The 72,089-nt window shown below is 42.2% G+C and overlaps 1 protein-coding gene across 1 annotated transcript; it reads left to right on the forward strand.

The window, feature by feature from the left end:
• The first annotated feature begins 17,296 nt into the window (after positions 1-17,296).
• On the forward strand, positions 17,297-35,725 carry LOC142217281 (alcohol dehydrogenase 1-like). The gene is made up of 9 exons (XM_075285476.1): positions 17,297-17,387; positions 24,938-25,039; positions 26,219-26,360; positions 26,709-26,796; positions 28,446-28,665; positions 29,334-29,594; positions 32,156-32,291; positions 33,106-33,244; positions 35,424-35,725. The coding sequence occupies exons 1-9, from the start codon at positions 17,370-17,372 to the stop codon at positions 35,455-35,457; spliced, it is 1,140 nt and encodes a 379-aa protein (XP_075141577.1). The 5' UTR covers positions 17,297-17,369; the 3' UTR covers positions 35,458-35,725.
• The last annotated feature ends 36,364 nt before the right edge of the window (positions 35,726-72,089 follow it).

Here is a 72,089-nt window from a genome sequence, read left to right on the forward strand (position 1 = left end):
TATGCAATCTCATGCTGAAAATAGTATTTAATGTGCCAAACATCCCACGCTTACTGGAGGTAACCGCTAGGTATTTAACCAACTTCCTGCCATAGAATTCTTTGATGAATTATGTGCGGATTTTATATGGGAATATTCAACATTAACTTTATTGGCTTAGCACTACTGTAAATACTGGTAATGATGACAGGGCAATTATTACAGATTTATATGAAATATTTTAATCACGTTGATTTATGTCATTACGTGCAAATGGGATTTACACAGAGAGCTCAGCTCTTGAACATTCCTGGCCGCCTCAGGATCCTGTCCAAAAAATGTCTAGCCGCGACTGGATGCCAATGCAGTGCATACAGTGAAGTAGCATTCAGTCGTGGCATTCTGCTCCGGATTAGGCCCAAATAAATGGGCCTAGTCGGTAGGGAGTGTTGCGCCTCGGATGTCCACGGCTGAATCAGTCGCAGAATCCGCCTCAAGAAAGGGCATGTCACTTCTTTTTTTTTTTTTTGCTCGTGGAAAAAGGAACCCATTGAATTGAATGGGAGGTGGTTTTTGAACTGGATTTTGACATGGATTCCACGTCAAGATCTGAACCCAGCCTAATACAGCCAGGACCTGCAGCTAGCAGCTGCGATCAGTGCCAACATCGATCACAGCTTTTAACACTTTAGATACAGAACTCAAACACGACCACAGCATCTCAAGTGTGCAGCTGCCTTGAGCTCCGCCATCTTTGAACGATCATTATCATCAAAGGGCAACAATCGGTTGCCATGACAACTGGGAGCCTACTGAAGGTGTGTAATAGAAGGCAATGTATTGTACTATTCACTGCAATATATTAGTATTGCAGTGAATAGTATGAATGATCAGACCCCTGCAAGGGTTCAAGGTCTCTAGTAAGTCTGAAAATAGAAATAAAAGAAAAATAAACTAAAAGTTTTTAAAAGTATAAAAAATAAAAAATTAGTTCAAATCACTCTCCTTTCCCTAGATCATATATAAAACTAAATAAACAATAATAAACATAAACATTTTAGGTGTCCCCATGCTCTAAAATGTCTAGATTATTAAAATATAAAAATATTTATACGGTGGAGCAGGAAAAAAATCTAAATGAAGCATCTAATTCCCTTTTCATAACACCACAGGAGAGATTAAGTATTACATGGTACCCACTGATCAAAAAGTCTATCCATGTAATGTATATGTTTAGCACTTCAAAGAAAGACATGATTTATGGCTGCTTTACTTAGGTTAATTAATGTAAATCCTTAGTTATTCTAAGCATAACAAATAGAGAATGCAAAGAAGAATACTGAAATTATTATTATTTAAGCATACCTCCAATTTTAATTTGAGGCCTGGTTCACATCTACGCCCAGTAATCCGTTCGGGGAATCCGCATGAGGACCCCCCGAATGGAATACCGAACGCATTGGCAAGTGGTGAGCTTATGAAAGCACACAGACCCCATAGACTATAATGGGGTCCGTGTCCTTTCAATGCAGTGTCCGCATGGAACATGCAAAGAGAAAAGTACTTCATGATCTACTTTCCTGACTGCATGACTCATGCGGAGACTGCACAGAAAGCACACAGACCCCATTATAGTCTATGGGGTCCGTGTGCTTTCACTGCTCACCGCTCGTCAATGCGTTGGGTAGTCTGTTCGGGGCGCTCCCCGTGCGGACTCCCCAAACGGATTACCGAATGCAGATGTGAACCAGGCCTAAAATAAAATTGTAAATTAGCTTCATAGAGTGGTACTATGTAGAACAGAGGACTATCTAAATCAAAGACTAACTGTACAGGATAAATAGTAGACTTTTTCAGAAGTGTTCACGTACTTTAACAAGAAGTTCTTACACAAATATACTGTATGTGAAATGGTATTGTAATAAAGCATCTGAATTTCTTACTGACTTTAATTTTTCTATTTTTCTATTCATTCAGGGGCAAGGGAAGAAGCTACTTCAACATTATTATTCTGTATACTTTTAGGTTAGTGGGTTAAAAAAAAAAAAAGAGATCTGAATTCAATGTGTAATTATAGTAACTTTAAAAAAAAGTGATTTTCCAAAATACAAGTGGGCCTCTTGCACATGACACAGTGTCCGTGAAAAACGGTTATGTGTGTTCATGACTAATGGCCATGGGATGGCTGTTTGGTCATTATAGAACCAATGATTTTCAATGGGTCTATTCACATGCCACTGTTTTCATGGACAAAGATAATGCATGGAAGGTTTTTTTGATGGCCATGAAAAACAGACCGTCAATAAACTGGACATGTGAATATACACATTGAATTCAATATATTCTCAAAATTGATGTGTGATGGATGTTGCTAAGACAGCCCTTAAATTAAAAAAAACAAAAAACAAATAAAACCTACATAAGGCTAGGTTCATACCAGTGCTTGAAGTCTGTTCATTCCCCTTTCTGCTTAAAAAATGTGTAGAGAAATTTGTCGCCGTTTATGGGTGGAAACTGAGTGGAAACTAGGTGGACCCCATTATAATCTACAGCATAGATTCTAAAACCCATGCAAGAAGATGGTTATATTTGTTTTATTTTTGTCTTTTGGGCTAAGGCCCCATGGGACGTCCCACAGCAATAAAGCGCTGCGGGAAAAAGCACGGCGGCAACACATAGTGGTTCTTCCTGCACCGCTTTAAACAGAAAGTTTGCAGAGTTTTCCTCCACGACTTTCTGTTACAATTATACCTATGGGGAAACTGCCAGCATTTCTGTAGGTATAATTGACTGCGCTGGTTTTGGAAATCGCAGTGTGACGGCACAGCAGTTTTTACAACAAAGTGTGCATGGAATTTGCTAGAATCCCATCCACTTTGCCCATACTGTAAAACGCTGCAATTTTTCCTCTATTGGGAGGCTCTTTTTGGAGGCTGATTTTGAGGCGGATTCAGCATCGTAGATGTTGATCAGGGGTGAACCTTCCCCTTTCGCCGCCCGAGGCTAACTGCAGAAAGCCGCCCCCCCCCCCACTGCCGGAGGAGGGGGTGGATCGGGGGCGTGGCCAGGCAGATCAGGGGCGTGGTCGAGTGAAGGGGCGGGGCTTCGCCCCGTTCGCCGGCAGAGAGTAGGCCCGGAGACTGCCTGCTCTCTGCCTTAGCGTGAGGGGAGGCTGCTGGAGCAGCGCTGCTCCAGTAGCCTCCCCAAACCACCGCTCGGTGATAAGCCAGTCCTGGACTGACTTAGGTTAGCAAAAATGCCGCCCTCCCTGAGGCCCTGGCATAGTGCCACCTGAAGCGCTCGCTTCAGGTCGCCTCATGGGAGGTGCGGCACTGATGTTGATGCAGGTCTTGCAGTGACTTTGCCACAGATTTTATTGTTTGTGGTGCAAAGGATGAATTATGCTTATTATGCTTTATGCTTTATGAATTATGCTTCAAAATCTGCCATAAATAAGTCGCACATCAGTGGAAGAAAAAAAGAAGAGGGCCCCTGTGATCCCCTTATGTCTCAATAGGACAGTCAGGGATCATTTGTTTGGGGTTTTTTTGTCCCAAAATGACTATCATTGCAAAAAGTAAGATTCACAATGACTCTACTGAAATTACATACCCATGATGCATTATTTGTGTGCATATATGGGTGTAGTTCCCAAAGCGAACAATTAATCTTAATGCATATATTTGTTTTGTTCAGCAAGATTAAGTATCATACAAGCTGCCAATTGTTAGGCAGAAGCTGCCAACATTTATACTTGATAAACATAGTCAGAGTGGGAAAGTAGGATAGGTTTTCTTACATAAAATGCGCAGCCTCTTAATGAGTCTAATGTTCTTGTGAGTCCCTCTAATTGTATTTTACTATAATAAACTTTAATAAGCTTTTCTTCAATGCCACCATAATGTATGGCTACAAATACAACATCCTCTCATTAAATAAATTAGTTCATGTATTTATTTACATTCATCTTAAGGCTCTGTCTGCATTAGTGGCATGGATGTGTTCTTAAAAGGAATGTGTTGCCAGAAAATTACCTATTTAATCATATTTTTAGGCTGGGGCCCCACGGGACGAAAACACTGCCATTTGCCCATGGTGAATACGCTGCAAGACAAATCATGGAATTTTACAGTAGAGGCAAACTGGATGGGATTCTGGCAATTCCCATGCCCACTTTGCGGTAAAAACCACCAGGCGGACACACAGCAGTTTCCAAAACCGGTGAGGTTTTGGACATCACAGTATGTCAATTATACCTACGGAAATGCCGGCGTTTTCCCCATAGATATAATTGTAACAGAAAGTCCCTGGAGGAACACTCTGTGAACTTTCTGTTTAAAGTGCTGCGGGAAGAAGCGTGATGCCACCACGGTTTTTCCCGCAGCGTTTTTCTGCAGCGGGATGTCCCATGGGGCCTTAGTCTTAAAGAATTTTTGGTTAGGTTTTTAAAGTATCCCTCTTGGATTTGGATAGAAGAAAATGAAAATTAACATAGCAGATATTGGGTCTGATTTATCATGACTTTTATGTTTTCCAAGAAATGCTCAGTGAAAATTTCAATTTTTTTTATTTTTTTTGAAAATGCTATTTCAATGCCCATTTTGTCTTAAGCTGCATTCACACAGAGTAACGCCAGGCGTCATTTGTGTGTAATTTGTGTGTCTTTTACGGCCGTCATAAAACGTTTACATAGAGTTCTATAGGAAAAGACGCCCGTCATTTACGGCGTCATTTACGGCCGTCATTGTAATGACGGCCGTAAATGACGGCTGTAAATTACGGCCGTCTTTTCCTATAGAACTCTATGTAAACGTTTTATGACGGCCGTAAAAGACACACAAATTACACACAAATGACGCCTGGCGTTACTCTGTGTGAATGCAGCCTTACTTAGCTATGGCACTATGAAAATTCAGTTCCTGTCTTTTGTAAACATGTGTGGCTCTAAGCTTCTGCCTAGAAATATGACAGAGCTCAGGAGTGAAAGCACACCATGGGCATTGGAGGCCTAATTTGGTTATACTGCATTGCCGGGCAATTACAGACATAAAATGAAAATGACTCCCAAAATATGACCACCTTTTAATAAACTACGCTCCTAAAAGAATTTATCAACGAATATATGGAGTATTTTGAGCCTTCAGCCCAAAGTGATTCTCAGAAAATAATGTGTTCTCAGAAAATTTAAATGTTTAGAGAAATATGTAATTTCAATATGTTGTGCCCACTTTATTTCAACAGAGACACTCACTCCTAAAATTTTAAAGACCAAAAAGTTGTATATATTGGTGTAAACTTCTGTTTGGGAATACAGCAGGGCTCAGAAAGGAGGGAGCACACTTTTTTACTTTTGCAATGTGGGTTTAGGCTGAGGCCACATGTTGTGAAAGCTCAACATTTTGGCCTTGGCGAAAATGTCGCAGCAATAAAATGTTACATTTGACATTACCTGCAAAGTGGATGGGATTCTGGCTAATCCTATCCACATATTGCAGAAAAAAATCTGCAGCGGAAAAGCTGCAATTTAAAAAACATTTGCATTTTTGAAAATCACAGCACGTCAATTATATCTCCAGAAACGCTGGCGTTTTCGGTAGAGGTAAAAAAAAAATCAATATGTTTCCACCAATGTCTTTTCCACAGCTTTTTTTTGTTCCTCTTCTTTATGTGGGGCCCTAGTCTTAGGGTGAATTCACACTGAGTAAACGCTAGCTTATTCTGAACGTAAAACACGTTCAGAATAAGCGGCGTCTAAAGCAGCTCCATTCATTTCTATGGGAGCGGGGATACGAGCGCTCCCCATAGAAATGAATGGGCTGCTTCTTTCACTCCGTGCAGTCCCATTGAAGTGAATGGGGAGTGCCGGCGTATACGGCAAGCTCTGCTCATGCCGGAGCGTACACGCCGGCACTCCCCATTCACTTCAATGGGACTGCACGGAGTGAAAGAAGCAGCCCATTCATTTCTATGGGGAGCGCTCGTATCCCCGCTCCCATAGAAATGAATGGAGCTGCTTTAGACGCCGCTTATTCTGAACGTGTTTTACGTTCAGAATAAGCTAGCGTTTACTCAGTGTGAATGCACCCTTAGGCTGAGGCCCCACGTTGCAGCAATGCACTTTTTTTGTTGCAGATTTTGTTGCAGTTTTTTGAGTCAAAGCCAGGAGTGGATTAAACAGAAGGGAGAAGAATAAGAACTTCTTATATATTTCATATTCCTTTTGTAGCCATTCTTGGCTTTGGCTCTAAAAAACCACAACAAAATCTGCAGCAAAAAAGCTGCATTTCTGCAACATGGGGCCTTAGCCTTAGACTGGTTTTGGTCGCATGTTTCTTTTCCAGAGTCTCAGAAGTTAAAGTGATATTGAATTCCTCAAGAAGTGGCCCAATTTTGCAAACTACGACCCGAAAGGGGCACAGTGACTGATTTGTTTTTAATTTTGTGTTGTATTAATTTAGTGTAAAGAAATGAATGTGCAGGTGATAGTTAATATTGCAATGTTTCCAAAGATATAACACTTCAGTGCCCAATATGTTGTGCCCAGCTTGTGTCAGCATAGAAAAAACACTTCAAAAATATTGCACACTGAAATGACATATTTCAGGAAAAATTGCAGTCTTCATTTTTCACCATTAAGCTAGGTTCACACTTGCGTTCACGGTCTCTGTTCTATGGTTTCTGTCTCCTGCATGCCAGAAGACGGAAACCACAGACCGGGTCCGGCCGTGAGCGGCGGTGAGCGTTTTAGGCTCTCCACCGCGAAACCGGATTTTTTTATCCGGACACAGAGTACTGCATGTCCGACTCTGTGTCCGGATTATAAAACCCGGTTTTGCGGCGGAGAGCGCAAAACGCTCACTGCCGCTCACGGCCGGACATCTCTCTCACCCATTCAAATGAATGGCTGAGAGAGACTCCTGCAGGTTTCCGTCTCCTGCCTCTGTTTTAGGCAGGAAACGGAAACCTCAAGTACGGAACCTGGGCGCAGATGTGAACGAGCCCTTAGCTGTGCATTAATTTCTGAAAATAAATGAATCTAATACTTGGGGAGGGGGAGAATAAAATGCCTACTACACCCCTGATTAAATTCCTTAAGGGGTGCAGTTTCCAAAATGAAATAATCATGGTTTTCCACTTTACTGGCATTTTGGAGGCTCTGTAAAACTGGTATAGCATCTAAAAATCAAACTGCCCCTTCCCTTCTGTGCTCTGCTGTGTACTCAATCAGCAATTTATACCCATATATGACAATGTTAAGTGAGGTATCCTGGGTACTACATTGTCATATATGTGGGCATAAACACAGAACAAAACTGATCCAACACTCACAATCTACAGTAGTGGATACATGAGTATGCTTTTTTTATGGGCAACCCCTGTAGATGAGCCAGATTCATGGAGGTCCCATGTGGCAAAACTGAAATCTCCACCAGTCAGGTGCTGGGAAGCATTTTAATTATAATTCACTGGAGCTTTGAGGCTCAAGGTGAAGCAAACCTGTTGGCCAACGAGTCCCTGCCATGTGGGACATTAGTTGGAGGGGGACATTAAACAGGGGGCAACTAGGGGCAGATATATCCCCCTCCAGTTACCCCCCATGGTTTAATATCCTCTTCCAGTTGACCTCAGTTTAATGTCACCCTCCATCTGCCTTTAGTTTAATTGCCCCTTCATCTGCCTTCAGTTTAACTGCCCCCACATCTTCCCCCAGTTCCCCCTCTTGCTCACACATACTGTCTCTTCTCTCCTCCTTATCTTCCATTAGTCTCCATTCCTGGCAGCTTGCTCATTCTGTGTAACACCAATCACACTGTCCTGTACAATCCAGAATAGCTCCACCCACACAAGAGTCTGATCATATCCTAGTGGGCTAAAAGATTTTTGATGTCATCATGACATTATCAAAGGTCCTTTAGCCCACTAGAATTTAGCATCAACCTTTATCCTACCATTTAGCCTATACCCTATGCAGGCTGGTCAGAGATAGTTATAGAGGGCCAGACGTGGTCCGTGGACCATACCATGCCCAGGTCTGCCTTAAAGGAGCTCTATCAGCAAAATCATGCTGATCGAGCCCCACATATGCGTGAATAGCCTTTAAAAAGGCTATTCAGGCACCGTAAATGTTATATTAAACTACCTTCCCAGTTTTACAATAAAACCCTAAAAAAGAATGTTATCTACTTACAGATCGTGCACGGGGGGTGGGCATTCAGGGTGCGCCGTCTTCTTCCTCCACGCCTCTTCTTCCTCCGATGTCCTCCGGTCCCGTCCTCCTCCGGCGCTCGCGAGCGGACATTGATATAAAAAAATGGCCTGGGCGCTTGCGCAGTAGCATGCAGCTTCTACTACAGCTACTGCGCAGGCTCCCAGGCCATTTTTTTTATATCAGTGTCAGTTCGCGAGCGCCGGAGGAGGACGGGACCGGAGGACATCGGAGGAAGAAGAGGCGTGGAGGAAGAAGACGGCGCACCCTGAATGCTCGCCCCCCGTGCACGATCTGTAAGTAGATAACATTCTTTTTTAGGGTTTTATTGTAAAACTGGGGGGGTAGTTTAATATAACATTTACGGTGCCTGAATAGCCTTTTTAAAGGCTATGCACGCATCTGTGGGGCTCTATCAGCATGATTTTGCTGATAGAGCCCCTTTAAAGCAATGCCTATGATCAGAGTGAACTCTGAGTTCAAAGAATAAGAGCTGTGTCTTAATAATCTTCTCCATGTAATGTACAGTATGTTTATATGTTTATAATTTTAATTTCACATTCACGTTTGAGCCTTGACCTGTCCACCGTGATTCCACCTAAATTCCCACGAAAACAGCTTAGGGACAGTTTGCTGGTGGTCAGTTTAAAAACCCATTCATTTTAATGGGTTTTTGTTTGAAAACTGTTTTTATTCAGATGCACAATGTACATAATAACAAGTGCAGTCTGCTAACAAATATACATAGTACAATGCACAAATTTTGTTTTTTTATAATGCATGTATGAAGAACGGAGACATTTCAATGGGTTTTTAAAGCAAACCACCAGTGTCTGTATGCAGCCTCTTTGTGTCCATGCAAAAAAAAAAAAAAAAATGGTTTGATAGCAAAATCCTACATGTCTGACTTTGTGTCTGTGCAAAAAAATTGGTTTCACTGCGGAGAGGCTGCAAATAGACACCAGCTGTTTGCTTTAAAAACCCATTGAAATGAATGGATTTTTAAACTGACCTCCAGCAAGCTGTCCCTAAGCAGTTTTTACGGGGATTTAGACAAAATTACAAAGGGAGGACAGTGGCGCAATGTGAATGCCACATTAGAAAGGTGGTGCACTTGTCATAATTGAAGAGTTAATATATAGGAGCAGAAAAATTGTTTTGCACACACATGCTTTTTCAAGCCTCAGGATGCCACCTGAAGAAGAATAGATGGGCCTTCCCATCTGACACATTAGAGCACATGCATAGAATATGCCATGCGGTAAATGTGATATGTTCTAGTCCCACCAGACATTCTGGCTTTGTGTGGAATTTTATAAACCTGTGGCAATGGGACTGAGTGGAACATCTGAAACATCTGGTCTAAACTCAATGTTTAAGAGCTGCGTCCCAATACATTTCTCCATATAGTGTACAGTATGTTTATAGGTTGTGTATATAGAGAGAGAGACCTGTCAATCATACAGAGGTGGACAGAGGAAACCAGAGGCAACTGTAGAGTGCATGCTTGTCTGTGACCTCTGCACACAACACTGGCTGCCACCTAGAGATAAAGATTTGTTTTTCCTAAAATTTGGCAGTACTTTGAGGTTAAACATAACACATTTTGCTCATCAAAAATCGTCATGTTGCTTATAGTTCAAGCAGTGAGATCTTTAGAATTACAAACCTGAATGTTTCTGTTTTTCTTGACAATATATTATTTTTTTGTTTTATGATATTCTGTAAACTATCTACTTTGGTCAATAATATTTGATAGCCCTATTCATAAGTCAGACTAAAGACTACTTTGCTTACGCTGGGTTCCGTACTCAGGTTTCCGTCTTCTGCCGGCAGAAGACAGAAACCTATTAGACCAGGTCTGGCCGTGAGCGCCGGTGAGAGTTTTATGCTCTCGCGGCAAAAGTTTTTTTTTTTAAACCGGACACAAAGTCGGACATGCTGGACTTTGTATCCGGATTTTAAAAAAACTGTTTCGCCGCGAGAGCATAAAACTCTCACCGGCGCTCACGGCCGGACACTTTTCAAACCCATTGAAATTAATGGGTTTGAAAAATGCCTGCAGGTTTCCGTTTCCTGCCCAGTTTCGGGTGGGAAACGGAAACCTATATAAACGGAGACCGGGCGCAGTTGTGAACGTGCTCTTAGATGTTAAGCATGGCCCCTTGGACTGTACAGTATGGTAGATACACTCTACAATGTTTGTAATATAAATCCTAAAGGCTTAATATCTGGGCCTGTAAACATTACACACCTGAGCAATACATCTTACATGTCTTTTTCAGATTATAACACTGTGCTTTATGTGTTTGCATTCTTAATCCTCTCTGTGCAATTCACTTATAGTACTCAACACTAAAACTATGCAATCACAACGTCTTATGCAATTACAAGTGTAGTAAAACTTTAGAGAACAAGATTCACTATCTACAAAAGTAAAAAAAACTGTAATTGTAATTTCTTTACCGATTTCCATCCATAATTAGTTACAAAAAAAATTCTGCTGTTTATCAATCAAATCATGGACTCACTAGATTCTATGTGATATACCGTAACCAGGGCAGGTTTATATGGCGTTTGTTAATAAGCTTGTTCCTTTTTAAAGGGAATCCACCTCCCCAAGCATATTCAACTGCCACCACTATATTACAGAGTACATTACAGTGATATACATTATATCTTTGTTATGTAGGTCACTTTTATAGATTTAGAGAAAAACACCTTTGAAGCCTTATGTAAATGAGGCTGTTGGTGCACTTAGCTAGTGCCTTAAACTCCTCGGAGCACTGCTCTTGCCATTCAGACCCCTACCATGTTCTTCTTGTACCCACCACCCATTGCAGTGAGACTTGATCCTTATCACATAAATTCATCCTACTCAAGCAGCAAGATCAGTGCTTCCAGGACTGAAGGTCCGCCCCTATTGCACCAATTGCTGCATATACATAAAACTTCATAGTTAGTTTTTTCCAAACCTACAAAAAGTGAGATATATAACAGAGGTATGTTTCTTATCACTTCAATGTGCTTTGTACCAGGGTGGTGACATTTGAATATGCTTGGGGGGAGATAGAAGGCCTTTCAATCTTCAATTTTACTAGGAAGAAAATAAAAGTTTTAAACCAGAATGTGACACTCAGTAACAGTCACCCAGTCATGGTGTTCTCAGTTACAGCTTATTCATGCTTTCATTTTTTTATCAATATGTAGTGTTTCTATGGGCAGGAAAGGGTGCTATTAATTTTACATGAGAGTGTATGTGTGTCCATTTGTACCATGGGATCTGTGGAAAAGAAAATGGAGACTTGTTCTGTTTTGGTCTATTTTGTAGACCAATCACCGCCATTAAAATCTGTGGGTTCATGAACATTACAACACATAGATGTCATCCGTTATGCTTGGATACCCACAAATTTATTAAAAACTATGGCAGTGACACTTCTTACAAGACACTTCTTTATGTCCTTTATAGTAAGGCCTGGTTCACATCTGCGTTCAGTATTCTGTTTGGGGAATCCACTTGGGGAGGGGACCACTTGTAGTATATTACAGTCCTATGAAAAAGTTTGGGCACCCCTATTAATCTTAATCATTTTTTGTTCTAAATATTTTGGTGTTTGCAACAGCCATTTCAGTTTGATATATCTAATAACTGATGGACACAGTAATATTTCAGGATTGAAATGAGGTTTATTGTACTAACAGAAAATGTGCAATATGCATTAAACCAAAATTTGACCGGTGCAAAAGTATGGGCACCCTTATCATTTTATTGATTTGAATTCCCCTAACTACTTTTTACTGACTTACTGAAGCACAAAATTGGTTTTGTAACCTCAGTGAGCTTTGAACTTCATAGCCAGATGTATCCAATCATAAGAAAAGGTATTTAAGGTGGCCAATTGCAAGTTGATCTCCTATTTGAATCTCCTCTGAAGAGTGGCATCATGGGCTACTCAAAACAACTCTCAAATGATCTGAAAACAAAGATTGTTCAACATAGTTGTTCAGGGGAAGGATACAAAAAGTTTTCTCAGAGATTTAACCTGTCAGTTTCCACTGTGAGGAACATAGTAAGGAAATGGAAGAGCACAGGGACAGTTCTTGTTAAGCCCAGAAGTGGCAGGCCAAGAAAAATATCAGAAAGACAGAGAAGAAGAATGGTGAGAACAGTCAAGGACAATCCACAGACCACCTCCAAAGAGATGCAGCATCATCTTGTTGCAGATGGTGTCACTGTGCATCAGTCAACTATACAGCGCACTTTGCACAAATAGAAGCTGTATGGGAGAGTGATGAGAAAGAAGCCGTTTCTGCACGTACGCCACAAATAGAGTTGCCTGAGGTATGAAAAAGCACATTTGGACAAGGCAGCTTCATTTTGGAAACAAAAATTGAGTTGTTTGGTTATAAAAAAAAGGCGTTATGCATGGCGTCCAAAAAGAAACAGCATTCCAAGAAAAACACATGCTACCCACTGTAAAATTTGGTGGAGGTTCCATCATGCTTTGGGGCTGTGTGGCCAATGCCGGCATCGGGAATCTTGTTAAAGTTGAGAGTCGCATGGATTCCACTCAGTATCAGCAGATTCTTGAGAATAATGTTCAAGAATCAGTGACGAAGTTGAAGTTACGCCGGGGATGGATATTTCAGCAAGACAATGATCCAAAACACCGCTCCAAATCCTCAGGCATTCATGCAGAGGAACAATTACAATGTTCTGGAATGGCCATCCCAGTCCCCAGACCTGAATATCATTGAACATCTGTGGGATGATTTGAAGCATAAACTCGTTAAGGGGGAAACCCAAATTCGTGTCTGGAGGGTCACCAAGTCCACTATGACACCCCAGGAAATGATACCAGCACCCTGGAATGACTCTGGGACAGCAGGGGAAGCATGTCTGGGGGCATAAAAGTCACTTTATTTCATGGAAATCCCTGTCAGTTTGCGATTTTCGCAAGCTAACTTTTCCCCATAGAAATGCATTGGCCAGTGCTGATTGGCCAGAGTACGGAACTCGACCAATCAGCGCTGGCTCTGCTGGAGGAGGCGGAGTCTAAGATCGCTCCACACCAGTCTCCATTCAGGTCCGACCTTAGACTCCGCCTCCTCCGGCAGAGCCAGCGCTGATTGGCCGAAGGCTGGCCAATGCATTCCTATGCGAATGCAGAGACTTAGCAGTGCTGAGCCAGTTCTGCTCAACTACACATCTGATGCACACTCGGCACTGCTACATCAGAGCCAGCGCTGATTGGCCGAATTCCGTACTCTGGCCAATCAGCACTGGCTAATGCATTGTATTGGCGTGATGAAGCAGTGCTGAATGTGTGTGCTTAGCACACACATTCAGCTCTACTTCATCGGGCTAATAGAATGCATTGGCCAATCAGCGCTGGCCAATGCATTCTATTAGCTTGATGAAGCAGAGTGTGCACAAGGGTTCAAGCGCACCCTCGGCTCTGATGTAGCAGAGCCGAGGGTGCACAAGGGTTCAAGCGCACCCTCGGCTCTGATGTAGCAGAGCCGAGGCTGCACAAGGGTTCAAGCGCACCCTCGGCTCTGATGTAGCAGAGCCGAGGGTGCACAAGGGTTCAAGTGCACCCTCGGCTCTGATGTAGCAGAGCCGAGGCTGCACAAGGGTTCAAGCGCACCCTCGGCTCTGATGTAGCAGAGCCGAGGGTGCACAAGGGTTCAAGTGCACCCTCGGCTCTGCTACATCAGAGCCGAGGGTGCGCTTGAACCCTTGTGCAGCCTCGGCTCTGCTACATCAGAGCCGAGGGTGCGCTTGAACCCTTGTGCACACTCTGCTTCATCAAGCTAATAGAATGCATTGGCCAGCGCCGATTGAAGCAGAGCTGAATCTGTGTGCTTAGCTCAACTACTCCACCGGTGTAGTTGAGCTAAACACACACATTCACCACTGCTTCATCACGCCAACAGAATGCATTGGCCAGCACTGATTGGCCAGAGTACGGAATTCGGCCAATCAGCGCTGGCTCTGCTGGAGGAGGCGGAGTCTAAGGTCGGACCTGAATGGAGACTGGTGTGGAGCGATCTTAGACTCCGCCTCCTCCAGCAGAGCCAGCGCTGATTGGGCGAGTTCCGTACTCTGGCCAATCAGCGCTGGCCAATGCATTCTATTAGCCCGATGAAGTAGAGCTGAATGTGCGTGCTTAGCACACACATTCAGCTCTACTTCATCGGGCTAATAGAATGCATTGGCCAATCAGCGCTGGCCAATGCATTCTATTAGCGTGAACTGAGTTTGCACAGGGGTTCTAGTGCACCCTCGGCTCTGCTACATCAGATTGCTACATCTGATGTAGCAGTTCCGAGTGTGCATCAGATGTGTAGTTGAGCAGAACTGGCTCAGCACTGCTAAGTCTCTGCATTCGCATAGGAATGCATTGGCCAGCCTTCGGCCAATCAGCGCTGGCTCTGCCGGAGGAGGCGGAGTCTAAGGTCGGACCTGAATGGAGACTGGTGTGGAGCGATCTTAGACTCCGCCTCCTCCAGCAGAGCCAGCGCTGATTGGCCGAACTCCGTACTCTGGCCAATCAGCACTGGCTAATGCATTGTATTGGCGTGATGAAGCAGTGCTGAATGTGTGTGCTTAGCACACACATTCAGTCTACTTCATCGGGCTAATAGAATGCATTGGCCAATCAGCGCTGGCCAATGCATTCTATTAGCTTGATGAAGCAGAGTGTGCACAAGGGTTCAAGCGCACCCTCGGCTCTGATGTAGCAGAGCCGAGGGTGCACAAGGGTTCAATTGCACTCCACCGGTGTAGTTGAGCTAAACACACACATTCAGCACTGCTTCATCACGCCAATAGAATGCATTGGCCAGCACTGATTGGCCAGAGTACGGAATTCGGCCAATCAGCGCTGGCCAATGCATCCCTATGGGAAAAAGTTTATCTCACAAAAATCACAATTACACACCCGATAGAGCCCCAAAAAGTTATTTTTAATAACATTCCCCCCTAAATAAAGGTTATCCCTAGCTATCCCTGCCTGTACAGCTATCCCTGTCTCATAGTCACAAAGTTCACATTCTCATATGACCCGGATTTGAAATCCACTATTCGTCTAAAATGGAGGTCACCTGATTTCGGCAGCCAATGACTTTTTCCAATTTTTTTCAATGCCCCCGGTGTCGTAGTTCCTGTCCCACCTCCCCTGCGCTGTTATTGGTGCAAAAAAGGCGCCAGGGAAGGTGGGAGGGGAATCGAATTTTGGCGGACTTTACCACGCGGTGTTCCATTCAATTCGAACATGGCGAACACCCTGATATCCGATCGAACATGTGTTCGATAGAACACTGTTCGCTCATCTCTAGCTAGAATCCCATCCACTTTGTAGGGACTGCAAAACGTAGTGTGGGGCCCCAGCCTTAGGGCCATCAAAATCTGCAACAAAAAAAGCTGCATTTCTGCAACGTGGAGGCTTTTACCTTATACAGTTTTTGTTATGTTTTAACAGTTTTGCTGAATTTTGAAGGAAAAAAAGGGTTTTTGAGTCTATATTTTCACACAATTTTTTTTATTTCTTTGTATAGAGGATAAAGTTAAGACCCCATCACAACTAAAAACAGCTAAAATTTTTGCAGAAATGCACTGTTTTACTGCAGCATTTTTCATTGATTTTTGTTGTGTTTTTCTCTACATTTTTAATTCCCCTATGTAAATACAAGGACATTTTTTCCCTGCAATGTGTGAATGATAGTAAACAAAATTTTATTCACCTTGATGGTACAGAAAACTGCAAAGTTTTATTCTTCTGCTTTTTGCAACGTAAGGCACAAGGCACCTTTTTTGCAGGGCAAGTTGTATTTTTTATTGATACAATTTTGGAGATTAGCTAATGTTTTGTCTGATTTTTATAAATTTTTCAGTATCAAGCAAGGAGACATGCAAGACTTTAAAAAAACGGTTTCCTGCGGAAAGGCTGTATACGGACACCAGTCGTTTGCTTTTAAAACCCATTCAAATGAATGGATTGTAAAAATTGACTCACAGGAAGCCGTCCCCTATGCAGCTTCTTTGGAAAATAGGATAGAAACTCGGCGGACTGGCACAGGGCGCACAAGGGCGCAAGTGTGAACGCCACCTTAGGTAAAATTAGCTGTGATCATCAACAACTGTCTCACAATTAAAGAAATTTACAGTTACAATATATATATATATATATATATATATATATATATATATATATATATATATACTGTGTACACATGATCATCCTTATAACATACATATTACATGTTTCTTTATTTGTACACAAGTTGCAACAGCACTGTAGTAGCACCAAGAGCAGCCAATGCTGACCATTTTTTTGTTTGTTCTTTGCACTTATGTTTTTGTACTGTGTGGCTGACATCCATTTTGGTTCGTGCCCACCACTCAACTGTCCTGATTTTAATTAGAGCATTATATGGGTGAACTATGCTCCCATATTCATTCAGAGGCCACAGGTCCTGTTTGTGGTGTATGTTAGGCATAATATGGCTGAAATACACTTGCCCTTTACTGAAGACTATAAGGCCATAAGAGGTGAAGTTGACTTGTCGTTGACAGATGGACAAAATGATAGTTTCTCAAATTGTAAAAACCAAGAACCTCATTTATATTTTTACATATATATATATATATATATATATATATATATTATACAGTAGGTATTTTCAGAAATGCTCTTGGTGCTAGCAGAGCAAAGTTCAAAGCCACAACAACGTGCAACTGCACTTCTTGTTAATATTTTTTGGCATTGCAGACCATTTTTTGTTCCTTTTTTGCACTTATGTTTCTGTTGTGTATAATTCAGTTTTATCCATCACACAGACAAACCAAGCGATAAGCAAAGTCTGAAACAGAATAAATCTTCAAATGATAATTTAAGCAAAATGACTTTACAAAAATCTCCAAAAAGATGAACATAATAGGAATAAACAAATATTATGCGGGCTGGCACACCTGGTGAAAATTGTCTTCGGTAATCCTGAGGAGGGTTACGTGTTTGTGCCAAGAGAGGGCTCTTTAATGGGTGTATACAAATTTAGGAACGTACCTCTATATAAACTGTGCCTGCTTCAGTCTCAAAGCAGAAAACTTTTATCTGGCAGATAAAACTTGATAAACTGTTCATTCTCCATCTTAGGACCTTCTATCTGAGCAGAGATGTCAACTGCAGGAAAGGTAAGATCTCATATATGAAAATAGTATGATATGCAGGATATTTAGTTTGTGTACTGCCTAGCAATGACTGCGATAGCTGTAGCTGATGTATATCTAAATAATGTATGTCTATCTTGTCACTATATATATTACGTAATGGTATTTACATATACATTTACTAGATTTTTCCACAAACTAATATAAAAGAGAAACACCCATGTAATGCACAATGTGATGACAATAAAAGCTATCAGGAACACACAGCTTAGACATTCATGACCTCATCCTTTGTTCCACATGTTATTTAAAACTCACATTTCCTTTATACTCCAGTAAAAATTAAGGTGGAAAAGATCATGTTATGTATTGTAATATGCAGCTATAATAAGAATACATATCATGTTCACTATGTGTATTATAAATAATTATGTTTTATTAATACACACCATTTGTTTCAGATTACTTAAGCATTAATAAGTTTGCACTACTCATATAAACACTGCAAATACAATACTAATAGAGCCTATAAAGCAGCAAATGTTATTACAAAAATGAAATGTGTTGAACTGTTCATATTCATAAACCTGCTATTGTATTATATAGCATCTACAGTGAAACTTCCAATTCTTTGGCCACACCGGATTCTTCTGCAGAAGAACTTATGTTTTATCTATAATAGTCTTCTCCTTTGGAAGGACCACCTGTCTATTGAAATCAGAGTGCTCATCTTACAGAGGTTTTCCTTATATAGAAAGATAATTTATACCTAAAATTGTAATATAAAAGTAAATAGCTAAGCAAAATTGGAAACCTCTTTCCATTTCTACAGGGCTTAGAATTACTTACTAATGAAATTCAAGGGCACATAAATAACACAGAATAATAGTAACATATGTAATGATAGGTGTGGATTTCTAAATGCATAACCCAGTAATAACTAGAAGGCATTAAGATTGTATCTGATCACATACATAATGATTTATAGAATCCAGCCAGTTAACAACCCACTAATGGATACCTGCTTTTATTTATGGTCCTGCTTCATAGTTCAGACAGCACAGATACAGATTTATATGGATTTTATTGCTTATCAGCTGCCCAGCCTACATGATAAGAAAACTGTGGCTGCATTTAGTGTAATCTGATCATGAGGGTAAGGGAGCGTTCACACTACCGTCGGTGTCCAACATGTAGTGTCCGCTCCTAGTGTCCGTGACAGATTTTGAGTGGACACTAGGAGCGGACACTACATGTCGGAAACCGACGGTAGTGTGAACGCCCCCTTAGCCTACACTAATAAGACTGTTGTGCAAAAATATAGACACATTTCATGGCAATTTTGCACCCATAAAGGCGCCCTATTTTTATATTTCAGTGTATTGAGGCATCTGTAAAAATGGATAACAATATAGAACATGAAACAGACCATCAAATAATTGGTCATGTGTATAGCCCCCATTCACATACAGTGAATTTAATGCCGCCACGTGATGGCCATAAAAAAACTGTTGCTACGTGGTTAATTTTCCCTGTTGTGTAAATGTAGCTTTACCTACCACACCCTATTAAAAGCTTATAATAGACTTTGTACTATGAGGCGTCATTATAATTTTATTTAATTGTTATACACATAATACATGCTTTTTATATTTTCCACTAAAACCAGAATCACAACCTTTTTCAATACACTTATGTTGTCATCCATATGAGTTTGATTGATGGCTACAAGAAAATTACTTTTATTGTGAGCCTTTAGCTCTGAAAGGGAATATGTCATGAGAAAATGACACCTACTGTTAAAATACCATTTTTATGTTAAACATATCTTTGAAGAATTTTGGGTGATGTTCATTTTCCGTGTTATCTATATTAAAAAAAAAAAAAACCAAATCTTCCAACTCTTGCCACTAAGCCTAAAATAATCTGTGACTTCCTCTTTCCTGGATATGGACCATGGGCAATGGATGCAATGGTCTGGAGCAGACCCTACTGACTTCTATGGCATAGTTTTCTAGGCATGCTCTGTGATCTTTGCAGAAGTTATCACACAGAGGGTGAATAGATAAGCTGTGAAATCACTTATTGTGGATTCTACGTCTTATCGAAGTATAAATGACAGCTCTGATTATTAATACGGTGCTGATAAGTCAGGTGACTGCTGCAAAGAAATTTCCTACAAAAAAAAAAAAAAAAAAGAAGTGCCAGTACATTATTTTGCATATTGGCCAGAGTCAGAACTGCGGGGTTTTTAGGATTGTTTTTAAATATAAATAATAACAGGGAATTGTTTTTAAGAACAAATAGTCTTAAAAACATAACTCTTGATTTAAAAACAGGTCATTTTCTGGTGAAACATGACCAAATATTAGTATATACACTCACCGGCCACTTTATTAGGTACACCATGCTAGTAACGGGTTGGACCCCCTTTTGCCTTCAGAACTGCCTCAATTCTTCGTGGCATAGATTCAACAAGGTGCTGGAAGCATTCCTCAGAGATTTTGGTCCATATTGACATGATGGCATCACACAGTTGGCGCAGATTTGTCGGCTGCACATCCATGATGCGAATCTCCCGTTCCACCACATCCCAAAGATGCTCTATTGGATTGAGATCTGGTGACTGTGGAGGCCATTGGAGTACAGTGAACTCATTGTCATGTTCAAGAAACCAGTCTGAGATGATTCCAGCTTTATGACATGGCGCATTATCCTGCTGAAAGTAGCCATCAGATGTTGGGTACATTGTGGTCATAAAGGGATGGACATGGTCAGCAACAATACTCAGGTAGGCTTTGGCGTTGCAACGATGCTCAATTGGTACCAAGGGGCCCAAAGAGTGCCAAGAAAATATTCCCCACACCATGACACCACCACCACCAGCCTGAACCGTTGATACAAGGCAGGATGGATCCATGCTTTCATGTTGTTGACGCCAAATTCTGACCCTACCATCCGAATGTCGCAGCAGAAATCGAGACTCATCAGACCAGGCAACGTTTTTCCAATCTTCAATTGTCCAATTTCGATGAGCTTGTGCAAATTGTAGCCTCAGTTTCCTGTTCTTAGCTGAAAGGAGTGGCACCCGGTGTGGTCTTCTGCTGCTGTAGCCCATCTGCCTCAAAGTTCGATGTACTGTGCGTTCAGAGATGCTCTTCTGGCTACCTTGGTTGTAACGGGTGGCTATTTGAGTCACTGTTGCCTTTCTATCAGCTCGAACCAGTCTGGCCATTCTCCTCTGACCTCTGGCATCAACAACGCATTTCCGCCCACAGAACTGCCGCTCACTGGATGTTTTTTCTTTTTCGGACCATTCTCTGTAAACCCTATGTATATACATACATATATATATGTATGTATTTGAGTATAAGCCGAATTTTTCAGCCCAGTTTTTGTGCTGAATAAGCCTCCCTCGGCTTATACTCGAGTTAGCAAAAAAAAAATAAAAAATTTTTCTTTGTTTAGGAGTGTGGGGGGGGGGGGGGGGGTCTTTGACCAGCCACAATATCAATGTATAGAATCTCCCATAAAATAGTGCAAAAAAAATAAAATAAAAAATAAAAGTTCTTAATCCCTCATTTCCCTGGAATACATACAAAAGTTGAAAATGACTGTGAAACACATACACATTAGTGTGTTTCTGAAAGTGCCCGGTCTACTGAATATAGGGTACCTGCAGTGCTCCTGTTCCATCGGGAAGGGGTTAATAGGAGCACTGCAGATACCTTATATTCAGCCAGACTGAATTCCAAGTGGGGGAAGAAAAAGCAGTCCTCAAGCTCAGTGAAGGGGCAGACAGACAACCAAAACACCCCCTCCCCTTTCCCAGCACCCAGCAACCACTGCACCCAAAAACTTCAGCCATTTTAATTTTTGAAATTTTCCAGTAGCTGCTGCATTTCCCCCCTCGGCTTATACTCGAGTCAATAAGTTTTCCCAGTTTTTTGTGGTAAAATTAGGGGCCTCGGCTTATATTGGGGTCGGCTTATACTCGAGTATATACAGTATATAACTACTACAACATGGATATGCAGCACCTACTGTGTCTTCAAAAGTGTATAGGCCCCTTCATACGAAGTTTACGCTCCGCTCATTCAGACTCGTATACACGAGCGCTTCAAAACACATCCCATTCACTTCAATGTGAGTGCGCGTAAAGCCGGCTTTACACGCGCTCCCATTGAAGTGAATGGGATATGTTTTGAAGCGCTCGTCTATATGTGTCTGAATGAGCGGAGCGTAAATTCCGTGTGAAGGGGCCCTAATAGCCCTTTTTTCACTATTAAGGCTGAGATCCCACATTGCGAAAATGCAGCTTCTTTTGTTGCAGAATTTGCTGCAGTTTTTTGAGTCAAAGCCAAGAATGTTATAGAGGGAATGTGAAATATATGGGAAGTTCTTATACTTCTCCCTTCTGCTCAATCCACTCCTGGCTTTGGCTGCATCTCTGCAACATGGGGCCTCAGCCTAAGTCTGTGTTTACACATGGATTTTTTAGTTGCAGTAAGGTCTTCAGCTGGAAAGTCATTGCCATATTATTGAACAATTCTAGTATCATTGTGCTACCTCGCTGTAATGTATAGTAACATGTGCTGGACATTACTGCATATAAAAAACCATTCACTTTAATCAGACTGTAGTAGTAATAGTAGTAATACAACCTGAAGGTGAAGCAGCAGTTTATTAGGTTTTCTGGTAGTTGATGTGTATTAGCCTGTACTTGTTTTCAGAGACACAACGATCTGAAATATTTTGCGTGTCAAATGTAAGTATACAAATATACTCCACACATACAGTATAAGAAGCATTCCGTAGTGTGAATTGCAGCGTACTATTACACATTGGCATGGGCACAAGAGCTGGAGAACAGGGAGGGGCCGGAAAGCTTTTACTTTGTTATGAATATCCTTGGCATACGCAGTATTGCTGCTTGAGGTCATGCAAGGATAAGGCAGTATTACATAGCTACTAGTAATTGGGTTGACTTAAGAAAACTAGACGTGTACATAAAACAGCACATAGATTGTTTTTTTGGTATTTTATTTTGTTACTAGGCACCTGATCTTCTGATTAACCCTTATGTGACGCAGATTTTTTTTTTTCTGTTGTCATTTTTTACTCCCTTCTTAGACATTGCTTTGATATTATACTGCTTAGGAGCACTTTGGGGTATTATACTTTAGGGTATTTTACTGTGTGTGTGTGGGGGGACTTAGGAGCTTTACTGTATTGGGACACAAAGACACTGATTGTGATTGTGTGGGGTCAAGGGGGACAGGGTTTGAGACATAGCTTAGTATACTGGATGTAAATTTTGTGTAGAACACTGTGCACACCACATTTCTGGTTAATTGATTAGTATACGGTAGTCTAGAGCTGGATGTAAGCGATAAGCAGTAGTAGCTACACATCTGTACGAGTTTGTAACCACAAGGAACATTCAGATGTTTAATTACTAGATTACTGTGTTAATTAACAAAGATATAAAATATGGATATGGCATCTTCCCTTTGGCACAGAACCATCTACACATATATTTTACTAAGCATTAAAGGGGTATTCCCACGTCACATACGCATCAGTCTTTACTGCTGTAAAATCTTCTTTCTTCCTGGTTTCTTGCATCATTTGGTGGGCGGGGTTTCACATGCAACCTGTTGTTTAGCTCCGCCCCAAAATTTACATGTAGCCCCGCCCACCCATATTGGACTATGAAGTACAGGCAGCAGCAACTCCATTCTGTGTTACATACAGAGACTGCCTGTCTCTGTCATAATGAACACAATTGAATTAGCTAGCCTGATAACTGGGAGAACAGAAGAAATGAAAGCAGCTCCTCTCCCCTATCTGATAGCAGGAAGCTAGGTCACGTGGTGTAGACACAGGAATAGCTAGATACACAGGCTCGCTCCCTGCACTTAGCCCCTCCTCCCCCCCCTGAGAGCAGCAGATACATCACTTGACTCATGAGCAGCTAAGTCGGGGCTGTGGCCACAAAGAATTGAATAAAGTAAGATAGTGGACAAAGCAGTTTTTCTGAAGCAATGTATTTAGGAAAAGTCTTACATCCACATTAACAAGCAGTATAGATAGGATCCTTGTGATGGGACAATCCCTTTAATCCATACAAAGTGACACTGGTCACTGACAGTTCATAAGTGTTATTAGAGAATGAAATATATATATATATATATATATATATATATATATATATATATATATATTGACACTAAGGAACATTTGCTGGTTATTAGTCTTTCCCTCCAAGCTGTGCACTCTAGAAAGCAAAAACATTAAGGCTGGGGCTCCACGAGACGTAAACGCCGCAGTTTGGCAGTGGTGCACAGCACTTACCCATACCCTAGGCTAGCTGTGGTTTAGCAGTTTTGGAACCAGTTTTTAATTGAGTACAGTTTGCAAGTCTGTTTTTAATGTCAATAAAATATGACGATAGTGTCTACTTAGGGTGGGCACACCTTTTTCTTTGCATTAAGTAATATGAGTGAAAGAGTCAGGCCGAGGTAAATGCCACGATTTTTGCAGCAAACCCCATCCATACATTGCAGAAAAATATGCTCAATGGAAATGCTGCAATTTGGAAAACAATTGTTTTTTGGAAATTGCAGCATGGCATTATACCTACGTAAACATCAGCTGTTTCCCTATAGGTGTTGCAGAATTTGTTGCGGTTTTTTGAGCCAAACCAAGAATGACTACAAAAGGAATAGGAAATATATAAGAAGTTGTTATACTTTTCCCTTCTGCTTAATCCACTCCTGGCTTTGGCTCAAAAAACCGCAACAAAATCTGCAACAAAAAAGGCTGCGTTTCTGCAACGTGGAGCCTCAATCTAAAGCAGAAATTCTGCAGAGACTTTCTGCGAAAAGCTCTCCAGGAAAAAAACAATACATTTCCAATTTGTTTCCACTGTATTTTTTCCGGCATTGTTTTTTCGCTGCAGCCCGTTATGTGAGGTCTTAGTCTAAAACACCCTAAGGCTAAGGCCCCACTGGCTGGAACCGCTGGACAACCGCGGTGTGAACGCATTGCGGTTCTTCCCGCAGCACTTTGAACAGAAAGTTCACAGAATTTTCCTCCGCGGACTTTCTGTTACAATTATATCTATGGATATGCCACCGGTGTTTCTGTACATGTTGCGATTTTCAAAACCGCAACAGTTTTGGAAATCGTGGCGTGTCCGCGCTGTGATTTTTTCCGCAAAGTGGGCATGGGATTTGCATGAATCCCATCCACTTTGCAAGTACTGTAAAACGCCACGATTTTTCCCGCGGCATTTCTGGCCTGTGGGGCCTCGTCCTTAGTTTTCTAGTATTTTCATACTAGAAATGTTCATGTTATCGATGACAAGACAGAAAAAGGAGCCCTGTCATATAGGGTAATGCTCAACTGTGAATATGTAACAAAGTAAAAATTTGTATTGAAGAGTTCCATGGTTGGAGGTTGTTTTTTTTTTTTTTGTTGTTGTTTTAAAAAAAAATTTTAGAATGCTTTTACAGTCAATGCAAATCAATACATTTTATGTATCAGTGTGATTATGTGCTTTGTTCTAGGTGATAAAATGCAAGGCTGCAGTAGCTTATGACTTTAAGAAGCCACTGGTTATTGAACAAATTGAAGTTGCTGTACCCAAGGCCTTTGAAGTGCGAGTCAAGGTAACCTAATTTCCAATTTTTACAGTTTATGTTGGATATTTATTTTGTGACTGATAAAATACTATGAATGTTGACTTGTGTTCTTAAGGGTAAGGGTCCATTCACAGAGGAAAATGAGGAATTTGGTGTGGAATTTTCCACGCTAAAAAATAAAGCCTCCAATTGATTTTAATGGGTTCTACCAGCTTTTTTTCCACTAGAGGAACTATCCGCTAGTGGGAAAAAAAAAGCTAGCAGAACCCATTGAAATCAATGGAAGGCTTTTTTTCAGAGTGGAAAATTTCACACAAAATTTCACACCATTTTCTTCCGTGTGAATGGACCCTAAGGCTCCACATTATGGAAAAACAAAAAACAACACTTCATTTTACCATACCAGCACAGGGAATAAGATTAAATTTCATTTTTCATTCACATATTGCAGGGGGGGGAAAAAAGAGTTTTCAAGAACACATTTTTGAAAATGGCAGCATGTTAATATTGGCTTCAGAATTGGAAGCTTTTTCCCTATAAGAAAGAAGAAAGTATGCAAAGGGAAATGCATTAGAAAAGAAGTCAACACATTCTTTTTTGTTGTAGTTTTAAGACGCATTTCGCTACGTGGAACCTTAACCTAACAATTAAAAGGAAAATGTTACCTATAGCAAATATTTAGCCTCTATCCTGTAGCGGTTTTCTATACCTCTATAGGTATAATGGAAACAGAAAGTCTGCAGGGGAAACCTCTGTGGACATTCTGTGAAAAGGGCTCTTGTACTGCTGCCTGCTATTATACTTCGCTGGTTTACACTATAGACCTGTTCATTCACATTTCTGTTCTGCACAAGGAACTACATCCATAAAGAGGATATCCGATTATCACAACTTTTCAACCATCTGCAGGAGATAGTACAGTGCTACAATCAAGTACAGTGCTCGGTTACGTCAGTCAGTCCGATAGACTCTGTATATAGCAGCTGAGCACATGTGCAACTATTGCTCCATTTAAATGAGTGAAATAGAATCCCTCAGGATTGGAAGGGAGATTAATTATACATAAAATCAATGTCAGAAATACCAAGGGCAAATAATGACAATGTGATTATACCATTATATAATCCTGCTCCATGTGCAGTCTCAACTCGGTCTCATTTTTCAGGTCTCCATCAAAATGTTTTGTTTTGTTGTTTTTATTTACAGATTATTGCAAGTGGGATTTGCCACACTGATGACCATGCCCTCTCAGGTGGAATGGCCAAATTAAATTTCCCTGTTATTTTGGGACACGAAGGTTCTGGGATTGTTGAGAGTGTTGGGAAAGGTGTATTCAAAGTTCAGCCAGGTAATGTAAAGTAACTGAACTATAATCACATTACATCACATTACAAGAAACTTTTGTAATTCTGATTTCCGGAACATACAAGTTTCCATAAATGCAATTATAGCTCAATGATTCCGCTGTTGTGCTCTGAATATATATCCATAGATTCAGAAATATATACTGTGTTCTCCCTTGGTATATCCCTGCCATTGTTCTTAATCTATACACACACATGAGAAATTTCTCAGCAGATAAAGCTTATTTTATTAGTGTCTGCAGTTAATATTATGTGTATGACGCCATGGACATTGACTTAGAAATGCTGATACTATATTTCTAATTATTGTCATTGAATATTCCTTTATTTAGGAGATCATGTTATTTTGGTGTGCAGTCCAATGTGCTGGAAGTGTAAAGCCTGCCTGCATGAAGAAAGCAATTTCTGCGAAAAAAATGAGTATGCAATTTAATTTAGATTTCATATCACTAATACTTTATATCATGAGCTATGCAGTGGATAGAAACTCTTTAGCAAGAGCACTCACAAGAATGCATTTTTACCCCTTTGTGCTCTGCGTTGTACGATTACGTCGCACTCAGCACTGTAATTATACGGCAATGTAATGCTGTGGGCACAGAAGCTGTGCCTGCGGCATTACCTCTGCCACTCAGCTATGTGTGGGCAAGTTCAGACGGAGTATTTTGGTCAGGATTTTGAGGCTGTATCCGCCTCAAACTTGTGACCAAAAAGACAGTTCCCATTGAAATCAATGGGAGCCGCTCAGGTCTTTTTTCCGGGATCTGCTTCTTCCGGCTCTCAGAAAAAAAAGCGAGATGCTCATTCTTCGGTCGCGATTTGGCCTGAAGACACTCCCTCCTCCAGACTAGGCCCATTCATTGGGCCTAATCCGGAGCGGAGTGCTAGGTTGGATGCCGGTGCAGTGTACCAGCTTTCAGTCGCAGCTACCCGGCTTTTGGTCCAGAACAAAAAACTCTATCTCAACTTACCCTAACACAGCTGAGGGCCAGCAACCGGAGTCCCTAGGTACTCTGCCTTCAGTGGTTTAACCTCCTGGATGCTGTGATAAATATCAATCAAGGCATCCAGAGGATCTGCCCCTCAGATTCTCCACAATAAGATTGCTGGAGCCAAGGGGTTGCCATTAGAGATCAGCCGATCCGAACAGCACGCTCGCATAGAAATGAATGGACGTAGCCGGCACGTGGGGGGTTAAGCGGCCGGCCGCCGTCAAAGCGGAAGTACCAGGTGCATCCATTCATTTCTATGGAGCGTGCTGTTCAGATCGGCTGATCCGAACAGTACTCGCTCATCTCTAGTTGCCAGGTTAACAAGCAAGCAATGCAATGGCCTCCTGACTGCCTATGCACAATTCCCATAAAGAACCTATATGCAATGTTCTGCAATACTGTTTATTGCAGAACATTGCACTGGGGATCTGAGATCCTAGGTTGAAGTCCCCTTGTAGCATATGTAAAAAGTAAAATCAAAAAGTTTAAAGTAAAAATGAAACTAATAATAAAAAGTTCAAAAATCCCACTTTTATATTTAACCCTTAGGAGATGCAGACATTTTTCATTTTTGTGTTTTCGTTTTTTACTCCTTACATTCCAAAAGCCATAACTTTCTCATTATTCTGATGATGTAGTCATATGAGGGCTTGATTTTTGCGTGACAAGTGCGTAACAGGGGCTGTCCCATTATCGAGACACAAATAGAAAGTGAAAGTAACAACTCAGCTGCAGTGGTCGCATTTGACCATGGCATTTGAGTGGTTAAATGCCCATGATCAGAGTCATCATTGATTATGGGCAATGCTGCCGGGTCCCTCCTGTATGAAAAAGCACAGACTCAGCAGCTAGTGCATGTTTAGTCATGCGCACCAGGGTGTAACTGTACGTCCTGGTGCGCCTAAGGGTTAAATAACACATAATGTAAACAAAAAAATAAGCAAACATGTTGGGTATGTCTTGTGTCTATAAGCGGCCACATATATTATATACATTTGTATATATTTATAGATACACATACTGTATATACTTTATTATTATTTGCTAATTTCCTAATTTATTTTATTTATATTTTAGTGTTGGAAAGAATGTTGGATTCATGCTTGATGGAACCACCCGATTTTCTTGCAACGGAAAAATGATCCACAACTTCATGTCCACAAGTACATTTACTGAATATACAGTGGTAGATGAGTTTGCCGTTTGTAAGATTGATAAAGCTGCCCCTCTGGACCAAGTGTGTCTCATCGGCTGTGGGTTTTCTACTGGTTTTGGAACTGTTATTAATACTGCAAAAGTAAGTCATTTATAATACTTAAAGCGAACTTATCACATAGAAAATTCAGTGTAATCTGCAGGCAGTATGTTATAGAGCAGGGTATATTAGATTGATGTCAGTGCTGGACAGTTATCTCTATATACACACACGTGGAGTGCTGTCTACCATCTTAGAGAACCATCACCATGGCTAGATGACTGATTATAGGCATGGAAAAGAAAAAAGAAATTATTTATAATGGATCTTTTCTAGAGATAAGCGAACACTATTCGGATCAGCCGATCCGAACAGCACGCTCCCATAGAAATGAATGGAAGCACCTGTGACGTCAGGAAGTCAGCGTCACAGGTGCTTCCATTCATTTCTATGGGTGCGTGCTGTTCGGATCAGCTGATCTGAATAGTGTTCACTCATCTCTAATCTTTTCCCATCAAATATATAAAGTATATATATATATATATATATATATATATATATATATATATATATATATATACTCTGCTCTTCTATAACTGTTCCACCAGCAGATTGTATTACACTTTCTAGATAACAGGCAAGATTTGACAAAAATAATCTTTTCTTTAATAATCCCCACAATGCAGTTAAGCAGTACATGAGTACATGTATTTGAAGAAACATCACACGTCCTCTGCTATGTTGACTATCTGTGTCTTCTCTTATGTCAGGTGAAGCCTGGAAGCTCATGTGTGGTGTTTGGTCTGGGTGGAATAGGCATGTCAGCTGTCATGGCTTGCAAAATTTCTGGTGCCAAAAAGATCATTGGAGTTGATATCAATCCAGGCAAATTCAAGAAAGCTAAAGAGTTAGGATGTACTGACTGTGTGAACCCAAAAGACTGTTCCAAACCCATCCATGAAGTTATAACAGATATGACCGACGGAGGAGCTGATTATGCGTTTGAATGTATTGGCAAGGTTGATGTGATGGTAAGAATTAGCATAATACAATAAAGTATTGGTGACTGAATTGCATTATATAGCATGATACAACATGACACAAATGATGGTACCAAACAAATGGAAATTTTTCTCAGGCCAACTAATATGGTCATCGCATTATACTCCCAAAATGATGTAAAGGTAAAAAGAGTCATTACTGTACTCCGTCTCTTCAGACTACAGAATATAATAAGTGGAGGCCTATGGTAGGTGATAATAATAATAAAACAAACCTTTATACGCTCCTTACATTAGCTCTTTTAGGCCCCCTATCCTGGTGATGTCATACACTAGGGATAATGGCTGAGGCCTGTGATTCGGTCACCAGTGGTCACAGAGGCACTCAGAGTGCCCATTTCACCACTGAGGCTTAATTAAAGGCCTCAGCAGAAGCCCCTTGCACACAGTGTCATTGAAGAGATGGACAGGGAGCACAGGACGCCACGAGGAGGCCCAGAAGAGGTAATGGAAGGTGAGTATGAACATTTTTTTTTATTTTGGTTGCCTCCAATGGGCGTCCACTTATTATACTCTGGAGTCTGAAGAGAATCCAGAGTACAATAATGACGCCTTCACTTTTACATAACCTCAGCTTTGTTTGCCTTAGAGAGATAGAAATTGGATAGTTAGGTTCTATGCTGTGTTTTAAGCCATTTTAAGGTTTGGTTTGTACCAAACCTATTCGACCTGAAACAAAAGTTGAACTCTAGCCACCCATAACGAAACAAATCCTGAGAGCTTCACCCATTTATAGTGAAAATATTGGTATATGCTTTCCTTTGATTCATACAACAGAATATATAGATGTATCCCACAAGACAAAAAAAAGCAGTTTTGCTGTGGTTATCTAAAGCTCTAAAACAATTAATACACAATGGAGTGTATCAGACGGCTATGCAATGACTGGTTTGCGTATTTATCACCTATACCAGTGATGGTGAACTTTTTTGAGACCGAGTGCCTAAACTTCAACCCAAAACCCAATAAATTATCATGGAGTGCCAACACTGCAATTTAACCAATGTGGACAATTATGGACCCACAAATTACAGTGGTAAGAATGTGGTTTTACAGAGCTTGTACTGAAAGATAAAGGTCTCTGCATTTGAACAATTAATGTTCACTATTTACATTGCACAGGATCTGTTTTATAGTGACAGGGAAATGTTATTACAGCCTGTACTAATATCATGTCCGCTATAAAACAGATACTGTGTGATATAAATAGTGACCCCACACAGTACAATCTGTCCCACAGTGGCCCCAACTCACAATACAATCTGGCCCACAGTGGCCCCCACACACAGCACAATCTGCCCCACAGTGGCCCCCACACACAATACAATCTGGCCCACAGTGGCCCCCACACACAGTACAATCTGCCTCGCAGTGGCCCCAACACAGGATTATATCTGTATACTCCACAGTAGTCCCCCTCCCCACACAGCATGAAATGGTCCACTGTAGCCCCCTCCCCACACAGCATGAAATGGTCCACAGTAGCCCCCTCCCCAGACAGTACACACAAATGTACTTACCTGAAGGGCCGCCGGTCGTCCTCTCTTCTGTTCACTGCGCGCGCTGATGACTTACGTCATCACGCCTGTGCTGGTGCAGAGGTCATACTGTGTAGTACCATGTGGCCTATACTGACAGCTTTCAGCTGGATGTGTATTTGCACAACCAGCTGAAGGCAGTGATCGCTCACTAACAGGGAATCCTGTATCGGATTCCCCGTTAGTGAGCAATCTGGGCGACCGCACGAGTGCCGGCAGAGAGTGTTCTGCGTGCTCTCTCTGGCACACGTGCCATAGGTTCGACATCACTGACCTATACAGTAGGTCATGAAAACCAAAAACAAGAACCCAAAAATACAAAAACAACCTGGTCTCAAAACGGATATAAATATATTTCAAACAACTTGAGACACAAAATGTAAAAATTACATAACTTTATTAATAAATATCACATCAAACAATACATCAACAGACAAGGGAGACACACATAGGGAAAAAGATAAATTTCCCCATAGAGTAGCGGAGGAATACCAAAACCCTCCCACCAGTCAAAGACTGAGTCTAACCCCAAAAATAATATAGAAATACAAGAACAAAAGTCACAAGAAGAGGAATATAATCCCCAATTAAATACTTAGTATTACACACCAATCATAGGCCAGGGGACTAAAATACACATGTCCTCACAAGTAAAGAGGCATCCCAAATAGGGTCACCCTAATACATACCCGTAGGTGTCGACATATTCTCTGTGGATACCAATGTATTAATGAGCACAATGACGTCGTCACGCTACGTATTTTAGTCCCCTGGCCTATGATTGGTGTGTAATACTAAGTATTTAATTGGGGATTATATTCCTCTTCTTGTGACTTTTGTTCTTGTATTTCTATATTATTTTTGGGGCTATACAGTAGGTCCTCAGGCCAAATTTCACATAATTCTACGTTCAAACATAAGGTTAAATTGCACTCTGTTCCGATCAAAAGCAAAAAAAATTCTAATAATTTGATTTATATTTTTTACTCTTAGGCATCCATGATTCAGTCCACTCATTATTCCTATGGAATTGCCACTATTATTGGTGTTCCTTGCTCCACAGACAGACTCTGTCTTGATGTGATGTGGCTGCTAACTGGACGTACAGTGCATGGAGCCTTCTTAGGAGGTGAGATTTAGAAATTATAAACTTAAAGGGGTTGTCCAGGATAAACTAAGAATTAACCCCTAAACTAAACCCACTCCCCCACCTAACGTCTAATTTACTTCCATTAAAAAAAATATATAATATAAAATACCCATATTCCTGGAGTAGTCATATGATCGCTCCAGGAACAGTTTCTGATAATCTGGTGACGTTCCGTTTCACCTCTTCCCAAACTGAATGTCACCATTACTTCTCCCCCATCCCCATCAATACTTACCAGCCTTCCTGTGTCCAGGGAGGGGATAGTAGTGGGCATGATAGCTTAATTAGGTAGACAGGAGAAGGGGAGGGGCTAGTAGTGTATGGGATAGCTTAACTAGGGAGATGGGGAAGGGGACGGATTAGTAGTGGGCGGGATAGCCTAGTTGGTGAGACGGGGAGTGGTAGGAGTTAGAAGTGGGCAGGATAGCTTAGTTAGGGAGACAGCGACGGGGTGTAACAGAGTGAGAGAGAATTGGGCTGAGTGAGAGGGAACTAGTGTGGAAGGAACATAGCAAGCTGCATAGGTGGAAGTTACACCATGTAAGCAAAAGCAGTGAATGCCAGGAGCTTCCACAGACACCCAGAAATTACTCTAAACACTGCTAAAGGTATATGGGTGTACTTATTTATCCGTTACTAGCTCTAACAGACCTTTTATAAAAGAAAAAAAAAAGATTTTTTTGTCTGGACAACCCCTTTAAGTTACTCACAGTAATTATGAATGTTGTTTAAATGTAATCACTTGATGTTATTGATTTAGAGAAAAGCAACAACATTTTTTATTTTTTTGCAGATTACAAGGCAACTGAAGAGTTTCCTAAATTAGTAAGCCAAGTCATGTCTGGGAAAATTGACCTTGGCGCTATAGTGACTTGCAGGCTGCCGCTGGATCAAGTCAATAAAGGCCTGGACCTCATGAGACATGGAGAATCGTAAGTAGATCTCGAAGTTATATTTTCAATATTATCAAAAATGTGTTTTTAGAAAGGCTATATACAGGGCCGGCGTCAGTGCACGGCATAGTCGGGCAAGTGCCGGGGCCCACAGAGCCTCTGGGGGCCCCCCGGCACTTGCCTGTCACAATTTCAGCTCATCGCATCACGCCTACACACGCAAGCCGGTCCGGAGCTAAGCAGGAGCTGATCTCACAGCTCCTGCATCGCGTATGTGATTGGAGGGAGAGAGAGAGGAGCGTCGGGGGAACGAGGGAAGGTGAGTGATGTAAGTGTTTGTTTTGTATTACATATTAAGGTGAAACATAATGAAGGGGGCCCATGAAACTGGGGGGCAAATGAAGGGGAGGGGGGGAACGGCATGACACTGGAGAAGATGAAGGGGGTGGGGAGAGAACGGCATGAAACTGGGGACAGAGATGGAGGGGCCCAAAGAAACTGGGGGGCAAATGAAGGGGAGGGGGGAACAGCATGACACTGGGGCAGATGGAGGGGGGGAGAACAGCATGACACTGGGGCAGATGGAGGGGGGGAGAACAGCATGGAACTGGGGACAGAGATGGAGGGGGCCCAATGAAACTGAGGGGGCAAATGAAGGGGGGGGGAACGGCATGACACTGGGGAAGGGGGTGGGGAGAGAACGGCATGAAACTGGGAACAGAGATGGAGGGGGCCCAATGAAACTGAAGGGGCAAATGAAGGGGAGGGGGGGAACGGCATGACACTGGGGCAGAGATGGGGGACATGAAACTGTGGGCAGATGAAGGGGGAGAACGTGATGAAACTGGGGACAGAGATGGAGGGGGGACATGAAACTGGGGGCAGAGGAAGGGTGTATATGAAACTGGGGGAGAGATGGAGGGGGGCATATAATTTACGGGTGACTGTAGGAGGATTATACTGTGTGGGAGCACATAATAAATGAATGAGAATGGGTGGAATCAACATAAAAGTGGGTGGAGCTAAATTTGCCGCGGCGCGCAGAGCGTGCCGCACATTTTGCCCCTCTTTCTACTCTTTAAAAGATTGGGAGGTATGGCGTTGGTGACGCCACCCTCCTGCATGACGTCACTCGCTTCATCTGCGACGCACAGTGTCTCGACTCCCCCCACCTCCTTTACAAGAAGGCCCACTGAGGCTCTGTCGCCCAAGGGCCCATAAAAACCTGGAGCCGGCCCTGGCTATATATATATATATATATATATATATATATATATATATATATATACCGTGTTTCCCCAAAAATAAGACAGTGTCTTATATTAAATTCTCGTCCTAATTATAGGACATGTCTTATGTTCGGGGGGTGTCTTATGGAGCGGGGGACAACCCGCTCCATAAGACTTGCAGGAGGTTAGGCGAGGGGAAGGGGAGGTAGGCTACTTACCTTCCCCATCTTCATAGCAGCGCTGGTGCTGCTGTTGATCACGGCGGCGGAAGTGGTGGGTGGGGCTTAGCGAGGCTGCCGGCAGTTGCCAGGGAGCCTCACCTTGTGGGCATTGCAGGCAGCTGAATGCTGTGTACTGTGTTCCATGTGCACAGGAAAGCTGGCTGCTGCCTCTGCTGTGATACTGGCTGCTGTAGGATGAGCTGGGAGAGCCAACTCCCCGCAGCATATGCACAGCGGGCATCTCCCAGCTCATCCTATAGCAGGGACAGTGGATACAACCTACGGTATCACAGCAGAGGCAGCGGCCGGCTTTCCTGTGCACACAGAACATCGCGCACAGTGTTCAGCAGGCTGCAATGGTTTTTGGGAGATGCCTTATTTTCGGGGGGTGCCTTATATTAGGCAATTAAACAGAAACCTCCCCATGACTTATTTTCGGGGGATGACCTATATGTGAAATGCATTGTGTTTTTTTTCTGCAGCATTTTTCACAGAAAGTCAGCTGGGTATGTTTGACTTGCTTTTCCACTGTGGATTTTTTTATTTTTTTTGCAATGTGTGGATGGGAATTTCCAACATCCCATCCACTTTGTAGGTAGTGAAAAATACTGGCAGTGGCCAAAATGTTGCGTTTTTGCAATGTGGGGCCTGGGCCTTAAATAGGAAAATTGCTATAAGGTACTTTAGGGCTTCTCCAAATTGTGTTACTGATATTTTTTCTATGAAATATTACTATTATTGCAAATATTTATCTTCTTTATTTTACAGTGTCCGCACAGTCATTATGATGGCAGAGCAATAAGGGAAATCCAGCAAAATTGCCTATGACAGAGAAACTAATACATTCATATTAGTTATATATCAATGTCTAAACTAAATTAGCTTTTTTTATTATTTTCTTTGGCTGAGTTGTTTCTGTTGTGGGGATTGCTGATAGTGTTACCGCAGCATGTTGGGTGTTTTTTCTATAAAAAGTAATCTGACATTTATGCCTCTTTAAAATGTAACTTTTTCTTTCATTATCTTTCTGATAATTGATAATAAACTATATGATTTCGGCTTCAGTGGTTAATAGTGGTACCGCATTTGTACGCACAGATATATATACAGTCCTATGAAAAAGTTTGGGCACCCCTATTAACCTTAATCATTTTTAGTTCTAAATATTTTGGTGTTTGCAGCAGCCATTTCAGTTTGATATATATTTCTTTCAAATTCTCTTTTTATTAAAGTGAGTGAACAAATAAAAGCTTCAATATTAACATACAAAAAGCACCAGAAAGGCTCGGCAGGAACAGATAATATAGTATCAACAATTCAAATACAGAGAATGTCATCTGCATGGGTAACCATAAAAAAACAATACAAGAAAACAGCAGAGCAAATTGGAAATAAGGGTGGGGATGAGGAGAAGGGGAAATTAGGGGTCCAAAGGTACCATAGAATAACGATTTAGAACTGAAGGAATCGATTGATAAACAGCTGATGTATGAGCTAAGTATTAACTAGAAGTGAATTATCTCCAGAAGGGAAACTAAGGTTGCCAAAGGTCCTTAAAAGCCTGATGTTTACGCAGCTCCCAGTTATATAATTCCTCTAACCTGGCTAGTTCATCTACTTTGTATACCCATTCTTCTATAGTAGGGGGATCTTTTTCTAGCCAATGTGGGGGTATCAGAAGTTTTGCTGCTTGAACCAATAATGTGACCAGGTTGTGAGCAGAGGGAGCCCAAAAGTTCTCTGGTAAACCTAATAACACAGACACTGGTGAAAGTGTAATATTGGGAGGCCCGACTTTGAGTAGAATCGCCTCCACTTGGGACCAAAATCGTTGCACCTTGTTACAATACCAAAACATATGACCCAACGAGCCACCTGAGGATTCACATCTCCAGCATGTATCATTATTACACAGGGCCATTCTTAAGAGATCTGACGGAGCGCGGTACCATCTCGTTACAATTTTATAGGAGTTTTCTTGGATTCTCACGCAAGGGGAGAATCCATGTGATTTAGTATGGATATGAGCTATTTCTGGTTCAGAAAAAGTACGGCCTAAGTCAGTCTCCCATCTAGAAATGTAAGCTGGTTTCACTATTCTCCCCAATGTCAATAGAAATGTATATTATAACGAGATGATACCTTTAGATAGATTCGCTCTAAGCAGAAGGGCCTCAAACCATGGTGGGGAAGCCGTAGTGGAGAACTTAGATTTAAGCTGGGCATGAGAATTCCTTAGGTCAGAAGATTGTAGGAAGGTATGCGTCTGCTCAAAAATTTGTATAGGAACTTGGTCCCAAGCAATAATGTCTTTCAGTCTCACTTGTTTGACCAGTCTCCACGCCTCTGACACCTCCCTCGCACCCGGGCGAAGAAGAAATGGAGCAAGATCTCCAGGTAATAGAGGTGGGGGAGATCCAATCAAAGAGAAGGTTTCATGGGTCTCCCTGAAGACCCTGGAAAGGGCATTAGAAATTTGGAAGGGGGAATCTACAAAAGAAGTCATTCCCCATAGACCGGCACGTTGGCGAGAGTCAAGAGAGTTTAGTTCCAGTGATACATCTAAGGATTTCTGTCCCTCTGAATGTAATCGGAGCCATCGTTTAAGCAGAACTGCTTTATAATAAGTCGCTATATCCGGCATACCAAAGCCCCCGAACTCCTTCGAGAGAACGAGCCTATCAAAAGACAGTCTAGGTTTCTTACCATTCCAAAGGAAGGAAATAAAAAGTGACTGGACCTTTTTAAAATACACCTTCGGAACCAGTATAGGTAACATTTGAAAAACATAGAGAAATTTAGGCAAAACGAAGGTACGCAGCAGATTTTTTCTACCCATCCAAGAAATACTAGGTATGGACAGAGAAGATAGGTAGGCTTTAACAGAGTTAAAAAGGTGAGTGTAGTTAGCTTGGAAGAGAGCCTTTGGGTCCCTTGTAAGGTAAATACCCAAGTATTTCAATTTACAAGACTGCCAAGTGAAAGGAGAACCACATTGGAAGAATCTCAACTCAGGAATAGAGAGGGAGACATTCATAGCTTCCGACTTAGAATAATTAATTTTGAAATTTGAGAGTGTACTAAACTGTTCAATCAGTCTTATTATATGCAGAAAGGTATTTATAGGGTCTGAAACAAATAATAGCAGATCATCTGCGAAAGCGGCGCTATAATGCATAACATCTCCCACTTTAAAACCCTTGATGTGCGGGTGATCCCGAATGGCCTGAAGGAGAGTCTCCATTATCAAAATAAAAAGGGTAGGGGATAAAGGGCAGCCCTGTCGGGTCCCATTTTTAATCAAAAAAGGGTCTGACAATAGACCGTTAACCCTGATCCTGGCCCGGGGGCATGAGTAAAGGGAGGAGATCGCTGTAATAAAGTCCGCGGGAATCCCAAACCTATGTAAGGTGCGATACATATATAACCAGTTAATCCTATCAAATGCCTTCTCAGCGTCAGTGCCAAGAAGGACTAGGGGTAAGCGATGGTGGAGGGCATATTGAGTCAGATGAACGGCTCTGCAAGAATTATGGTTACCTTCCCGTCCAGGGATGAAGGCATACTGTTCTTGATTAATTAACTCCGGGAGGAAGGATTGAAGGCATGTAGACAAAATTTTTGCCCACAGTTTTACATCCACATTAAGAAATGAAATGGGTCTATAGTTTCCACGTTTACATAAATCTTTACCTTCCTTAGGAAGGATTGTAATTGTCGCTTCTAAAGCTTGTGGCGGCAAGGAGCCAGTAGTCCTGATTTCCTCACACCAACTAGTAAGATGCGGGAGCAAAACTAAAGCAAATTTTTTATAATAACCTACCGGAAGACCATTCGGGCCTGGGCTTTTCCCTAACGGCAGCGAGTTCAATATGCTTTGGACTTCTTGTTGCGCTATAGGGCGTGGTAACAGAGCAGCTTGGTCCAAGGTAAGGGAAGGCAAATTCAAGTCTTTCAAAAAACTATCTATCCGGTAGATAGTCTCCGGGGAATAAGGATCAAGAGCAGGAGTTATGTTATAAAGATCTTGGAAAAAGATTTGAAATTGAGAAGCTATCTCTTCAGTAGAAACTGCCGCCGGGCCAGAATCAGGGACAATCCTACTAACAAAAGACAACTCTTTCTGTTTCTTGAGGAGATGAGACATAATTTTATTGCCTTTATCTCCATGAGCATAATATTTAAATTTAGAATATTGGTAATTCTTGGCATGCCGGATATTGAAGTGGTCTTTCAATTTCTTACGAAGGTGTATCAATTCAGATTCAACCGAGGCGGCGAGAGAGCGCTTTTGAATGCATTCAAGGGTATACATTTTTGCCAATAGATCATTCAGTTGGGACATACGTTCTCTCTTAACTCTCGCCCCCAGAGCAATCAACTCACCCCATATAAATGCCTTGTGGGTCTCCCAAGTGATAGCATGAGATGTGTCAGAAGCTGGATTTTCAGTAAAAAAGTGTTTCAAGGAAGCATAAAGTGCTTCCACGTGACTCCGGTTGTCCAAAAGAGTTTAATTGAGCCTCCAGGACCAACTCCTTCAAGGAAGCTCCTGGAGAGTCAGAGACATGGAGACTGGAGTATGGTCCGAAATAGTAAAAGAGCCTATGTGGACAGAAGTAAGAATGTTAAGATACAGCTGTGAAATAAACAGATAATCAAGTCTATGAGAAGAGGAGTGCATCGGGGACTGGTAGGTGAAGTCCTTAGAGGAGGGGTGGCAAGTTCTCCAAGTGTCAATAATACCTGTCTCTTGTAACGCTTTATGTAATCTAGAGAGGGCTTTCTGAGAATGAACTTTGGAAGGTGGGGAGGAATCTAAACTAGTCTCAAACCCAAAGCAATCTCAATACCAGATAAAGAACAAAGATACCCACAAAAACTCAAAGCACCAACTAAGTATCAATGTATAAATAACACAAAAAAAAAATTTTGGTTTTAAATCTAATTTTATTATTACAAAAAAAAATTTAAATGTAAAGAATATTGGTATCAGGAAAACACAAACACATAAAAACATTTAAAAACAACAGATGTCAAACAACAAGAGTGGAGGTCGCATTGGACTGAGCAGCTCCAGCAGGTGCATAATCTGCTAGAAAAAAAGCCTCACTAGTGGTGTAGGGGATGAAAACAGCCACGATTAATGTGTATATAGAAGGGCCCTGTATTTGGTATATATAAATGTAAATAGGCTCCTATTTCCCACAATATCACAAGATCAGGGCACTTAATTGGAAAGTATCTGTAGTATTGAAAAAATCATACCCACATAACCACTATATAGTTAGAGCATATAAGGTAACAGAAACAATGTAAAGTTACACACACATGCCAATATGACTGACTCATGTAATATTGGCATGTGTGTGTAACTTTACATTGTTTCTGTTACCTTATATGCTCTAACTATATACGTAGTGGTTATGTGGGTATGATTTTTTCAATGCTACAGATACTTTCCAATTAAGTGCCCTGATCTTGTGATATTGTGGGCAATAGGAGCCTATTTACATTTATATATACAAAATACAGGGCCCTTCTATATACACATTAATTGTGGCTGTTTTCATCCCCTGCACCACTAGTGAGGCTTTTTTTCTAGCAGATTATGCACCTGCTGGAGCTGCTCAGTCCAGTGCGACCTCCACTCTTGTTGTTTGACATCTGTTGTTTTTAAATGTTTTTATTTGTTTGTTTTTTCCTGATACCAATATTCTTTACATTTTAAAAAAATTTTGTAATAATAAAATTAGATTTAAAACCCAAACATTTTTTTTGTGTTATTTATACATTGATACTTAGTTGGTGCTTTCTAGGAATCTAAACTAGGGTTCATTGCAATGTTTAAATCTCCTACTACTACTTTTATGCCCTCAGCAAAATCCCTAAATTTGCTTAACGTTTGTGAGATCCACACTGTTTGTCTCACATTGGGAGCATATAAATTACAAAAGGAGAATAGTTGATTACCTATGTTACCTTTCACAAAGAGAAAGCACCCCTCTGGATCGGCGCACACCACCATTGGCTCAAAGGGAACCGTCTTAGCTATCGCAATCGACACGCCTCTGGAGGACTTAACATTGCAACTGTGGAACCAATGTTTGTAACGAATGGTAGAGAGTTTTGGTACAGAGGAAGCCCTAAAACGAATTTCTTGTAAAAAGCAAATATCTGAGCCAAATTTCTTCAACAGAGCCAACAATTGGGACCTCTTTTGCGGCGTATTTAAACCACAAACATTCCATGATGTTACTCTGACAGATGCCATGGGAAACTAATGTGGGTTGAGCAGAACGAGCTATCAGGAGATCTTATCCTAAGTAATGTCAGACTAGTACCTTTGGACCAAGAGGACACGGAGCAAATAAGCCAAACGTATAGTAACATATCAAAAATCAAAGATAAGGACAAAGGGTAAACAATCTCTGGGGGGTAGAAAGAGGAAGCGGAGGTTATGCAAGACCACGTACAATACATGATCACCTGATCATCAATGTCAACTGGAAAACCATAAGGAAATATGAAAATAGTATGGCAAACGTTACCAGGAACGGAAATGACACTTAAAGTCAATGTACTATAAACTTATAAAGTCTTAGGAAGAGCAAATGTAAACCTCTACTTTGAGAGGTGAGGGACCCAGATAGCAGGAAAATAAGATTGCAAACGACAGCAGAACATAAATACCAGTATGTCTCATTAGGGAAATTTGCGAATTTTCGACGATTTCCCTTTGGACACTTTAGACCAGGGGTAGGGAACGTACGGCTCTCCAGCTGTTACAAAACTACAACTCCCAGCATGCATACTGGCTCTGCTGTTCTGGGAACTCCCATGGAAGTGAATGGAGCATGCTGGGAGTTGTAGTTTCACAGCAGCTGGAGAGCCAAAGGTTCCCTACCCCTGCTTTAGACCATTGCTACATAGAGGGCAGTTTTGGGAAATCCAGATGTTCATCTGTAACTGATAGCCATGACGAAATACGGATAGGTTCAATATGGAGTACGTCCCATGCTGCAGGCCAGTCGTCCGGGACTCTAATAGTACAGCGTCTGCCTTCATACTGGAATTGAATACCGAAAGGGAAGAGCCAGCGGAATAAAATCTTCTTCTCTCTCAAATAAGTAGTGAGTGGTCTCATTAGACGTCTTTTGTACAAACATATCCACAAATGAATATAAAAATATATTTTTATTACTATCCAAATTAAAAGAAATTTTTACATGGACATACAATAACACATTACACAAATAACACAAGGTAAACGGGATAAACCGTGAGGTTTGTAAGTGCCAGCAAGCCTGAGTGATGTCGGTGAGACAATGCATAAGTCTAAAGTCAGTATTTAGCCATGGGCAGGGCAACTATGGGTTTAGTTGAATGGTATAAGTACACACACATATGTCGTATCAAGAGAAAGACATTTAGTCCATTAAATATGTAAACTTACACACGGCATAATGGTCAAGAGTCAATAACTCAACTTTGTCCCGAAGTGCCCAAATATAAACAATAATATGCCTTAGCTCACCTTTACATCATATAAACTGTCCGACGCGCGTTTCACCCCTGCTACAGGGCTTCGTCCAGGGACAATGGTCAACTAAAGATGACGTCTATTTATAGTACATAGGCTTCCGCCTATGTCTGGATAAAATGGCCACCGCCATTTGCATTGCGCATGCGGGAATTAATTAAACTCGTATAATATATCAAAAACAAAACACCACAAAACACAAAAATGCCTTTCCTGTGACATCCATAGAATATATATATATGTGTAGAGCGCCCTTGCGCATACCAACTAACCTCTAATGGAGTCTTCTGGTTTGATCCCTTCTGAATACTCCGGGATCGAGTACTATCCTAGTGCGCCTGCGTGGAATTCTATCTCGCGATACTACGCTCGCTCAAGTTGTCAGTCGGACAGACCATTCTATCTGTACCGCCCACTGCTATTTCACACTATTACTCCAATATCCATCTTAAATATACATAGAGACTAAGTAGCTTATTCAGCCGATATCCCTGAGAATAGGTTATATCTATATTTGCTGAGATCCTTTATACAAATAAACATACTAAATACCAATCAGTCTATTATAATACTACAAAACCTTAAGTTGTGAAAATGGACAAATATTATAGATAGATTCAATCCTCTATATATGCTAAGTGAAGTGGAGTACATATACCATAAACATAGTTTTTTAAAAAAACACTTTAGATAAAATACTCACATATTAAAAATATGTATATAAATACATTTAATAAAAGTATTGATGTAGAAAAACCATGTACCTATGTAAGTTATAAATATATATGCTCATATATAAAGAAACAGAAGAGGAAAAAAGCAGAAAAAGGATTAGTGTCAGTGAAAAGTGACCGGTGCGCTTGTGCAAGGAAAAGTGAATAAGGTGAGTCAACATAAAGTATTATATATAATACAATATAATTGATTAGCAATAATAATGACGACTGGAGTGGTCATATTAGAATCGTTTTCTCGGTCAGTTGTCAAGTTTCATAGATGTCAACATAGAGTGTCCATTGTTGATAACTCCAGTGGGATTCACTCAAGTAGGGAAAAAGAATAGCGGTGTTTTGACACTTCAAAAACAAAAACAAAAAACAACACATAAGTACGTCATCACAAAAACATGAAACATAAGACCAACACACAAAATATGCATAATGAAAAAATAATAAATGAAAAAAATGAAAAGATTAATTAATTAAAATAAAAATAAAACAATTATATACACTACATAATTCAAAGACAATAAATACCATGGATGTAATCCATGGTTATACTCTTAAAGTAGAGATAATCTGAAACAGACACAACCCCACAATCTTAGAGAAATGGGGCAAAACTAATGCTTTCATTAAGGCCCTGCGGTTGAAGTGTCTCCAATGTATGAATCCAACGGCTCTCCATTTGTGCCAGCCTTCTCCTCCAATCTCCTGCCCTAATACCAACTTGAACTTGATCTATTGTTCTATTGCTCGTATTCTAAATACAGACAAATCTGAGTTATTTCATGCATTCCATAACTCAGATTCGTCTGTATTTAGAATACGAGCAATAGAACAATAGATCAAGTTCAAGTTGGTATTAGGGCAGGAGATTGGAGGAGAAGGCTGGCACAAATGGAGAGCCGTTGGATTCATACATTGGAGACACTTCAACCGCAGGGCCTTAATGAAAGCATTAGTTTTGCCCCATTTCTCTAAGATTGTGGGGTTGTGTCTGTTTCAGATTATCTCTACTTTAAGAGTATAACCATGGATTACATCCATGGTATTTATTGTCTTTGAATTATGTAGTGTATATAATTGTTTTAGTTTTATTTTAATTAATTAATTAATCTTTTCATTTTTTTCATTTATTATTTTTTCATTATGCATATTTTGTGTGTTGGTCTTATGTTTCATGTTTTTGTGATGACGTACTTATGTGTTGTTTTTTGTTTTTGTTTTTGAAGTGTCAAAACACCGCTATTCTTTTTCCCTACTTGAGTGAATCCCACTGGAGTTATCAACAATGGACACTCTATGTTGACATCTATGAAACTTGACAACTGACCGAGAAAACGATTCTAATATGACCACTCCAGTCGTCATTATTATTGCTAATGAATTATATTGTATTATATATAATACTTTATGTTGACTCACCTTATTCACTTTTCCTTGCACAAGCGCACCGGTCACTTTTCACTGACACTAATTCTTTTTCTGCTTTTTTCCTCTTCTGTTTCTTTATATATGAGCATATATATTTATAACTTACATAGGTACATGGTTTTTCTACATCAATACTTTTATTAAATGTATTTATATACATATTTTTAATATGTGAGTATTTTATCTAAAGTGTTTTTTAAAAAAAACTATGTTTATGGTATATGTACTCCACTTCAATTAGCATATATAGAGGATTGAATCTATCTATAATATTTGTCCATTTTCATAACTTAAGGTTTTGTAGTATTATAATAGACTGATTGGTATTTAGTATGTTTATTTGTATAAAGGATCTCAGCAAATATAGATATAACCTAATCTCAGGGATATCGGCTGAATAAGCTACTTAGTCTCTATCAGTGGCGTAACTAGGAATGGCGGGGCCCCGTGGCGAACTTTTGACATGGGGCCCCCCCGACACCGAAGATCTCGACCGAGTCCCTCCTACGCATTCCTGCGCGCTCTATTATGTTCCATAGTGGCCCCTGCACACAGTATTATGTCCCATAGTGGCCCCTGCACACAGTATTATGTCCCATAGTGGCCCCTGCACACAGTATTATGCCCCATAGCGGCCCCTGCACACAGTATTATGCCCCATAGTGGCCCCTGCACACAGTATTATGTCCCATAGTGGCCCCTGCACACAGTATTATGTCCCAATAGTGGCCCCTGCACACAGTATTATGTCCCATAGTGGCTCCTTCACACAGTATTATGTCCCATAGTGGCCCCTGCACAGTATTATACCCCATAGTGGCCCCTGCACACAGTATTATGTCCCTTAGTGGCCCCTGCAGATAGTATTATGTCCCATAGTGGCCCCTGCACACAGTATTATACCCAATAGTGGCCCCTGCACACAGTATTATGTCCCATAGTGGCCCCTGCACAGTATTATACCCCATAGTGGCCCCTGCACACAGTATTATGTCCCTTAGTGGCCCCTGCAGATAGTATTATGTCCCATAGTGGCCCCTGCACACAGTATAATACCCAATAGTGGCCCCTGCACACAGTATTATGTCCCTTAGTGGCCCCTGCAGATAGTATTATGTCCCATAGTGGCCCCTGCACACAGTATTATGTCCCATAGTGGCCCCTGCACACAGTATTATGTCCCATAGTGGCCCCTGCACAGTATTATACCCCATAGTGGCCCCTGCACACAGTATTATGTCCCTTAGTGGCCCCTGCAGATAGTATTATGTCCCATAGTGGCCCCTGCACACAGTATTATACCCAATAGTGGCCCCTGCACACAGTATTATGTCCCTTAGTGGCCCCTGCAGATAGTATTATGTCCCATAGTGGCCCCTGCACAGTATTATACCCCATAGTGGCCCCTGCACACAGTATTATGTCCCTTAGTGGCCCCTGCAGATAGTATTATGTCCCATAGTGGCCCCTGCACACAGTATAATACCCAATAGTGGCCACTGCACACAGTATTATGTCCCTTAGTGGCCCCTACAGGACTAAATACTGTCACGTCACCCGCTGACTGCTATACCAGGACAAATTGTGGATAAAAAATCTGGTCATGTGCATTACAATTTAGTAACTCCATGTGCCTCATATTAATAGCAGTTAACCCCATCATCTCCCTCACATTAACCCCTGTGTGCCTCACCATAAGAGTTACTGATATGTGAGAGACATGGAGGTAATAATAAAGTATCTTCATTATTATTACCCCCATATGTCTCACATATCAGTAACTCTTATGGTGAGGCACACAGGGGTTAATGTGAGGGAGATGATGGGGTTAACTGCTATTAATATGAGGCACATGGAGTTACTAAAACACAAGTAATCACCCCATATTCCTGACATTAATAAGTAACCCCAGTACGTACCTGTGTAGCTTTAGTTTCACTTTCCTTCTTCCTTTCTTCCTCCAGTGCAGGACGGCAGGAGCTCGGCAGGGATAAGCCCCGCCTCCTCCTCTCATTGGTGGGCAGAGGACAGCAGAGAAAGGGAGGGGGGAGAGAGGGGGAGCATCCTGAAGCGCTGACAGGAGCCAGAGCTGCAGCTCCTGTGTCTCAGCCGTTGCTGCAGCTTCGGGGCCCCCTGTTGGTGGAAAGTATTCCACCAACAGGGAGCCCCGATCATTATACTCGGGGGTCCGAAAAGACCTCCGAGAATAATGATAGCAGCGGTAGCAGCTGTCACCGGGCCCCTAATGTCCCGGGCCCTGTGGCAGCTGCTACCGCTGCTATGGTGGTAGTTACGCCACTGGTCTCTATGTATATTTAAGATGGATATCGGAGTAATAGTGTGAAATAGCAGTGGGCGGTACAGATAGAATGGTCTGTCCGACTGACAACTTGAGCGAGCGTAGTATCGCGAGATAGAATTCCACGCAGGCGCACTAGGATAGTACTCGATCCCGGAGTATTCAGAAGGGATCAAACCAGAAGACTCCATTAGAGGTTAGTTGGTATGCGCAAGGGCGCTCTACACATATATATATATTCTATGGATGTCACAGGAAAGGCATTTTTGTGTTTTGTGGTGTTTTGTTTTTGATATATTATACGGGTTTAATTAATTCCCGCATGCGCAATGCAAATGGCGGCGGCCATTTTATCCAGACATAGGCGGAAGCCTATGTACTATAAATAGACGTCATCTTTAGTTGACCATTGTCCCTGGACGAAGCCCTGTAGCAGGGGTGAAACGCGCGTCGGACAGTTTATATGATGTAAAGGTGAGCTAAGGCATATTATTGTTTATATTTGGGCACTTCGGGACAAAGTTGAGTTATTGACTCTTGACCACTATGCCGTGTGTAAGTTTACATATTTAATGGACTAAATGTCTTTCTCTTGATACGACATATGTGTGTGTACTTATACCATTCAACTAAACCCATAGTTGCCCTGCCCATGGCTAAATACTGACTTTAGACTTATGCATTGTCTCACCGACATCACTCAGGCTTGCTGGCACTTACAAACCTCACGGTTTATCCCGTTTACCTTGTGTTATTTGTGTAATGTGTTATTGTATGTCCATGTAAAAATTTCTTTTAATTTGGATAGTAATAAAAATATATTTTTATATTCATTTGTGGATATGGTTGTTTTTCTTGTATATATGAGTTGAGTCCCATAACCACAGTATGCACTATTGGCCTCTTTATGTGTTTATGTCTTTTGTACAAAGTAGAAGGAGCTAAATCTTTATGAGATCTGGCAGCCTTAAATATCGCCGCCATATCCGTGTAGCAAAATAAAGAACAAATTACATCCCTAGGGATGTATCTTGTGGAACAGGGCGTAAGGCCCTGTGAATGCGCTCAATGGAAATGGAGGCTGCCTGTTCTTCTCCCAAAAGCTTAGTAAAGAGCTTTGCAGCTGCCTCAGGCAAGTTCTGATGTGGCACTGATTCTGGGATGCCTTTAAATCTGATATTTTTTGCGCCTTCCCCTATTTTCCTGGTCTTCTATTCTTTCTAAGGCAAGATTCAATGCATTAAGTTGTTGTTTGCAGCATTGCTCAGTAGCATTGCAAAAAGAAATAATGTCTGTCTGTGTATTCTCCACTATGTCTAAGCACTCTCCCATGCGGCCGACTTTAGCCTTAATATCCCCCAGTTCTTTCATCACAGGGGAGAGAGCTTGTGCCAGGGCTTGGGACAATATTTTTTTCAAATAAGCACGGACAATAGGGGAAGAATCGTGTATATCTGATACCTCCATCCCGCCACTGGAGCTGTCTCGGTCTGAGTCGTCTAGGCCGTCCGGATTCTCAGCAGGAGGGAGCGTTGGCGCCATTTTGTGAAGGCGCGCTGGAGAAGTTAAGGCCTTCTTACGAAGGAATTTGTCAAGATTCCCCGCACCTTTCTTGGTTTTCAGGGTCTCCGGTCTGTCCCCCACCTTCTCTTTGAGCGGCTTCACCATCTCCGGACCAGGTAAGTGCAAAATAGAAAGGTTTTCCAGCCGAACAGACGGGAGCTCTAGCACTAAGCGGCCGTCTCGGTCAGTGGTCCACCCCCTCAGTTTGATATATCTAATAACTGATGGACACAGTAATATTTCAGGATTGAAATGAGGTTTATTGTACTAACAGAAAATGTGCAATATGCATTAAACCAAAATTTGACCAAAATTTGACCGGTGCAAAAGTATGGGCACCTCAACAGAAAAGTGACATTAATATTTAGTAGATCCTCCTTTTGCCTCTAGTCGCTTCCTGTAGCTTTTAATCAGTTCCTGGATCCTGGATGAAGGTATTTTGGACCATTCCTCTTTACAAAACAATTCAAGTTCAGTTAGGTTTGATGGTCGCCGAGCATGGACAGCCCGCTTCAAATCATCCCACAGATGTTCAATGATATTCAGGTCTGGGGGCTGGGATGGCCATTCCAGAACATTGTAATTGTTCCTCTGCATGAATGCCTGAGTCGATTTGGAGCAGTGTTTTGGATCATTGTCTTGCTGAAATATCCATCCCCGGCGTAACTTCAACTTCGTCACTGATTCTTGAACATTATTCTCAAGAATCTACTGATACTGAGTGGAATCCATGCAGCCCTCAACTTTAACAAGATTCCCGGTGCCGGCATTGGCCACACAGCCCCAAAGCATGATGGAACCTCCACCAAATTTTACAGTGGGTAGCAAGTGTTTTTCTTGGAATGTTGTTTTTTTTGGACGCCTGCAGAACGCCTTTTTGTATGACCAAACAACTCAATCTTTGTTTCATCAGTCCACAGGACCTTCTTCCAAAATGAAGCTGGCTTGTCCAAATGTGCTTTTGCATACCTCAGGTGACTCTGTTTGTGGTGTGCTTGCAGAAACGGCTTCTTTCTTATCACTCTCCCATACAGCTTCTCCTTGTGCAAAGTGCGCTGTATTGTTGACCAATGCACAGTGACACCATCTGCAGCAAGATGATGCTGCAGCTCTTTGGAGGTGGTCTGTGGATTGTCCTTGACTGTTCTCACCATTCCTTTTCTCTGCCTTTCTGATATTTTTCTTGGCCTGCCACTTCTGGGCTTAACAAGAACTGTCCCTGTGGTCTTCCATTTCCTTACTATGTTCCTCACAGTGGAAACTGGCAGGTTAAATCTCTGAGACAACTTTTTGTATCCTTCCCCTGAACAACTATGTTGAACAATCTTTGTTTTCTGATTATTTGAGAGCGGGCTATCCAGGCTCGGCGACCATCAAACTTAACTGAACTTGAATTGTTTTGTAAAGAGGAATTGTAACATCTCTGCCTGTTCGGGCCACTGCACCACCCTCTGCTCGCGTGCTGCGGTGCAGGAGGCGGGTGCAGTTTGGTTCTTGGATTAAAGTTTTTGGTCGCACTGTGTGAACTCAGCTCTAGTTCTGTGATTGCATTTGAACCACACCCGTCTTCTGCCTATGTTGCCTCTGTCCATTAAGTGGTTAATCTGGCCTTGCCCTGTGATTGACAGCTGCCTTTCTGTGAACTCCATGGGTGGGTTCTTCCTCCCTATTTAGCCTTGGTTCCCATTCACACCAGTGCTTGTTATTGCCATGCGCATACCTGCTCTTACTGTCCCTGTTTTGCTTATACTATTATACTTGACCTTTGGCTTTCCTCATTGACTATTCTCTTGACTCCGATTTGGCACTGCATCGCTCTCCTGTTACTGAATCCTGGCTAGCTGACCTCCCTTTGTTGTTGTTCGTCTTGTCTGCGTTTTGTGTGTCACATACTCAGGGAGGGACTGTCCTCGTGGTTGTCACCTATTACCTAGGTTAGGGTCTGGCAATAGGAAGGGAAAGCAGGGGGCTTCAGCTTAGGGCTCACTGTCTCTTGTGCCCCTCCCAGGGTTTAACAGTTCAGGGAATTTCTGTCTTAGCAATTCCCTTACAGGAATGGTCCAAAATACCTTCATCCAGGATCCAGGAACTGATTAAAAGCTACAGGAAGCGACTAGAGGCAAAAGAAGGATCTACTAAATATTAATGTCACTTTTCTGTTGAGGTGCCCATACTTTTGCACCAGTCAAATTTTGGTTTAATGCATATTGCACATTTTCTGTTAATACAATAAACCTCATTCCAATCCTGAAATATTACTGTGTCCATCAGTTATTAGATATATCAAACTGAAATGGCTGCTGCAAACACCAAAATATTTAGAACTATAAATGGTTAAGATTAATAGGGGTGCCCAAACTTTTTCATAGGACTGTACATATATATATATATATATATATATATATATATATATATATATATATTAGAGAGCGAGAGAGAGAGATTACAAGCCAAGTTCAGACTTAGTCAGTGCAGTTTACTTATGCAGCATCTGTCAGTTTGTAATGGTCCCTCAGTCACCCTAAACCCACTTCCATCACTGTAGTCATTGCTGGTTTACCACAAAATTGCCTGCCAGCTTTCAAGCATAGACAGTCAGAAAATAGACTTTCGCACAACAGTAGTAATGGGGAAAACTGGTATCTACTAGAGATGAGCGAATAGTAAAATATTCAATATTTGTTTCAAATAGCCCCTCAATATTCAACTATTCGAACGAATATCAAACCCCATTATAGTCTATGGGGAAAAAATGCTTGTTTCAGGGGATCCCACTCTTCGACTCAGGAGAGTCACCAAGTCCACTATGACACCCCAGGAAATGATGCCAACACCCTGGAATGCAACTGGGACAGCAGGGGAAGCATGTCTGGGGGCATCTAACATGCATCAGAGATGTGCTGAACCCTGCTGCACACTCAGCTCTGCTGCGTCAGAGATGTAGCAGAGCTGAGTGTGCAGCAGAGTTCAGCACACACTCAGCTCTGCTACATCTCTGATACAGCAGAACTGAGTGTGCAGCAGGGTTCAGCGTTTCTCTGGTGTAGCAGCAGTTTTCCGGTGTAGCAGTTCTGGCCGTGCACTCAGTTCTGCTACATCTCTGATGCAGCAGCAGGGTTCAGCGCATCTCTGATGCAGCAGATCTGAGTGTGCAGCAGGGTTCAGTGCATCTCTGATGCAGCAGAGCTGAGTGTGCAGCAGGGTTCAGCGGTTCTCCGGTGTAGCAGCAGTTCTCCGATGTAGCAGTGCTGGCCGTGCGCTCAGCTTGGCTGCATCTCCGGAGTAGCCGAGCTGAGTGCACAGCCAACTCTGCTTCATCTCCGGTGTAGCAGTGCTGGCCGTGCGCTCAGCTTGGCTGCATCTCAGGAGTAGCCGAGCTGAGCGCACGGCCAACACTGCTACATCTTGGCATAGGAATGCATTGGCCAGCGTTGATTGGCCGAATGCCATACAGAGTACAACATTCATCCAATAAATGCTCGTTCTGCTGGAGTAGGCAGAGTCTAAGATCGGTCCATAGCAGTCTCCATTCTGGTCCGATCTTAGACTCCGCCTCCTCACAGATGAGCCTCCGGCAGAACCAGCGTTGATTGGCCGAATGCTTTACTCTGTATGACATTCAGCCAATCAACGCTGGTCAATGTATTCCTATGGGAAAAATTCCAGGGATCCTGACCAGATAGAGCCCCAAAGAGCTGGGTGAGTAACATTCCCACCTAAATAAAGGTAATCCCTAGCTAACCCTGCCTGTACATCTATCCCTGTCTCACAGTCACATAGTTCACAGTCTCAAATTAACCGAATGTTAAATCCACTATTCGTATAAATTGGAGGTCACCTGATTTAGCCAGCCAATTACTTTTTCCGATTTTTTTTCAATGCCTCCGTTGTCATAGTTCCTGTCCCACCTCCCCTGCACAGTTATTGGTGCAAAAAAAGCACCAAGGAAGGTGGGAGGGGATACAAATTTTTAGTGCGTTTGCAGTGTTCCCTCATCTCTAGTATCTACTCATATTTATTGATATACATAGTCTCTCAGAGTTCTTATAAAAGGATTAGCAGTCTGTCATACGAGATAACTATGATAAGGTGCACATAGTGCGGGTTCACATCTGCGCCCCGTTCTCCGCTTTCAGGTTTCCGTCTTCTGCCCGAGAAACTGGACAGGAGACGGAAACCGGCAATCACTTTTCAAACCCATTCATTTGAATGGGTTTGCAAAGTATCCGCCCGTGCGTACCCGTGAGTGTCTTGTGCCTCTCCATGGCGAAACTGGGTTTTTTTAACCAGACACAAAGTTGGACATGCAGGACTTTGTGTACGGTTAAAAAAATGGTTTTGCTACGGATACCACAAAACGCTCACAGGTGCTTACGGATGGACACTGTCTGCCGGGTTTCAGTCTCCTATAAGCAGAAGACAGAAACCTTAAAGCGGAGATCGGGGCACAGATCTGAACCCGCCCTAAGAAATGGCTTAGCAAGCTGAAGAAATTGTGGCATTACTTGGAAAATGTGCCTCAGTCTTGTTCTGTAGTTCCAAATGGGATTCCGAAGTGATTCCTCATGCATGGTGAATAGATCAGCAATAGAACTCAGTGTAGAGGTACTGTAAAATGGCTTGTAGGTGACATAATATCTGCCCTTCAGAGGATGGAAAAGAGAATTCAGAATGCAGCACCGCCAGAATCCAAACTGAGGAATTTGTGATCAGGCAGTGGGGTGTTACTTTGTAAACCCCCCTTATAGGAAGTCTACTTCCGCCTCCAAGCATATTTAATTGCTACCATTATTTTTCAGAGCCACATAAATTTGACACCCATGTCACTTTTGTAGATTTAGAGAAAAACAAATTATAAGTCTCCACATGAGGCAGTTGATGCATGGGGAAGTATTTAACCCGGGAGCACTGCTTTTGTTACTCAGACCCCTACAATCTCCTTCTAGTACCACATCCTGCAGTAAGAGTTGATCCTTCAACCACTATAATATCAGCCATCCTACTTGATCAGCAAGAGCAGCGCTCCCAGTACTCTAACTACTTCATTTGCATAAAACATGGAAGCTGTTATTTGCCAAATCTACAAAAATAACATTTATAACAAAGGTGTGTAGTTTATCACTGTACTGTGCTCTGTATTGCAGTACTAGCAGTAGCAAACACAGGGGCCTGTCCCACTGGACTCCATCAGTAGCCTGTACAAAGGATCCATTGCTCCCAAAATGTCTTATGGGGAAAACAGGACCTTGTCACCTAGAGAGAATGTAACATTCATTATCTATATATAAATCAATAGCAGATACTGCACAGCTCAAGTAAAGTGCTCTAGATAAGTATATGTCAATGGAGAGTAAAACACAGGTAGACACATACCTAATACATAACACCATTATAACAAAGTGTCATAGGAGTTAGGAAGGAACCCTCCTAACCAAGTTGCCCAGATGAGCATCTGGCTAAGTACTTGAAGGACAACTCACAGGCTAAGACTGGTTCCACACCTTACAATCTCTTCTGATTAGAGATGAGCGAACGTCGTTCGATCGAATTGGTATTTGATCAAATATCAGGCTGTTTGAGGTATTCGATTCCAATTGAATACCACGCGGCAAACGCAGTAAAAATTCTTGTCCCCTCCCACCTTCTCTGGTGCTTTTTTTGCACCAATAACTGTGCAGGGGAGGTGGGACAGAAACTACGACAACGGAGGCATTGAAAAAAATTTGAAAAAGCGTTTGGCTGCCGAAATCAAGTGACCTCAGATTTATAAGAACAGTCGCCGCCATCTTAGTCTCATTTTGCGGCTTGGAGACATAGGGACAGAGATCTGCCGAGGGCTAGAGAGGGATTAGCTTCTGCTAGGCAGGAAAAAAAAGAACAATAACAGCTCTTTTCAGAGCTATACTGCAGGGAGAGAAATTGATGTATGCTCAATCCAGATATCCACAATGTGTACCCCCAAACGCCAAAGTGGGATACACAGCAATAGTCAGGCTATATACGCACAATCCAGATATCCACAATGTGTACCCCCAAACGCCAAAGTGGGATACACAGCAATTGTCAGGCTATATACGCTCAGTCCAGCTATCCACAGTGTGTACTCCCTCAAACCTAAGTGGGATACACAGCAATTGTTGGCTATATTGGCTATATACGCTCAATCCAGTTTTTAAAGGTGTGTACCCCCCCAAATGTAAGTAGAATACACAGCAATTGTGAGGCTATATACACTCAATCCAGTTTTTAAAGGTGTTCCCCCAAACCTAAGGGGGATACACAGCAATTGTCAGGCTATATACGCTCAATCCAGTTTTTAATGGTGTGTACCCCCCAAAAAAGTAAGTGGAATACACAGAAATTGTGAGGCTTTATGCGCTCAGTCCACTTTATAAAGGTGTGTACCCCCCAAACCTAAGGGGGATACATAGCAATTGTCAGGCTATATATGCTCAATCCAGTTTTTAAAGGTGTGTACCCCCCCCAAACCTAAGGGGGATATACAGCAATTGTCAGGCTATATACGCTGAATCCAGCTTTCCAAGGTATGTACCCCCAAAAACCTAAGTGGTATACAGACAATCTCTGTATAGTATATATACGCTGAATCCAGCTTTACTGGTTGTATTCCATTCCCAACTAAAAGTGGTAAACAGTTAAATATAAAATCGCATCTCTGTTTATGGGCTGAAGCTGAATGGTGGGCCTGACACTGCATATGTTGCTGGGGCAAGTGACAACTCCAAAAGAGGGGTAAAAGAATTAATCCTGGGGGTGGCACGGCTGAATTGGCACTAATGGGCACAAAATAACATCTCTGTTTATGGACTGAAGCAAAAGAATGGGGAATAAACTTAAAATGCAGGGGCCCCAATCTGTCTCTAACTCAAGAGAGCATAGACACGCAGGTTCTATCATGCAGTTACAAGTAGAAGAGTGGCTCTGCAAGTGACAGTTGGGGTTCATTGTGTACACTCTATACCACCAGGATTTTAAGGAAACGTTGAGCCAGGGTTTTTATACTGACTGCCAGATTTGGAGTCGGCAAGGAATTTTTTCCCCTGAAATGGGGAAATTGGCATAAGCCTCATGGGGTTTTTTTTTACTTCCCCTGGATCAACATTGTAGGGATTGTAGGGTTATAGGTTGGACTTTATGGACTAATGTCTTTATCCAGCCTCATCTACTATGTAACTATGTAACCAAAAAGGCTAACTGCGGGGCGTACTTGCACCCCCACGCCAAACTCACCCAAACCTCAGCTGGGGGAAGCCTCCACTCACCCCAAGGGCCACAGGTCCAACTTCTACACCCAATACGTGTAAGACGCAGAGGGATCGGAGAGGACATGGCTGTGGTTGGCCAGGTACTCACGCAACATGCGCCTATACTGTTCCCTCCTGATGACACCTGGCCCCTCAGTGGCGATAGTTTGGCCAGGGGGTGGGGGGCATTAACGTGTCCCAGACCTTGGAAAGTGTACCCCTGGTGGTTGTGGAGAGGATGCAAGTTGTTTGCCTCTTGGTGGAAATCTCCTCTCTGCCGCCAGCGAAGGTCTACGGAAACATTTCCATCATATTCTGCACCAGTTGCTTGTGGCAATCATTTATGCAATTTTTCCTCTCCTCTACCCAAACGAAGGATGAGGTTTTTTTCTTATACCGGGGGTCGAGGATTTAAAAAATCTAGTATTGTTTTCTCTCGATGATGTGAACTATACCTTTGTCTCTTGAAAAGGAACCCAACATGAAGTCAGCCATGTGTGCCAGAGTGTTACTTGGCATAACTTCGCTGCCCCCAACTGTAAGGGTCACTCTCCATTTCCTCCATTATCCACTCCCCTTCACACCATCCGTACTGAAGCAATAGGATGCACTGAACTTCCCCTCAAGCCTCGTGTGGGACAGTGATATGAAATACCACTTCATCGCCCTCATCTTCCTCCATCAGCCAACGGTGCGAAGATGACAGGAGTGTGCTCTGAATGTTTTCAGCCTAGCAGAGGCTACTTTTCACTTACAAAAATGTCGGCACTTTCACCAGAATATCAGGCACAATGGTTTAGGTTTCAAAGAACCTTTGCACCAACAAGTTGAAAACGTGGGACATGTGTGGACCGTGTTTGAGTCTGGCAAGCTCCAGATCTACTACCAGGTTTTGGCCATTATCACATACGCCAACATGCCTGGGTACAGGTGCAGCAGGGAAAACCACATTGCCATCGCATCGAGGATGGGATCCCTATTCTCGAGGGAAGTGTGTTTTCTGTCGGCCAAGCTGATGAGCTTTAACACGACCCGCTGACGTCTCCAAACCCCAGTGCTGAAGCACTTACAGGTCGCAGGTGTGGTCGAGGTTGCAGTGGAGCAGTAGGCTTTCAGAGAGGCCCTGCCAGGAATTTGGGGCTGGGAGAGGAGATAGGCCACCCCAGTTTGCACGCTGGGCCCATCCTCAACTACATTCACCCGGCCTGTCATTACAGAGAAGCAGTGTCCCAGACGGAAGGGTGCTTGTCCATGCATCGATGGTCAAGTGGACCTTACAGCAAAGCGCGGAACTCAGGGCCCAACTAATGTTAGGGGACACGTGCTGGCGCAAGGCGGGGACAGCACACCAACAGAGGTAGTGACGGCTAGGGGCATCATAGCGAGGTGCCACAGCTGCCATCAGGTCACGGAAGACATGAGTCACCACTAGCAGGATCGCCAACATCTCCAGGGCCAGCAGTTTTGATATGAGGTCGTTGAAAGCTTTGGCATGTGGGGGGGGTTGTGCTGTACTTCTGCAATGAAACGCCTGGGAGATGGGGAGTTGCTGGGAAGAGGCGCATGATGGTGCAGGCGAGAGGAGAAGAGGCAGGAAAAGGGGCAGATGACAGTGAACTCCAAAAAGTGTCAGAGGCAGATATTGAGGTGTCCTGGCTGGTGGTCTGGACTGCATCTCCAGCACTGGAAACTGTGGAAGAGTCAGTGTTGGCAACGCCGGCCAATGATTGTCCTGCATTTGCTCTCTCCCACTAAGCACAGGGCTTGCCTTCCAAATGACGGCGCATGCCAGAGGTCGTAAGGTTGCTCTATTCACAGCCCCTACTCAGTTTAGACTTGCTAAGTGTGAAAAACGCACTAAATTTGTACTCCGCATATACATTGAAAAATCTCCCCACCATCGAGGAACGTGGCCTCAATGGGGGAGTTTCTCTCAGGTGGCTAAAAGAGGCCTTGGGCCTTGCTGCCTCAGGCCTGGCTTCTGTGAAGCAGCTCTGCCTCTGGACATGCCTCTGACTGTAGCCACCTTTTTTGCTGCTGCGCTTGCCTCCACATCTACACTGCTTTCCCCCCTAGATATCACCCCTGTCCATGCCCCTGCCTCTAGCCACCTTTTTTCCTGCTTATCTTGACTCCACATCTACACTGCTTTCCCCGCTAGACATCACCCCTGTCCATGTCAGGTCGGTGGCCTCGTCGTCCATCAAATCCTCTTGCAATTGATCATTCTCCTCTTACTGCAAACCACACATAACCACAGCTTGCCCTCATGGCAACTGTGTCTCGTCATCATCACTGAGGCCCACAAACCACAAATTTGGCAGGAAATGGCAGATGCTCCAGTATTTGGGCATCAGGACACACAAAGTCGTCTGGTAGCTCCTGGGATTCAGGAAGTGGTTCAACAGAGGGAGAGACAGTAAAAGGACCCAAAAAGAGATCCTGGGAGGGGGCAAGGGTGGGATGAGTCTGTTGGAAAGATTGGGCATGTTGGGAGGAAGGAGGGGCAGACTCTTGGGTATGAACACGACTGCAGGTAGTGGCTGACTGGCTGGTGGAAAAGCAACTGGAAGCATTATCCGCTAGCCATTGTAACACCTGTTCCTGGTGCTCTGGCCTGGACTGCTTTGTACCCTGCACCCTGCTTAACGCAGCTGTCAAATCAGGAATTGTGATGAACGCATGCTAATGTTTCTTTTGGTTTAAAGTTATGTTTCTGTCCATATTAATATAGAGGTTTCAAATTATTTATCCACTTTCATAGAGGTTCTAGTGAGTTTGTAAAGTGTCCAGTGGAAAGGATGGGATAAGATTTCACATAACTCTGCCATCCATGGGCACTCATGGTGCAGAAACTGAGGGAGCTGACTTTGATGAACCCTTGGGTTTTGGAGATGGAACTCCATCAAAGGTCTCTGCTGCTCACACACCCTGCTCAACACATGGTATCTAGGGTTTCAGCGTGTGGTGACCTCGCACAATAGCCGGTGCTTCAGGCACGTGTAGGCATTGCTGGAGTGTATTGAGGCTAGCAGCAGCTACTGTAGACTTGCCAAAGTGGGCGCACAAGCGCCACACTTTCAACAGTAGCTCGTGAACATTGTGGTACATTTTTAAAGACCGTTGCACCAATAAGTTGAAAACGTGGGCCAGACATGGACCGTGTTGGAGCCTGGCAAGCTCCAGAGCCTCTACCAGGTTCTGGCCATTATCACACACGAAAAAATGCCTGAGACCAGGTGCAGCAGCGAAAACCACATTGCTGTCTCATCCAGGATGGCATCCCTCACTTTGTAGGCAGTGTGCTGTCTATCCCCCAAGCTGATGAGCTTCAGCATGGCCTGCTGACGTCTCCCCACGCCAGTGTTGCAGCGTTTCCAGCTTGTAGCTGGGGTCGAAACGGTGGAAGAGGGTGGTGTTTCAGCACTCCTGCCAGAAATATTGGGTAAGGAGACAAGGCAGGCTGCCACAGTTTGTGACTCGATCCCAGCCTCAACTACATTCAGCCAGTATGCCGTTATTGAGATGTAGCGTCCCTGGCCGCATGCACCTGTCCATGCGTCGGTGGTCAAGTGGAACTTTGGCAAAGCGCAGAACTTAGGGCCCACCTGATGTTACCGTACACGTGGTGGTGCAAGGCTCAACTCACCTCAAGACCCAAAAACACTGCTGTGCAAGGCTCAACTCACCTCAAGGGCCAAAAACACTGCTGGTGAATTTTTTTCAGTTCCAAAGGACTCTGTGTTTAGATTTGACTCAGTCACAGCTCCAAAACATGCCATGGAAGACAAGGTTTCCTTTAGTGGCTCCATCTCAGCAGGATGATGATGATGATGATGATGATGATGATGATGAAGAAGAAGCTTGGTTAAATCTGGTGTCAGAAGGGAAAGTGGTTTCTGATCTACAGCTAAAGTACTGGAGCATGTTGTTTGGACTATTAACACCTGATCAGAACCCTGTAGAGGTAATGTAGAGTCCGATATTAGAGGACCATTACCAGTAGTAGTGGTTGCAGCCAATTTTCCACCTTTGCGGTCCTCTAAATAAAAGTTAGCCCCAGGACTTGATGCTAAATGTTATCAATTTCACAATCAAAATCAAGGTCAATATCTGGGTCCTCACTCCAATCCACTGCATCAATCCCACACAATGAGAGTGATGGTTTTGGAACCACCGTTTTAGGGGCTAACAATTTTTAAGGGGTTAACTCTGCTGGTGCAAGGCTCAACTCACCCAAAGGGCAAAAAACTCTGCTGGTGCAAGGCTGAACTAAGTTAAAGGGCCTAAAACTCTGCTGGTAAAAGGCTGAAGTCACCTAAAGGGCCTCAATCTCTGCTGGTAGCTCAGCTTAACCCCTTAAGGACCAGGCCATTTTTTGGTTTCGCATTTTCGTTTTTCCCTCCTCACATTTCAAGAGCCATAACTTTTTCATTTTTCAGTTCACAGAGTCACATGATGGCTTATTGTTTGCGGGACAAATTGTACTTTGTAATGGCATCATTCAATATGCTGTGCAATGTACTGGGAAGCTGGAAAAAAATTCAGAATGAGGTGCAATTGGAGAAAAAATGCATTTGCGCCATTTTCTTATGGGTTTAATTTTTACAGCGTTCACTGTTTGGTACAAATGACATGTTACCTGTGTTCTATGTGTCAGTACGAACGCGGTGATACCAAATTTATATAGTATTTGAAATGTTTTGATACTTTTAAAAAAAATGATAAACTTTGCAAAATAGAAAAAAAAATTTGTGTCATCATGTTCTAACACCTGTAACTTTTTCATATTTCCATGTATGGAGCTGGTTGTGGTGTCTTTTTATGCGAGACAAGATAACGTTTCTATTGATACCATTTGGGGAAAGATCTGATGGTTTGATCACTTTTTATTCAATTTTTTATAGGAGGCAAAGTGTTGAAAAAAACGCTTTTTGGCTGTTTTTATTTTTTTTGCCGCTACGCCGTTCGCAGTACGGGATAAATGTTTTAATATTCTAATAGTTCGGGCATTTTGGAGCGCGGGGATACCTAATATGTTTATGTTTAATGTTCTTTAATTACTTTAATAGCTAATCTAGGGAAAGGGGGGTGATTTGAACTTTTATATTTTTTTTATTTTTTTAATACTTTTAAAAACTTTTTTTTTTCTTGTTATACATTTATGATCAGACCCCTTAGGTACCTTGAAACCTAGGGGGTCTGATCGCTCATACTATTCACTGCAATACTACAGTACTGCAGTGAATAGCAGAATCCCAGCACTTCTATTAGACGATGCCTCTGGCATCGTCTAATAGATCTAGTGCAGAGACAAGCCTGGAAGCCTTCAATAGGCTTCCGGCTGTCATAGCAACCGATCACCGCCCTCTTGTGACGTTCAGGAGGGCGGCGATCGGCGAAACATTGCGGCGCCCATGCCGCCTGCGCTGTTTACACGCTGCGGTCGCGTTTGACCGCAGTGTGTAAAGGGTTAACAGCAGCAATCGGCTCGGGCACCGACCGCTGCTGTTATTGGCAGGTCCTGGCTGTATTATACAGCCGGCATCTGCCGTGTATGGAGCGAGCTCAGCGTGTGAGCTCGCTCCATACATCCCCATGCGACCCATGACGTACAGTTACGTCAAGGGTCGCTAAGGGGTTAAGGGCCTCTAACTAACCATATATACTCGGGTATAAGCCGAATTTTTCAGCACAGTGTTTGTGCTGATAAAGCCCCCCTCAGCTTATACTCGAGTCAAGCAAAAAAAAAAAAAATATATATATATATATATATATATATATATATATATATATATATATATATTTCTTTTTTTTTGGGGGGGGGGGAGGGGGTTTCTATGACCAGCCGCAATAGTAATCTATAGAATCTCCCGTAAAATAGTGGGAAAAAAAGGAAGCTTTAAAAAAATATAATAAAAAAATAAAGTAAATAAAAGTTCTAAATCACTCAATCCTAAATACCCTATATTCAGCCAGGCTGAATTCCAAGTGGGGGAAAAAAACTGTCCTCAAGCTCAGGGAAGGGTCAGACAGACAACCAAAACACCCCCTCCCCTTCCCCAGCATCTACTGCGCCCAAAAACTCCGACCATTTTCATTTTTGAAATTTTCCAGTAGCTGCTGCATTCCCCCCCACCCCACGGCTTATACGCGAGTCAATAAGTTTTCCCAGTTTTTATGGTAAAATTAGGGGCCTCGGTTTATATTCGAATATTGAGGGGCTATTCGAAACGAATATCGAATATTTTACTGTTCACTCATCTCTACTTCTAATGTATCATGGTTAGTAAATATTTGTATGGTTAATGAAATAATGCTGAATCATAGTTTTATTTAGAACGCCTTAGGTCCCCTAAGCACTCTGGCACACCAGCACTGATTGGACTGATTCAGATTGTGTAGAGATATGCCTCACAGGAAAATGGTACCATTCAATTGTCAATTTATTCTTCCTCTTCCAAACTGAAATATAAAAGTAGAAAACATTGGAGCTGATACATTATCTTTGTTATTCTGATTTGTGCCACCTTTCCTGAGAACTTTCTTATTTCTTCCTTATGCAAATAAGTCTTCAGAAAACACAGAGGGCATTCCCCCTGCACTGCACTGCTCCCCAAAGACACTCCTCTGTCTTCTGCTGCATATACCTCTCTGCTGCATCATCATTCGCGTCATCAGCCGGCAGAGCCGACTGTACATTTCCGTTCGGCTATATTCCTGTGGCCCCTACACGAGCGTCCGTTCGACCAAACTTCTGTAAGGGTACATGGTGGGGCTCAGAAAGAAAGAGCATTATTTGGCTTTTGGAGGGAAGATTTTGCTGGAATAGTTTTCAGGTGCCATGTTGCATTTGCAGAGCCCCTAAAGTGCCAATTCACTGGAAACCCCCAAAAGTGACCTCTTTTGGAAACTACACCCCAATAAATAGTCAATTTATCTCCAACTTTTTTCATTTTTGCAAGAGGATAAAGGAGGAAAAGCTCCCAAAAGTTTGTTACACAATTTCTTCTGAAAACAGGAATACCCCATATATGGTAATAATCTGCTGTATGGGTACATGGTGGGGCTCAGAATGGAAAGAGTGCTATTTGACATTCCAAGGGCAGATTTTGCTGGAATAGTTTCCAGGTCCCATGTCACATTTGCAGAGTTCCTAAAGTACCAGTAAAATGGAAACCCCTCAAAAGTGACCCCATTTTAGAAACTACACCCCTTAATGAATTTTTCAAGGGGTATTATTATTTTGAGCCTAAGGGGGAGTTCACACAGAGTAACGTGCCGCGTGATGTGGCACGTATACGGCGTGTGAGACTTTGCGCGCCGTATACGCTCCCATTGATTTCAATGGGAGTTCGGATCGTATACACCACGTTATTTTGCGGCCGCAAAATAACGCGGCGTATACGACTCAGGCTCCCATTGAAATCAATGGGAGCATATACGGCGCGCAAAGTCTCATACGCTGTGTACATGCCACATCACGCGGCACGTTACTCCATGTGAACTCCCCCTAAGAGTGCTGCCCAAAAATTAATGTACAAAGTGAAAATTGAAAATTTGAAATTTATAAAAAATATGCCATTTCAGTGCCCCATACTTTGCACCCACTTTGTGTCATCAGAGACATACGCTCCCAAAACTTTTACCAGCTATCCCTGGTATAAAAAAGTTATAATCGTGAGTGTAAACTGCTTATTGGGCACACAGCAGGGCTGAGAAGCAAAGGAGCACTGTGCTTTTTAGTTTTTGGAGTATAGATTTAGAGAGATTTTCTGACTGCCATGTTGTTTTTGCAAGGCCCTGAAAGTGCCAGTAAATTGGAATTCAGCAGGAACGGCCCCATGGGGTACATTAACATGGTGGAACCCTTTGGATGCATCCAAGAGACTAAAACCTACAATCAGAGCTCAGGTCGACCAGGGATTAATGGAGCGGGTGTTAGCTGTCTATTACAGGTAACACCCACTTCTGATGCTGCTCGATCACTAGCTCAGATAGTGAGCAGGCGACTGGCCAGAGAAATAATAGTATGTCAATTTGCATTAAGGCCCAGGTGGCCAGGACGTACTATTACATCATTGATTGTAAAGGGGTTAAATTAAATATCTGCTGTGAAGTTTTGCTTATAAAAGCACTACCCCTCCCTGTCAGCAGTTCAGCCAGCAAACTAAACATCACAGTACGTATCTTCCTTGCTGTTTGAAGCCACACATATTGACCTTGGATGTGGGAGTGAATTATTACATGGTCAGATATGTGGAGGAGAGAGGTGCTACACGGGCTGAAGTTTACACACAAGCAGTGCGTATGTCCTGTAATTTAATTTCAGTGGGAAGTAGAAAGTCAGAGCAGGAATATGAATCATGGGAAATGTAGTTTATCCACAGATTCACTGTATATATCTACGGAATTGCTGGTGGTTTCCATATAGGTATAATTAGGCAGAAAGTCCGTAGAGGAAAACTCAGGGGACATTCTGTGAAAAGCACTGCAGGAAAAACCATGATGTGTTTTCCCACAGCACTTTTTGGCTGCAGCTCACTACGTGGGGCCTTAGGCCGGGTTCACATGATGTATTATGGCACGTAATGTGATACATAGACGCGTGGGAGCTTTTGCGGGCCGTATACGCTCCCATTGTTTTCAATGGGAGCCGATACCGTATAAGTGGCGCTATTTTGCGGCCGCCGCAAAATCACAGCCGCAAAATAGCGCCACATATACGGTACCGGCTCCCATTGAAAACAATGGGAGCGTATATGGCTCCCGCGCCGTCTACGTACCACATTACGTGCCATAATACATCGTGTGAACCCGGCCTTAGGCTTATTAATGCAAAGTATAGGCATTGGGGGGGCCACACGGTGGCTCAGTGGTCAGCACTGCATCGCTGGAGTCCTGGTGTTCAAATCCCCCCAAGGGCAAAAAACCATCTGCAAGGAGCTTTTATGTTCTTCCCGTGTTTGCATGGATTTCCATCCCATATTCCAAAGATATACAGATAGGGAAAAATGTACATTGTGATCTCTATGTGGGGCTCACAATCTACATTTAAAAAAAAAAAATATAGGCGTTGTAAGCGGCCATTTTCTTGTGGCCGGTGGGCATGCACAGTCAGCTTTGCCCTAGGCCTGAGGTCTAGAAGTTACAAGCCACCGCCGGAAGAAGATGCTGTGAAGACCCCATTCCAGAAAAAGATGGAGGCGTCGCTGGAGAGTTCTCTGGCAGCATTAGGCCTGCCCCCAGTGCTGCGAGAGAAATTGTTTACATACCGACAAAAAACTGATTTTCAAGCGAACGGCAGTGCAGAGAAGACAACGAAAGGTAAAAGAAGAATAGACTTTCTTAAGGCTATTCCGAAGTGTTAATGAGAAAAAATTGTGATTGAATGATAGGATCCCTTTAAAGTGGTTATCCAATTTACAAATGTTATCTGCAAATACATCCACAACAGTGGTAAATACTCATCATGCTTTGCTTGATTTTATTTTACATGCCGTGAATCTGTGGATAAACTACATGTCCCATGATTCATCTTCCTGCTCTGACTCTTTGTGTACCTCTCCCTTCTCATAACAATAACAGGAATATAGCAGGTCAGTTCTACACATTGGGGTGAATAGGAGTCAATATTCTTTGATTTTTAAGAGCGTGGCAGACCAACTTTTAACCATGTAACAGACACTCCTATATGATTTTTTTTTTTACATAACCCTTCCAATGACACTGCAGTTTTTCCAAGTCCAGGCAAGTTTAAATATCCTGCTCAGGCAAGACAAAGCATTCCATATGCCAGCGTGCAGGGCAGAGCAAGGTGGAGCACATATGCCTTCCCAATTATTGTATCTTACAATATAAAGAAGCTTTTTCAGTTATTGACATTGTAACCAAGAGCAAATATTTATTTCTATAACTCAACTTTGCTCCATTGAGAAGTGAAGAAAAGCTGTACTCAAGAGTCATTGTACTTAATGCTTAATAAATATCTTTAAAAAACAATTGGGCGAAATGTTTTCCTTCTAAGTACCAAGTAAGTACCAAGTCTTTCAAAGGCAGGTCCATTACATGGGTATGGTTTGACAATTAACAAATACTGTACATTGTGACTATATTGTTCTAAATTAATCCATTTCATTCAAGAAGAACCACAATTTCTTCTTTTCTCTTCTTAAATCTACGGTTTTTAAAAATTTTCATGTATAAAGAACAAACTAAAGATCAATACTTAAAGCCTGCCTTGCAGAGCCTGGAATATGAGTGGAGCAAATATATAATTGTTAAATCATGAATAGGCGGAGAACAAAATGGTGTAGAGAAGAACAGACAATAGTTGAACTGCCAAATATCATAGCAGATAATAGAGTAAAGATCCTTAAAGTATTGTGATTACAAGCCAAAAAAAAATAACATCAGGGTCTGGGGTTGCTAGGTGGGGTGGCATAGACATACAAGTCCAGATTCTTTAGTCCAAAAACAAAGGTAGAGTTTATTTTCATTCAAAAAAGGTAGTGCAGCAACAAAAGGAAACAATATAAAAATAAATACCTGCCCGGCTAGGCTCTAACTAAACATAGAATAGGTTACCTCACCTAGAATAACAGAAATCAAAAGCCAGTAGAATCATTCAGGACACAGCTCCAAAAATATGACATCTCTGTTTGGCCCTCCAGCCAAGCTCTCCCAAAAGTCTGCTGCTGGAGCTGGCTTCTTAAGCCTCCTTGACGAGGAGACTCAACAGCTGAGTCGCTGCAGGAACAAGCGCAAAGTGTGGACTGGAGGGGGTGGAATGACAGGTCCCACTACCAACCTACCTGCCATTCCTAAAAAATCCAGCCCAATAAACAGAACTTTAAAATAAAACTCAGCAAACTAAAGTATCTGCTGAGAACCATTCTTTCTGGAGTTTCTCATCTCACCCACATGAGTAGTCTGGGTGAGATGTACACCCCCTCCATTACCTGACCAGCTATCGGCTTACAGTATATATTTAAATATTATGACAGATTTATAATATTTCATATCTATTTCTGTCAGACAAGTTTATATTTTTATACAGAGCTTTTTTTAATGTTTGCATAAATGTGTATATACTATAAATATATGACTGGTATATATATATATATATATATATATATATATATATATATATATATACAGTCCTATGAAAAAGTTTGGGCACCCCTATTAATCTTAATCATTTTTAGTTCTAAATATTTTGGTATTTGCAACAGCCATTTCAGTTTGATATATCTAATAACTGATGGACACAGTAATATTTCAGGATTGAAATGAGGTTTATTGTACTAACAGAAAATGCGCAATATGCATTAAACCAAAATTTGACCAGTGCAAAAGTATGGGCACCTCAACAGAAAAGTGACATTAATATTTAGTAGATCCTCCTTTTGCAAAGATAACAGCCTCTAGTCGCTTCCTGTAGCTTTTAATCAGTTCCTGGATCCTGGATAAAGGTATTTTGGACAAACAATTCAAGTTCAGTTAAGTTAGATGGTCGCCGAGCATGGACAGCCCGCTTCAAATCATCCCACAGATGTTCAATGATATTCAGGTCTGGGGACTGGGATGGCCATTCCAGAACATTGTAATTGTTCCTCTGCATGAATGCCTGAGGATTTGGAGCGGTGTTTTGGATCATTGTCTTGCTGAAATATCCATCCCCGGCGTAACTTCAACTTCGTCACTGATTCTTGAACATTATTCTCAAGAATCTGCTGATACTGAGTGGAATCCATGCGACTCTCAACTTTAACAAGATTCCCGATGCCGGCATTGGCCACACGGCCCCAAAGCATGATGGAACCTCCACCAAATTTTACAGTGGGTAGCACGTGTTTTTCTTGGAATGCTGTTTCTTTTTGGACGCCATGCATAACGCCTTTTTTTATAACCAAACAACTCAATTTTTGTTTCCAAAATGAAGCTGTCTTGTCCAAATGTGCTTTTTCATACCTCAGGCAACTCTATTTGTGGCGTACGTGCAGAAACGGCTTCTTTCTCATCACTCTCCCATACAGCTTCTATTTGTGCAAAGTGCGCTGTATAGTTGACCGATGCACAGTGACACCATCTGCAGCAAGATGATGCTGCAGCTCTTTGGAGGTGGTCTGTGGATTGTCCTTGACTGTTCTCACCATTCTTCTTCTCTGCCTTTCTGATATTTTTCTTGGCCTGCCACTTCTGGGCTTAACAAGAACTGTCCCTGTGGTCTTCCATTTCCTTACTATGTTCCTCACAGTGGAAACTGACAGGTTAAATCTCTGAGACAACTTTTTGTATCCTTCCCCTGAACAACTATGTTGAACAATCTTTGTTTTCAGATCATTTGAGAGCGGGCTGTCCATGTTCGGCGACCATCAAACTTAACTGAACTTGAATTGTTTTGTAGAAAGAAATGGTCCAAAATACCTTCATCCAGGATCCAGGAACTGATTAAAAGCTACAGGAAGCGACTAGAGGCTGTTATCTTTGCAAAAGGAGGATGTACTAAATATTAATGTCACTTTTCTGTTGAGGTGCCCATATTTTTGCACCGGTCAAATTTTGGTTTAATCCATATTGCGCATTTTCTGTTAGTACAATAAACCTCATTTCAATCCTGAAATATTACTGTGTCCATCAGTTATTAGATATATCAAACTGAAATGGCTGTTGCAAACACCAAAATATTTAGAACTAAAAATGATTAAGATTAATAGGGGTGCCCAAACTTTTTCATAGGACTGTATATATACATACACAGTACAGACCAAAAGTTTGAACACACATTCTCATTCAAAGAGTTTTCTGTATTTTCATGACTATGACAATTGTAGATTCACACTGAAGGCATCAAAACTATGAATTAACACATGTGGAATTACATACTTAACAAAAAAGTGTGATACAACTGAAGATATGACTTGTATTCTAGGTTCTTCAAAGTAGCCACCTTTTGCTTTGATTACTGCTTTGCACATTCTTGGCATTCTCTTGATGAGCTTCAAGAGTTAGTCACCAGAAATGGTCTTCCAACAGTCTTGAAGGAGTTCCCAGAAATGCTTAGCACTTGTTGGCCCTTTTGCCTTCACTCTGTGGTCCAGCTCACCCCAAACAATCTCGATTGGGTTCAGGCAGGGGTGAACCTGCCTCTTTTGCTACCCGAGGAGGACGACAGAAAGCCGCCCCCCCCCCAGGAGGAGGGGGCGGGGCGGAGGGGGCAGGGCGGAGCGAAGGGGGTGGGGCAGAGTGGCGTTAGCTGGCAGAGAACAGGCACGGAGAGGACCTGCTCTCTGCCTGAGCGTGAGGGGAGGCCGCTGGTGACACTGGCAGATGTAGCTCAGTAACGCTAAGCCAGTCCAGGACAGCCTGTCCTAGACTGGCTTAGGTAAGTAAAAATGCCGCCCTCCCCGGGGCCCTGGCATAGTGCTGCCTGAAGCGGTAGCTTCAGGTCGCCTCATGGGAGGTGCGGCGCTGGGTTCAGGTCTGGTGACTGTGGAGGCCAGGTCATCTGGCATAGCACCTCATGACTCTCTTTCTTGGTCAAATAGCTCTTACACAGCCTGGAGTTGTGTTTGGGGTCATTGTCCTGTTAAAAAATAAATGATGGTCTAACTAAACACAAACTGGATGGAATAGCATGCCGCTGCAAGATGCTGTGGTAGCCATGCTGGTTCAGTATGCCTTCAATTTTGAATACATCCCCAACAGTGTCACCAGCAAAGCACCCCCACACCATCACACCTCCTCCTCCATGCTTCACAGTGGGAACCAGGCAGGTAGAGTCCATCTATTCACCTTTTTTGCATCACACAAAGACACGGTGGTTGGAACCAAAGATCCCAAATTTGGACTCAACAGACCAAAGCACAGATTTCCACTGGTGTAATGTCCATTTCTTGAGTTTCTTAGCCCAGACAAGTCTCTTCTGCTTGTTGCCTGTCCTTAGCAGTGGTTTTCTAGCAGCTATTTTACCATGAATGCCTGCTGCACAAAGTCTCCTCTTAACAGTTGTTGTAGAGATGTGTCTGCTGCTAGAACTCTGTCTGGCATTGACCTGATCTCTAATCTGAGCTGCTGTTAACCTGCGATTTCTGAGGCTGGTGACTCGGATGAACTTATCCTCCACAGCAGAGGTGACTCTTGGTCTTCCTTTCCTGGGGCGGTCCTCATGTCTGCCAGTTTCTTTGTAGCGCTTGATGGTTTTTGCAACTGCACTTGGGTACACTTTCAAACTTTTCGGACTAACTGATCTTCATTTCTTAAAGTAATGATGGCCACTCGTTTTTCTTTACTTAGCTGCATTTTTCTTGCCATAATACAAATTCTAACAGTCTATTCAGTAGGACTATCAGCTGTGTATCCACCTGACTTCTGCACAACACAACTGATGGTCCCACCACCATTTATAAGGCAAAAAATCCCACTTATTAAACCTGACAGGTCACACCTGTGAAGTGAAAACCATTTCCTGTGACTACCTCTTGAAGCTCATCAAGAGAATGCCAAGAGTGTGCAAAGCTACTTTGAAGAACCTAGAATATAAGACATATTTTCAGTTATGTCACACTTTTTTATTAAGTATACAATTCCACATCTGTTAATTCATAGTTTTGATGCCTTTACTATAATCCAAAGGCAAAAAACTAAAACTTAGCTTTTAATTTATATTTTTTAAAAAGTTAATCCCGAGTATAAAACATCAAAATAGATTTCCTAACACCCAACCAAAAAACAAGGGAATATTAGCATATTTTTACTTCTATTCCTATTCATTATCTAGGACCCACGTTCATTCCAGACTATTTATCTCAAAAGTATTGAAGTAGTCACGCTTGGCCCTTGAAATGATTGGTATAGGTGTATAACAATCCAAGTTAAAAATTGTTTCACCTCAGATCAATAATGAGTGACTGCATTGATGGGATTCAATTGAATTATCCCACTGCACTCTTAGATTACTGTAGTGTTTGTCAATGCTTTTTTGTATAAATAGCAGGAAACCTAATAGTATCCTCTAGGTCCCTGTTCACATATGAATACTTCCATTCATTAATTTGGGACTCTATCCCACTAGATTGCTGTAGCAATGTTCTCAGCACTTTCTTATATGTGTAAAACAGGAAATCCTATAATACCTCTAGGTCCTTGTTCACATATAAATACTCAAACTCAATTGCAGGTTTGATTTCAAATTCTGTCTCACTCTGTCTCAACGCGTTTCCCTCTCTAAAAAAGAGTTCATCAGGAGACCCAATACTAAATTCTGAAAGTTGTTTCACAAATATACAAATAGTCTGCCCCTTTAAGTCAATGCTATGGCAGCGCAGCCCTTCCAAGCCTAGTATCCTCTATCATTGACCTGTAAGGTTGCCAAAATAAATCAAAGTGTGCTTCCTAAATAATAACGATGGGCAGTGAAAACCGCCGTTCCCCGTGCCTTGATGGTAGGCACGGGTAAGAAGATGAAAGCCGAAGGCATGACGATACTACACGTCCCTTTATACCCGGGACTACAGGTACGACTTACCCGACCTCTCGCGCGTCCTGCTCCGGAGTGAGGGTGTGTCCCGGGAACACACCCCCACCCTCCCATTGGACAGCGCGCGCGAGAGTCGGTTACCATGATAACGGTGACGCTTGTAGCGCACCGTACATAACAGGAAGACATCAGAATCATCTGGAGAGCTAAGGCCTTTAGTTTGAATCTACAATTTTCACATTCATGAAAATACAGAAAACTCTTTGAATGAGAAGGTGTGTGCAAACTTTTGATCTGTACTGTATGTTTTCATGTAGTTTATACTTTATATATGATGCAGAAATACTTAATTTAAGACTTATATACAGATGCATAAAGAATTAAATTAAAATGTGTTGCACCAAATATATTTTTGCATAGCATACCTTCTGTAATGCAATAAAAGGTGCTACTTGCAGCACAAATACTGCGAGCGCCCTAGAAAATTGCACAATATGTGTTACATCTGAATGTTCAAATTTCTTTATGGGAGGGTTTCTTTACTGGATAGCCCACTTTACTGGAGGGGCTCTTTACTGTCTATGTCCACTGTTGGTCTATGTATATGACACTACAGCCTATTACCTGCCTCAGTTACAGCACAAGACTGATGAGGCTAGTGATTTTTGCCGTGCATACCTGCATGACTGACCTTAGTGGTGTGCGATCTGTCCAGTAACATAGGGCTTCAGCTGCCACACAATAAAGGTGGCGCAAAAAAGGTTCGGTGCAAAGACAATGACAAGACAAAGAGTGCAAAGTTGCACCCTTGCCCTTTCAGGGCCGCGACCCGTATCTCAGACCCGTACCTCCTGCCCCCACAGTGTTAGGGGTGTGTTTGGGTGCCCCTTTCCCCCTGCTCTGCTAAATGCATAGTTATCATGATGACTAATGTGAAACCTGAAAGCTCCGCTGGCAAACAGCCTCCTATTCTCCTACTGGGTCCTGTGGTACTAAAGAGTAGGAGAAAGGGAACCCAGGAGCAGAATAAAAGGTGACACAGACTTTGTGCCATACCAGCTCCTGGATTCCATATCAGTCATCAGAAGTTACCTTATAACTATGCAATTCAACAGTAGGGGAGTGCA

The sequence above is a fragment of the Leptodactylus fuscus genome, chromosome 1 (assembly GCF_031893055.1).
Source record: "Leptodactylus fuscus isolate aLepFus1 chromosome 1, aLepFus1.hap2, whole genome shotgun sequence".
Taxonomy (NCBI): Eukaryota; Metazoa; Chordata; class Amphibia; order Anura; family Leptodactylidae; genus Leptodactylus; species Leptodactylus fuscus.

Coding starts and splice junctions, on each gene's coding strand:
- LOC142217281 (XM_075285476.1), top strand. Junction 26,361..26,708: donor TGTATTCAAAGTTCAGCCAG/GTAATGTAAAGT, acceptor TCCTTTATTTAG/GAGATCATGTTATTTTGGTG. Junction 29,595..32,155: donor TTGGCAAGGTTGATGTGATG/GTAAGAATTAGC, acceptor TTTTACTCTTAG/GCATCCATGATTCAGTCCAC.